Source organism: Saccostrea echinata, unplaced genomic scaffold, assembly GCF_033153115.1.
Source record: "Saccostrea echinata isolate AGI-Se365-2 ecotype Australia unplaced genomic scaffold, CSIRO_AGI_Sech_v1 ptg000009l, whole genome shotgun sequence".
NCBI lineage: Eukaryota > Metazoa > Mollusca > Bivalvia > Ostreida > Ostreidae > Saccostrea > Saccostrea echinata.
In genome coordinates, this window is record NW_026889758.1 from 1,957,054 (window position 1) to 2,027,405 (window position 70,352).

The 70,352-nt window shown below is 33.5% G+C and overlaps 2 protein-coding genes across 9 annotated transcripts; one reads left to right on the forward strand and one right to left on the reverse strand.

Annotated features, from left to right (window-relative positions):
* The first annotated feature begins 7,300 nt into the window (after positions 1-7,300).
* LOC133181585 (SPARC-related modular calcium-binding protein 1-like) lies at positions 7,301-33,671 on the forward strand. Of its 8 annotated transcripts, none has more exons than XM_061316111.1 (13): positions 7,301-8,323; positions 15,820-15,991; positions 23,629-23,853; positions 24,549-24,620; positions 25,600-25,698; positions 25,947-26,183; positions 26,570-26,608; positions 28,915-29,022; positions 29,770-30,015; positions 30,308-30,392; positions 31,440-31,524; positions 31,798-31,951; positions 32,447-33,671. In XM_061316111.1, exons 1-13 carry the CDS (start codon positions 8,186-8,188, stop codon positions 32,521-32,523), a joined length of 1,737 nt encoding a protein of 578 aa, XP_061172095.1. In that variant the 5' UTR covers positions 7,301-8,185; the 3' UTR covers positions 32,524-33,671. The 8 variants fall into 8 exon arrangements, with proteins under 8 accessions (XP_061172095.1, XP_061172093.1, XP_061172098.1 ...); XM_061316109.1 differs by lacking the exon at positions 26,570-26,608 and adding an exon at positions 27,757-27,828 and having other exon boundaries at positions 7,303-8,323; positions 29,773-30,015; XM_061316114.1 differs by lacking the exon at positions 26,570-26,608 and adding an exon at positions 27,757-27,828 and having other exon boundaries at positions 7,303-8,323; positions 23,629-23,739.
* A 12,408-nt stretch (positions 33,672-46,079) lies between these two features.
* Positions 46,080-56,093, reverse strand: LOC133183151 (uncharacterized). Its single transcript, XM_061318101.1, has 6 exons — positions 55,938-56,093; positions 55,717-55,816; positions 54,244-54,440; positions 53,788-53,958; positions 53,494-53,583; positions 46,080-46,346 (listed from the first exon to the last, which is right to left on the reverse strand). Exons 1-6 carry the CDS (start codon positions 56,021-56,023, stop codon positions 46,223-46,225), a joined length of 768 nt encoding a protein of 255 aa, XP_061174085.1. The 5' UTR covers positions 56,024-56,093; the 3' UTR covers positions 46,080-46,222.
* Positions 56,094-70,352: the final 14,259 nt, after the last annotated feature.

Sequence of the window (70,352 nt, forward strand, 5' to 3'; positions counted from 1 at the left end):
AGGGTTTTCAGAATTGCTGGGCATTTGATAAAACCACTGTCTCTTCTCCAATCTGATATTCTTGTGGTGCGCTTTCACCACATCCTGTTAAATTTCATATACACTTAACAAAACTTCTAAGTGTTCACTCTAATAAATGCATTTAATTATTTAAAAACTATATGATGGAATATTATGATATTTTCAAATTATTATAACCAATGAGTCTTCTCAACAATTATCGAAAGAAAATCACTTATCACCGATGAAAACCAATGTCCAGTGACGAAGCTTAAAAACAATAAATCTGTACTTTGCGACACGTGCTTTGTGTAATCAGCTTCTTTTGTGATCATTATCAATTTTTAACAACTGGTTTAACTAAAAAACACAAAACATCGGCAAATTGACCATTGATGAAGGAGGGAGAGCCGTTGGAATGTTGATATCTGGATCATCCTTTTGACACGTTTTACTAACTTTTATTTTACTGTTTATTTGTCCTTGATATTACTTTTAAAAATTAATAACCAGTATAAAAATCCATTTAAACACATTTTTCTATAGGTTATGTCTCATTTTTATCGCCAACTTATCCCAGTTTGAAAGCTTAGGACAAAATTTTACCAAACCGGAAGTGATCTGGATCTTCGTCTGAGGCCAAGGTTTCGCGTCACAACCACGTTAAAAGATTGTTACATGGTCCTGAACCACTTTAGAAACATTTAAAGCAGCAACTTCAATGGTAAGAAATTGGCAACAAATTGGTGTTCATGGAAGTCCAATATCATCTCAAACAGTCTGAATCATCCTTAAAGAGGTACACTTACTTGCGTAACGCCCAAAGAGGGTCTAAGTGTTGACAAAAAGGCATCTGTGTGATGCACTGGCCTGCCAAATACCCGGATCTAAATCCCATTGAACACATTTAGGACTTTCAAAAGGAATGTCCAAGTCCCCCCCCCCCCCTCCACACAATTACAACGGTTTAGAAAGATCCATGCAGTAGGTGTGACAGCAGATAGGTCAACCTCCTATTCAAGGGTACATGGTATCCATGAGAAAAGGATGACTTGCAATAATTTGAACGAGTGGTTGTCTTACTCCATAGAGATTATATTATGTGAATTTTCATTTTGAGGGTACATCATGTCCTTGACACTTTGCTTTTAAGTCTGACGAGATACTTACGTGAAATTTGCGCAACATCGAACTGAAATATGCATCATCAACAATGAATTAAAGAAATTATTTATTGTATGCATTTGTTCGTAAAAACTTAAAAAATGTTAGGTGAACACTTAGAAGTTTGGTTCAGTGTATATCAATATGGCTAACGGGTGTCTGGAAGGACCTTGACCCTCTTGGAGAAGACTTATATGGGCATGATGCCTGATGTTTAATCCAGTTATGAAATGCCTATACATAATTAGATAAGCCCGCATGGCGCAGCGGTAGAGCGTCTGCTCTAGAGTCGGGGAGTAAGGAGTAGATCCTTACGTCGCGGGTTCGAATCCCACTCTGGGACGTGGAGACCGGTCCTTCATATGAGACCGTATAAACCGAGGTCCCGTGTCGCAGTAATTGCTGGCACGAAAAAGATCCCTCACTGCTCAATGGCCCTGACTGAAGAGCATAGGTCAAAATTTGCAGCTCTCCACCGGCAAGTGGTGGCGTCTCAATATGAGTGAAAAATTCTCGAGAAGGACGTTAAACAACAAACAAACACACAAAACATAATAAAATATTGATTTGATTAAATCTGGAAGGACCATCCTCAATATATTTTAACATCTGCTGATGTCAATATAATTATGATTTATTTTCTTTCAAAACTACAATGTTTTCTCCTAACTTTTGGTTCTTTAATATTTCATGCGGCTAATTTGTTTATATGGTTGTGATTATTTTGATGGTTTGTTCGCATTTTTTCGTGTTTGGAAGTCGTTAAAGAAGAAGAACTAGAACGAAATAGTGTATACCAGTATAATATACCCATCGGGCTTTATGGAATTTGATCTCGTGACCAACCCGTATTTATATCCCGATAGATGTTTAAAAATGATACATTATTTCTTAAATAATGTACCACTATATATACCAGTAAAAAATACTAGTGTATATACCAGTATGATGTACCAGTTTATATATCAGTATAATGTACGAGTGCCTCATTTAAAATTTGAGAATAGGTTTTGCTTTTATGCCCCCGTATCGAAGATTCGGGGGTATATAGTTTTTGCCCTGTCCGTACGTCTGTCTGTTAGTCTGTTTGTCCGCAAAAACTTTAACCTTGCCCATAACTTTTGATTGTTTGGAGCTATGACTTTCATATTTCACATGTGTATTTCTTGGGACAAAACCTTTCTTCGGGTATCATCATGTTTGACCTTTTGACCTTGGAGTTTGACCCACTTTTGCAAAATTTTATGAGACTTTAACCTTGGTCATAACTTTTGAATAGTTGGTGCTTGGAATTTCAAATTTCACATGTGCATTCCTTGTGACAAGACCGTCCTTTGGATACCATCATCTTTGACCTTTTGACCTTGACCTTGGAGTTTGACTTACTTTTGAAAATCTTTAACCTTGGCCATAACTTTTGAAAAGTTGGTGCTTGGGATCTCAAACTTCACATATGTAATCCTTATGACAAGACCTTCCTTTGGATACCAACCACTTTGACCCTTTGACCTTGACCTAGGAGTTTGACCTACTTTCGAAAAACTTTAACCTTGGCCATAACTTTTGAATGGTTGGTGGTAGGACTTTCATACTTCACATATGTAATCCTTGTGACAAGACCTTCCTTTGGATACCAACAACTTTGACCCTTCGACCTTGACCTTGGAGTTTGACCTACTTTTGAAAATCTTTAATCTTTGCCATACCTTTTAAACATTTGGTCTACGGCTTTCATGCTTCACATGTGCATTCCTTGGGACAAGACTTTCCTTTGGATACCAACAATTGGCATTGACCTTGACCTTGGAGTTTGACCTACTTTTAAAAACTCTAACCTTGGCCATAACATGTGAACGTCTGGTTCTAGGGCTTTCACATTTCACGAACATGTGTATCACTTTTGACAAGACCTTCCCTTGGGGTCCCATTTGACCTTGACCTTGACGTATTACTTTTTAAAAACTTTAACCTTCGCCATAACTTTTGAACAGTTGGAGCTAGGGCTTTCAAATTTCACAGGTATATTCCTCGAGACAAGACTTTTCTTTGGGTACCAAAATTTTTTATCTCTTGACCTGGATTTTGACTTGCATTGGAGAAACTTTAACCTTCGCCATAAGCAGCCATACGGGGGCATCAGTGTTTCACAAACACATCTTGTTTGTCTTAACTTGCTTTTGATTTCGGTTATTATTTTCTGAAGTTTTTTTTTGTTTTGGTCAATAACTTACTTTTGACTTTAGGGATTATTTTCTGGAATAGTTTTGGTATGCAAAATGTAGAGATAATAAACAGTGATCAATTTCATATATCCAGTAAATAAAACGAATCAAGAACAGGGCAGAAACACGGACCTCTGGAAACACCAGAGGTGGGGTCAGATGGCTAGGCGGAATAAGCATCCCCTGTCGATCTCACACCCGCCGAGAGCCCTATGTATTGATCAGGTAGACTGGGTACTCCGTAGTCAAATTAAATAAAAAAACAATGACCTAACTAATGTTATGAAACATTTCAGACAAAATACGACCCAGCAAAATCCTTGTAACATCAACTTATTTGTCGGTACATTGTCTTGGGTTTATATTTGATCGTATTCAGAGCATGTTCTTGCGTATCGAATCAGTTTGGAGACCTAAACAAAGTGACAGGTGACAAAGAGACAAAATACAGGTGATACTGGATACTGCTACACAAATAAGGGAGGTTGACGATGAAAACGCTAAGTCATCCTGTTTGTCATACAGTTAAGGTATCTGTTGACCATTATCGTCTATAGTCAGTAAAACATCCAAATATGAAATAGATGTGGCAGACTATGTAGTGTCTTTTATTTCGAATTGACTGGGATATATCAAGTCGACATATGAATGAAAGTAAGTATTGTTAATTGATAAAACGTCGACGATATATCTAAATGTCGAGATGAAGGCCACAGCTAGAGATTTCTTCTCGTGAAAAAGTTTTTGAATAAATTCTACTTCTTAGGAAAATCGAAACAGGTTGGCTAATAAAGGAGCAAAATTAGTGCTCATCAATATTCCAACAGATTGCTGGAAGCAGTCATCTATGATGTCAAAAAGTCTGCTCTTTGATTTATCGTGAGGAATGGTCGTATAGAGCATTTTGAGTTTTTGGAAAGTTTTGAGTTTTTAAATTTTCCACAAGTTCTTTGAAGTTTTGTAGAATCCATATTTGATTAACAACTTTTCTTGAATATGTTAAAGCACAATAAATCTGACGTTTCTAATTCACAGCAGTTAATATTTTGGTGAGGAGTAAGGATAGGGGCTTGGTTGAATATTTACTGGACCCTGTAGTGTTTTTGTTTCTAAGGACTTTTTGATGTTTTGGAATCCAATAAAGGTACGTAAATTAAACTCAATTCCATTGACTGGAATGTTCAATGTATTTACACAGGCACTTGGGGTATGGAACCCCCCCCCCTTTCCATTTTTTTTTCTTTTTAAACCTGGGGTCGAGTCACCTTTTTCCTATTTTTGTATTCTAATATACACTGTATGTTATCAATAATGTACCTCTTTTGTCTCTATAAGCTGTTTTTAAATATATCGTTTTCGACTGATACATAAAAAGAGAGAAGGCTTGCAACTCTTTTCTCATCGTCTGCCTCACCTCGCTTAAACTTCGCCTGATTATTTATCGAAAGAATAAGAAAACATGGAATATGCATATATCAATAAATTCGTTATAAATTCTTCTTCCTTTTCATATTTCCATTTAATTTTTATGTGCCCCCGATTTGTAAATATTTCGATTAAATCACCCGCATCTAGGGTAAATTTTGTTGATGTGCACCAGCTGGGACGGAAGTGCAATAACGGTAACTCTAACTTTATAAATGTTCTGCATTAAAAAAAATCCAGGCTTTGCAATAACAATATTGTGAAATTTGGTTGTCTAGGTCGTCTGTTAAAACTTTATCTCGTCCATTAGAATTTGCTAGTTAAAGTTATCTTGTTATTCACGGAACTTACCGTTACATGCTATATGAAGAGAAAATTCGGGATTTATTCCTTCTCGCATTTAATGTTCCGAATGACATTACACGTAATGATGATATCCGAAAATACCGGGCACTTCCGTCCCAGCTGGTGCACATCAACAAAATTTACCCTAGATGCGGGTGATTTAATCGAAATATTTACAAATCGGGGGCACATAAAAATTAAATGGAAATATGAAAAGGAAGAAGAATTTATAACGAATTTATTGATATATGCATATTCCATGTTTTCTTATTCTTTCGATAAATAATCAGGCGAAGTTTAAGCGAGGTGAGACAGACGATGAGAAAAGAGTTGCAAGCCTTCTCTCTTTTTATGTATCAGTCGAAAACGATATATTTAAAAACAGCTTATAGAGACAAAAGAGTTACATTATTGATAACATACAGTGTATATTAGAATACAAAAATACGAAAAAGGTGACTCGACCCGAGATTTAAAAAGAAAAGAAGATGGAAAGGGGGGTCCATACCCCCAAGTGCCTGTGTGTATTTAAACCTGAAAGGTGATTTTGAAGAATTTCGTCTTTTGAAAGGGAACTGTGAATATAGGTTGTATTTCCAGATGTGGAATGAAAATCAAGTCCTTCTAAACTGTAGATGTGATAATAAGCCTTACAAACAAAGACTATATTGTTAAAGCTTTGCCAGCTAGAACCAAAACATATTTTTCATGTAGTCTTTCTAATTCTTTTATCACTTCCGGTCTACGGAATACGGAAGGATTAGATAGTTCGCATCTTGCCCTTTAATTTCTAGTGTGATTCTTTCATGATCATGACAATGAACACACGGTGGGTGTGACCGGTCGACAGGGGATGCTTACTCCTCCATGGCACCTGATCCCATCTCTGATGTTTTAGAGGTCCGTGTTTGCTATTTATTCTATGTACTTTTGAGCTTGATTACTGTTTTTTGTCTGCATATTTGATGTATATCTAAAACGTTCAATCCTTTATATTGTGACAGATTATCAATGTCTTCCTCTTCATATTTAGCCCATCGTTTAGCTTATTCCCCGGCCGAATTCAAAACAGAAATGTTCTGTAGCCATTTAAAAGATCTGGGCTCCCTGAATTTAGGACCTTTTAAAATGATATCTTGTAGTCGTCATTTTGAACTATACTTACATCACCAGTAATGATGTTTCCAGTTGGACTATAGCTGAGAGAAGAGGAAGAACAAGAACACTGAGGAGGATTTTGTTTAAGACGGTCAATATCTACGCACTTGTACTTGCAGAGTTTGTTTATAATTGTAAACTTTGGATGAAACGGTTGGGAAATATCTGTAGAAAATACAAGATGTAGACTTCAACTTGAAATATGGTGGAATACAAGACCTTTTTATGATTAAAAATGTTTCTGAGATCTTTTACTTGCTTTTAATTTCAGGGATTATTTTCTGGAGTAGTTTTTGTATGAAGACAGAAGCTCATCAAGTGCTGAATATTTTTTTCTGGATGTCACATTCATCATTTTTCACTGTGTAGAATTCATTACTCATAAATCTTATTGTGGAAAAAGTTGCCAGAAAGAAAAAAAAGAAGTTAAAAATATTAATGTATTTTCAAGTAGAAATCCTGAATAAATTCATTTCTTGCATTTATGATGACAACTGACAAATGACGACTTTTCGCCACCAGTTTTACATTTGTAACAAGGGACATTGCCTACAAAAAGATGATGGAAGCAAACGAGGGCAGATTTTTCAGTAAGGGTAACTGATTCAAGACGACGTACTTCAGTCTGTCAGAAATGTCAGCGTGAACACGACTACACCACAATAATTTATCCATCAGAGGAAGAAATCCAGTGTCTTTGGGATTTCAGAGGTCTGTTTGTACAGGGAAAAACCGCCAACATATCAGATGTGATTTTACTTCGTATGATCTATATCATAGAAAACAAAAAGCGCGGGAGACCACGCGCGAAACAACCTCGTTTTCATAACTAAGCAGATAAAATTTGGGTTCTGTAATATGTAATTTTTACATTAAAATTAATCAGCGAAACGAGGCACTAAGATTTACAATAATGCTCAAGCATCCCACACTTATTTTATGTCTGACATGTGGATGCAAAGCACAATTCGATGAAACAGCGACACAAGATGAAACGTTATTGGTGAATTACCAGACTAGCAAACTTGATTACACCGTGGCCATTACAATTTGTTTTGATGTATGTTACGTGTGTCAAAGCTATTATCAAATGAATGTCGAGATACGACTAGTCTTATCTACGCTGGAATCTCAGCTGTCAGTGTATAACATGCCTCAAATCATTCCGTATTAAAATATGTTTTAAAAAATCCGTCTTTTACTCTGAAGGGACAAACACTCAAAATTTACAGAAGCGCGCAGACGACCATTGTTTACTTACTGAGAATCACCGGATTTAAAATATTCTAAATGATTCTAACGAATTAATTATCATGATTGAATCGAGATTCGGCGAGGATTAAAATTTCAGCGAGAGTTAAGGGGGTTTAAAGGAGATCCGCGGCACACAGCTAATCAGATTGTGCTCCTTCGTTATACCTCCTAATGATAGCTCACTTAACAATAATATGCAAGTTGTATGTATATATGTAAAAACGTATCGTATATCGTCGTATTTTGAAAATAATTTTCATTGTTGATATTCGCGATTTGATATTGGGGTATTTTTCATCACGTGACCTCTGTTGGCTATTTAAATACTTGGAGAGAGTACACACATGGGGACGATCGGATGAGGAGTTGAGATGTTTGATCACTCATGACATATCGTTTTTTTATTTTTATTTAAATAAAATATTCAGGTGCGCCTGGACCTGCATCGTGTGGTGTTTATAAAAAAAAAATGTAAGGCGTGAGTAAGAAGAATTCCAAACGATGAGAACCTAGGGTTGGATTAAATTCATTTCTGCGCGGATCTGTGATCTAGAATTAGCATGGAGGAAGAACGGACTTTCCAGAGGTACTTCTAAGGATCCAAGTCTAAGCTTTATATGTTTAAGTTTGTGTTAATTCCGTCAAGAATGTACACATTCTTCTGGATTATAACTTGTCTGGTTGTTTTTGTGACTATGACCTCGGAAGGAGGGAATCCCTCACTGTCTCGCTCCGATATTCAAGCCCAAGGAAAGGTAAGAGTTCTGGGTTTATGTGTGCTAATTAACCCCTTCATCGTTAATTATATCTTGACAGAAAACTGTGGCGAGCTTTAGAAATAGTTAAATTTTCTGAATTAAGCAAATACCTTAGATTATTATTGTCTTGAGGGTTTTTTTTTTCGTTGTTTTAGGAAAAGTAGTTTAAAATAACTTCTTTTCTGTCATAAATTCGAGTAGTAAAACGTTATACAGACACTAAATGTGGCATAGCTTTCAATTACTCGTATCTTCCCAAAAACTTATCTTCAGGTTCAATCTGCGATCAAATGAGCCTATGAAAATAAATAAACATATGTAAATGAAATGTAAAGTTGATGGCCTTATGGTTTGGGCGAACCCCCGCGTCGTTATCATGCCCAGTATTTTCTTCATCAGAAAGTTAATAGACTTTTATATACTTTCAAAATTCTTGTGGCTAAGAGTACCAGAAAAAAAATACCACGTTTCACTCATAATTCGAGATAAAAAAAAAATCCTTGATATTATCGAAATCTTCAAAAACACCGATATCAAAAACTACAAAGGAACAAATGTTATTTCCTACATGATGAAACTTAAATCGAATTTTCCAAGTCTTTTGTGTGCTTTCCATTATATATATCTGCTTCTGTTCAATATCAGTGTTCGGAAAATCGGAGATATTTGGTGACTTTTCAAACCGTTTGACAGGTGATAACCCTCATACCGATTAAAATTAACTTACCACAGTAAAACACCAGTTCCCCCATTATAAACATTATCGAGGAAACATGATGCCACCTTAGAAGGCTTTGACAGATTTGGCCAGGTGTGCTGTTGACGAGAGTCGAAAAAGGGTGATTGTCACTGATGCTTTGTTACGGTAAATCATTACTTCTGTTGATAGGAAAATAAGATGATGGGTAAGTAAATGTCTGACAGCCCTGATGTCGTGATCCAGACCGACACTGTATATCGGCTTTCATGGTTTTTGTCAAGACTGGTGTTACTTTGAAGATAGAATGACAAAACTAGTTTTTATTTTGTCAAAAATCTGGCCAACCGTTCACTATCCAGAATATAACCGCCTATTGATTTTTACTAGCGGAACATTAACTTAAAATAGTGTTTTATCAGACTGCTGTGCTTGATTTGTAAAAGGAAGAGATCATTTTGGTCTTATATGTGCATATTCTTCATTTCTTTAATTCATTTAATGTTAATTACTGCATAGTTGATAAACAAGCAAGTGCGTATCCTTAAGCAGACTATTTAACTGGTTAGCTAATCAGCCCACCTGTTATTAAACCTCAACTTGGACAACATTGATTGCAGGCTCCGGCTCCGGGGCCATAAAACTTAGACGAGCACACTTTTGATCTCAATCTCATTTTTCCACTATATATTTCTTTTGTAAAAGTGAGACTGAGATCAAAAGTTAGCTCGTCTAAGTTTTATGACCCCGGGGCCAGATGACATTGTCTAACGTCACGATCACATTACCGATTACGCTGACGTCACTATGGATATGTGATACATAGTTTTGTTTATCATATATTTCAAATCGCAATCCATATAATTTGTACGATAATATTCATTCAATCAAATTCAATTATAATCTGCAATCAAGACGAAGTGTGTGTGCATCGGTCTAAAGAAAATTCCGAATTACTCGGGATAACTCTGTCAGCGAATTACTCGGGATAACTCTGTCAGTATAAGAGTGAATACTGTTCAAAATGAACTTCAACCTAGTCGGTGGTTTTTTCAGTGCCAGTACCAGCACTTCGTCCATTTCTCCGGTTGATACGGCATGTGATACAGATTTTATCAAGTAACATCCTCTATTTTATGCCAGCTGAAAAGTTTTTCCCTGTAGGCGTGAATATGCATTCATCAAATCTTTCTTTGCAATACACCTTCTACAGATTAATCATATCTCTATCGAAAATGATGATATAGCTTCTATTTGATCAATTTTACGGTATATTTCATCATTCCATTTGTTAATAATAATATGCCTTAAACAAATAAAAATAGGCACATATGAAAAGTGACTTTTCAAGTTTGTTAAATTCGCCTCCCGACGATCGGACGGATGTACCTAACCAGACAGGGATTTTTGTTCTCGAGGTGTCTCTGCCTGCACGTAACATTTAAATCGCACTTTAGAGTGCATGGCAATAATTTTGAGGGGCTCAACTAATTCTGTTGTAATGAAAGAGGTGTAAGCAGATGAGATTTGGCGAGTGAGAAAGCGTCAAAATTTGTTCGGGCCATTTATTAAGGCTATTGTATCCTCCGTTCGGGCTGTGATTTGTGATTGGAGAACCGTTAAGCCGGATTTACGGATTAAGCTCTCGTCAAAACTTTTCCAACGTCTACAAGGAGCATTCCTGCGCTACCACTCTTTTGCTGAATCCTGTAGCCGAATTTAAAACAAATTAACAAGTGTTATCCTCATTTATGGGTTGTTTCTGAAATAATTGAAATTCTTCAAGATTTTGCCTTCCTGATTGACATGATAAAGTTGTACCTTTTTCTCCTTGTTCTAAAGCGAATTTCTTTCTTTAAAAAGAACCTCCACATTTTCTTTAAGCGTTTCTATAATGTTTAATATTACTGATGTCACTGACAATGACCTCCGTGACAGGTGAGCTTCGTTGTACCTCTGTATGATAGCTGGGTGTCTGATTTTCCGGGAGATTAACAGCTGTACCGCCTATGTATTAAACGTTAGTCATCCTATCTGGGCAATCCCTTCACAGCATGTTTAACAGAGAACAGCTACCGTAAATCCCAACAAGTCTCTCTCATCTCTGTTAATTCTCTCTTCTTTAATTAATTCTACTCTGTAAAAAAATTGGGAAAAAATTTAAAGCACTTCAATCTAATACTACTTTTGAGTTATTATTTTTTGTGTTAAATTGAATTCTTCAAACGAGAGGGATTACGTATGATTTGAAACACCATTTACCTGAATAAGGGACAATCAATACCTCATCATTAATGTATACAGGAGCTGTTAGAATGAATGGCTTTTAATTGTTCATTTGGACATTCAGATTTGTACATAAATTATGTCAATTCATTCGTGGGAAGTCATCAATAAGAACTAAATATTACATCAATTCTGTTCTCTCTCTTTTTTTACAAATAAAATTAATGAAATCAACATGTTTAGGATTGTTTACAAAAACACATCGTAATTGAAATCCATCTTTACGCATGGAAAACCAAAGAGCGAGTGAAGTTTCGATGTAAGACAGCCTTTTTGTGATGGAATTCTTGCACGACTGATCTGTCTCGTTAAAACCCTTTTATTTTCCGTCCCTCTTAATCGTCCGTAGTCAATTTATTTTTGATTGTTGCCCTGAGTGAGGATGCTGATCCTTTTTGTCCAAGTCAAATCCTGTTACACTGTGGAAGTCCCCAAGTTTTGTTATATCATTTTGAACTGAATTACCTATCATGTTATCTCTAACTTTCATCAGAGAACGGGCCCATCTTTTGAATACAATAACTTCACTCCATCTGCAACGTGAAATGCGATAGCAATTGACTTCCCCCACCCCAAATCAAGTGGCATATCCTGTAAAACTTTACACCTCAATATCTCCCATCTAATAATTGTAATTCGAGTTTATTCGTTCTGTATAAAAATTCGCTGACAAATAGCGTAAAATACAATCATTCATACGTTCATTTAGAAAAGAACTATACAGTGGAATGCAAATGATGCTCGCGGCGTATTGAATGAAGCTGTTACATCGCACAAAAGGTCAAAATATAAACGGTGATTTAAAATGCAAATCAGATAAGAAAAAAATGTAAACGTAGCATACTTGTATACAGTTAGCTGCACAGAAATTAGATCTTAAATAATGCATTATACCGTGTCCAGATTAACATATAAGTTATTACACAGTTGTCAAAAGTAACAAATTTAAATGCAGAAGCATTCAAAAAATGTATGTTAAAGGAGCACATTAATTATGGAGAAGATTCCGCTCGAGAGTCTCAAGGTTTTCATTGAATAAGGGAGAAAACAAGCAGATCTCGCCGCGCGTGCTCTTAAATCGCTCAACAGGAATAAGTCCTGAAATTACTTGTGATGTGATTAATAAAAGAGATCATATCTTGTCAAATGTTGATAATCATTTGACAATCTTTTTAACTTTATTTCATTAAATTGCATAATAAAATGTTTTTTGACATCATTAACACATTTCTTGCGATAAAATTGTTGGTTAGCATTTCTTAATAACCTTCAACTTTCAGATTTACGGAATAAATCATTTACATATCCGTCGTCAGTTTCTTACTTGGGCAACTCATCACCATTTATCTTCTTACATCATCTCATTTAGCGCCATGTGATGTTACATGTATCAGATGACACCCGAAGTGCCACAAATGTCCGAACAATGGATATGCACTGTAATACTGCATACCTAAACTTCCGAGAGACCTGACTTCATATGATTGTTTTAATTAACGCATCGTGATCCAATGGCAATAAGGCTGAAAGAAATTCCAGTTTGTGTATGGGTAGGACAGCTCGTTACGTAATCTGAACGCCGCTATTTCTTCCATTTTGTAGCACTGTGTAGTTAGGGTGAAATGTCGTCTTCGGATGTAAGTGACATAGCTTTGCAACCATGCAGGTGTATAAATTATCTACCTCCTTTGAGAGGAGAGTGCTCCCTGATATAGTCTGGTAATACCCGTAATACGCAGCCTCGGAAACCGTTACCAATGGTTTATGTTACCGTCCTAACCAATTGCCAGTATTTATTTTTTACTTCTTTTCTTGATAAACCACTTGAATTTTTATTCAACAGTAGAAAAAGAAAAAGGTTTCTCGAGTGCCTGTTTATAAATTCCTAATTAAATACGATTGTTCTTCCTGCGAGCCGGATGACCTCACCGTTATATCAAGAATGTATTAGATTCAGTATAAACTTGAGTAGGTGCTGCCTACTCTTTCGATGGCAGTTTTCTTAAAGTACTCCTAATCTTTGCTTGTTCCGCATCTGTGACCTCTGAATGGGCAATTTGTTATCTTTTTCTTAAATATAAATGTCACCTGCAGTTTGACGAAGGAGGACATTTTCTGCTTCATCAAGATCGTGGCGTGTTGTTCTTTTTTTCCCTTTCATTACTTATATCTTTAAGGCTTTCTATCTTCTGCAAAACATACTGCAGCTACCAATGTGCATTTTCATGGTTCACCGAAATATTTCCGGTTCATTAACTCCATATTAATCATTATGATAACTTGGAATTACTAAGTTCTCAGTTAATCATAAGCCATACCTCACCTTACGCTTCACCTTGTGAACAAATAATTTAATGATTTATACCAAATTTCCTCCTAGTTGGAATATCAAAGTAAAAACTGTCATTCTAAGAATCATGAAAAACAGTTCACTGTACTTTTCGTAAGAAATAAAGTGCATGATCTATTCTGATATGGTGAGCATTATTGAATATATCCTGAAAAAATAACTATTTTCAAAATTTTGAATGGTATTTTTCCAGTCTAACCCTGTGTGTTCTACTAGAAACTAGTAATTAATTAACATCTCATAATATGCCATGTCTGAGCCTGTGTGCTATGTCAGGCATGTGATAAGTTGTAAGTCGGGTGATTTATTAGTTTGTATCTTTTCTATTACAATGCTTGTTGTGATGAATTACGGCATTATGCGTGGCGAGCAATCCCTGCTTTGGAGACCGTCCAGCATTGCTGTGAATCCACTTTATGATACCCTAGTTATCTCCCTTAGTTATCTCTCGCGATTCCACGTTTTCTGTCATCTGACGAGATGCTGTTCGTGACTTGTTACGAGATGCTATCTTCCGTTTGATGTTCTCATTCAAGTTTCATTATCTCTTTCACCTAATCCTCTGGAGCAGCTTTTTGCGTTCTACCGATTTTTGGCATGTGCTGCTGGTTTTTTAGCGTATAAACCGAAACTTTTACAATAGATTAAGAATTAATATCAAAGAAAAAAAGAGGCTGTCATTTTATGAGATTTTTGATATGATAATTTGTGTCTTTCGGTAGTTTCATGGTTATGAGATCGATCACTGTTCGTTATCATCACCGTTTTCATTATGATGATCCCGCCTAAGATCTAGTGTTAATCCAAACAAATATGACTGCTGGCGATCTGCACTAACGGCTGTCGTGAGTTCAGTCAGCGACAGCAGATTAAGGATTTGGCCAGGTGCGTGCCTGGCTTTCTGTGGGCATTGGAGGAACATTGTTAGCCAGTAGTTCGTGCCTAGACAATGCGATATAAAGCCTGGCTCTAAGATTACGACTTGTCGTTTTAAGTGGGTTTTAAGTCTTTTGCAGGTGTTGACATCTGTGAAGTGCCTGAAGTAGCTACCGAGTTCTAGATTCCAAAGACATAAATAATTGTTAATCACAAATAACGAAGACCCCTTGTTTACTTGATACTAAGAAAATCCGTTTGTAATCCAGTGCTCCGGACTGGATTCCACGTGCAGCGAGATCAAATACCTCCCATTATGTTTTTATGCGCAATAGTTATCCATATCATATTAAAAAAACAAATGAAACAAACCCGTTAAATGTAAAATAAAACAGAGCAGTTTAATAAAATTCTGCTAAGAATTGCTAAGTATTATCTCATTGCTCACCCAATTTAATTAAAATATCCGAGATCCACCAACTTCAAAACATAATTCGATTTCAACATTGAAATGAGAGTCTATTTTATTGCTAATTACGTAAGGATTTTTGATTTGCACTTGTTGAAGTGAAAAAAATAATGTTTAAATTCTGCAGTGCCAATGTAAAAATAAATAATTTTTTGGGGTCTGAGATTTCTTTGTAAATGGTTGTGATGTTTTTCAAAATGATTGATCAGGCATGCATAAGTATTCAAAACAATGCTCCATACTTGAGTTCCTCCTATTACATATGAAATACCAGGAAACCCTATAAAATGCCATATTTTTGTACTTGTACTCCACTGACACATTGAAGGGAGGCCACCCAAAAGCTGTCCAAGTATCCTTCATTGTCTTTTGAGATCGACATTGACTGCAAAATGCAGTATTGAATTTTCATAAATATTTCTATTTTAGAAACTTTGTATGCATAGTAGGTTATTTATGTCGAATAATATCATTTAAATTCTTCAAGAGAATTAAGATGGATTCCATTTGTTTCTTTGGGTGACATTAAAGCTTTGAAAGGCAAAACAGCAACAATATATGCTCTTCAATGTATCATTTCCAAGACTTGTTTTAGTTAAACTTGGTCTATCGATGTTGAAAGTCCTGAATAAAAAAAAAAGTGTTTTTAATTAACGAAAATTTCTCTTAAGGTACATTTCCGTCAAAGGAAATGGAAAACTCTTCAGTTCAGCTGTAGACCTATTTGAAAGATTTTTTCACAAATTAATTTATTTAAGTAAGAATACATGTATTGTAATTAAACACTTCTCACAAAATTTATATATTTTTTCTAGAATATGTTTCGGGCCTTAAGTAATTCCAGTTGTAAAATTGACTGTTCTCGGAAGAAGAACAGACCTGTCTGTGGATCTGATGGGGTGACCTACAAACACCGGTGTGAACTCAAGCGTGCCAAAAGATGTGACAAAAAGAAGATCAAGGTCAAGCGGAAAGGACCCTGTTCACGTGAGTAAGCATCACATTCTGATTGGTGGATTTTTCTGCTCATCTTCTGTTGAAAATCTGTTTGAGCCAATGGAATACATCTAAGTGCTAGAGCATATGTTTTTTAATAGTGGAAAAAATGTAAGAAAAACTAGCTTACATAGCTTTACCATTTTAACTATGTCCATTTCAAAATCGTGTTAAAGTTTCTTCAAAGAATGACAGTTTGTTTGACAGTACTTATAGAACCCCAAGCCTTGTCTGAGTAAGATGAAAGATACGTTCACCTTACAGACCCTTAAAACCTCCTCAGAATGAACCATCGAGACACTGCAATGTTTGCCTTATAAGCATTGGAACTAATCCCGATGTTTAGAAATATTGTCACATACTTTTCACCATCAAATGTTGGCTATTATCCTTACACGAAATTAATCAAGGGTAGATAATCCAGGCCTGACAATTACATCGCGGGCGGTGGGTGGATTCCAGCTGACAAATCCAGACTAAAACAAAACAAGCTCAGGCCTACGTCATCCCGGCCCTTTATCTAACTCAGTGATTAACGGGCACATGTAGAGCACCTGCTGGGATTCCATAAATTATCTTTTAAGTCAAAAATTTAAAATCATGCTTGTCCGAAGTAATTGAATTTAAAGGAAGTATCGATCATTGGCGCATGTACATTTATTCATGTATAAAATATTTCATGTAATTTATGTACAGAAGCTGACGATGAATATCTTGAATTATACTTAAATCGTATGGACTTATGTAAGATTTAGAATTCAAAGTGTTCTGTTCCGTGACTTAAACATCAAACATTGCATTTTTTTAAATAGGTGGAAAGGAATTTCCATACATTGTTGTTCAGGTTTTCAAGAAGTTCAGAATATTAATTTGATTAATTGATAGAGTTGCTTAATTCCGGTAAACTTTTTGTGTTCTAAGCCAATCTTTATGCAGTGCAACTTTTATTTTGGCTTACCTCCCTTGTCTTAGAATTTGGCAGAGGTTACCAGCGTGTTGAATGAAAAAAAGCCAAATTATATTTCAGCTATCGTTTACAATTTTGAATAGCTTATATCGCAATAATCTACAATAATTTATCTTAAATTTGATCCGAGGACCTGAATGGGTGTCTAAAGGAACACGCATCGAATGTAAAAGGAGCGTGTCCATCTTATTGTTCTACAGACACCTTAAACAGTACTCACGCACAGAATATAGAAATCAGGCAATACGTCAACCCAGATCTCTCTGTGTTAAACTAACTGCGAATTTGTAACTGAGAAATTTGTAAATTCTAAACTTTCAGTGATCTGTCGTTGGTAATGAGGATGAATGTCAGTGTTTATAGTTATTAACAATGTAAACAACTCAAAACTTTAGCTATCTGGCGTAGATGGATTGCTGGCATACCAATAAAAATTACACTATACAAAATTCAGTAATAGTTCTTAAGAGTTTAAGTTCGAATTTTTGTTGCTCAATCTTTGTATTTCAAGTGATAAGGTAGAATTGTTAGGCTAACGTTTATGGAGTTGCACTTGAGATTATCAAAGTTTTAATTATAAGTAGCATTGAAAAAGCGACGAAGAGAATTCTCTGTACCATTAAAGTATGGATTGGCAAAAGAGATCTTTCAATCTATCCATAATGCGGATTTAAGATTGAAATACCGAGTTTGACGAATTTTTAATAGTAAAAAAAGACCAGAAAAATGATTAGAATCAATTGTATGTTAAATTGTTTCACCCTAAATTAAGATTTATCATAATAGATCCTGCCTCTGAGATGTTAAGACATTTTTGTTACGATTAAGTAGTTAAACATGTACTTAGACACGTTATTTTAGAGGACGACTTCTTGTATCACAGGGAGATATTTACCTGTACGCTAACTCCAGACACAGGTGCCGGAACATCTGGTCCCCCGTCTCACCTGTACCTATACAGCCGTGACAATCACAGGTTTGTCCACAGACTCGTGTTTTCCGATTGTAAACTATTGCTTTCATTAAACTTGATCATAGACATAACAAAGTATATACGCGTCGTTGTAAGGAAACTCTTTGACTTTATCTGACAATAGACAAGTCTCTACAGAATTAGTCATTTTATCATCTTGTTTCGAGATCTTTTCATTTACACCTTTCCGTATCAAGATTCTACATGTTCTTATTCTTTGATTATTTCAACATCGCTTTTGACCGCCGTACAGTTCTCCTTGCGTTGGATATTTTAGGTATCATAATTGCACCGTGTCTGTACGTCTGTCTGTCATAGTTTATTGTTTTAATGAATCATACCTTACTAGGTATTGCTCAGTATGAGAGATTTCGTAGAATACTGGGAGCTCGTGAATCTGAAATTGAGCTTTGAATTGCTTTTCAATAATGTTAATAAATACTGTATCTTTGCATTCATGAGAGGTATCGCATATATAATGCTCCTTGCAGGACTTTTGCTTTAATGATTATTTAGCAAAAGAAATCTAACTTCAAATTAAATCTGATAATAGAATAATTTAGGTTATCTTGCGGTGCACAATTTGACAGAAGTTATCTTTAAACTTGAATATTTTTAAGGAAATGCCAGTGAGAGTTACCCTTCTTATTAGAGGGCCAGTGAACCTTAAAAATTATAAAGGTATTGATTTATTGTTTTAAACTTGACTTTAATGTACCCTCCACATCCAAAAAAATTTCATCATGCATTCTTTGATTGCCAAAATATTTAGCAGGTGTGTTGGTTGTATACAAACCATTTAAAAAATAACTTGAACTTAATTCCAAATTTACTTTAGCATAAGTGTTTTGAACACTAAAAAATAACAGCTAGACGTAGATTTGTCATTTTTCATGTTAATGCACCTTTCAAAAAGGTATTGGGGTTTTGGACTCAATGACCTTGGAACATTTAGCTTACCTATAAAATAAATTCCACCATCTTTCTGGTTTAAAATGTGTTCAAATTGTCCAGAGGCCTTTTGTATTCATTGAACATATATAGCCTGGTGACCTTAATCTTTGACCATGCATGTGTTTGGATTTTTTTTTTTTAATGAAGAGGTAATATTTTCTTTGTACTTTCACAGCAAAAAAAATCGATATTTGATATGAAGTGTATTGATTATTCAGATATTACGAAGCATTTTGTGACCTTGGTCTTTCTTTCAAGTCAAGGGAAGAAACAAATTTTTAAAAATAAACTTTGACATCTCCAATTCTCCCTGAAAGATTTTCAGTTCTGCATGAAAGATAAAATCAAGTCTGAAATAAACATATCCTAAATCTTCCTGTTACAGTTAACACATAAAGTTTTCATGTCTATTTTGACTGTGTTCCTATTGTCTCTCTACATTCTACATTTTACTAAATAAATAAATAATTATGATGAATGCATTCAAAAATCAAAATTAGTGATCTCATACTTGTAAATTTACAACAAAATATTTTTATGATTGACAGTACATGTACCTCGATAATTTCTGTAATGACTTCATTATTAAAGGAAGATTGATAATAAAGGATATACATGCACTTATTACATTCTATAGTCACGAAATTCAATTATCATCATTGTTGATAAAAAGGAATTTCAATATTGAAATGAGTAACACATATCAAATAATTTCCATTTAAAGTGTCTCTGCATTAATTCCTCAACATTTTTTCCGGAAAGTTAAACATTTAATGTGAGCTTGTGTTCGTCTCCTTCAGACGAAATTGATAAGTTACATGACTGTCTGGAAAAAGTGATTCTTATATCGTTCTTGGAATCAATTCTAGAAGGCGTGCATGAATGTGTTGAAATCAAAAGTATCTAATTTGCACCTTGTCTTTGGCTGTTGTCAATATGTGTCATGTTAATTGTCCCAAAGTCTGAAGATTGGCACTGTCATTTGGGAAATCCTGTAGGCGATGAATCTTTTTTTCCCGCCAGTTCCATTCAGTGCAGTTTTAATAACTTCTGTTGTCCTGTCATTATTGTACTATAAGCGTTCTAAAACTAACAAATTCTATGCATTTCACTTTTATTTGGATTTTTTTTAATCATTACTTTGACTATTTTCATTAAAGTTGATTATTTATTCAAAAATTTACAATAAATAAATGTAATTTGCTTTTATAATTCTTAAAATTATGATTAATCCCGGAGGTGAGATGCAATAAAGCTGTCTTTTGAAAAAGAATTAAAGAGTAAATTTTGAGACTATTTGCAATTTTCATGTTTTGTCTAAAAACACCAAGTTAAAACTGAAGAGATTGTTTTGACAATGTACTTCTACGTCTGTCATTTGCAAAGTACATCTGCACGCTAGAAATAAAGTGGAGAAAAAATAGTAGTCTCAAACTTCAGAGTTGCTCTTGCTGCATTAATACCCCCCCCCCCCCTTTATTTATTTATTGACGTTTTTGTTCTACAGAAATATAATCAGCAGCATTCGAAGAGAAAAAGGTAGAGAAAGTGCAAATATTGTCTTCTTTGTCTTTTTAATTTAAAGGTTTATAATCGATATGGTATTTTTGTGTTGAACAAAGAGCACGTATTACAACCTCCACTTGATGCTTACGTCATAATTCCAGATAGCGAGATTGACACTCTGACCGTATTTCAAAAATATGAAATGTCATCGTTTGCTTTAATGTTGAGCATGGTGATATAGAATTGGAAGCCAAATTATGCGAGGTATGTCTCAATGCGGGAGGAAAAATTTGTCGGAAACTTTGTAGAAGGTAGTTGTGTCGCGGGTTAATGCGTTCTACTCTAGCATATTTACAGATATACAAATCCTCGGCATCCCTGTCTTCGTATTTCAATTTCAGGGCAGTATATACTTCACAAAATTTCACCTTTTGGTATTGTGAAATATATATTATTTCAGACGACTGAACTTGATTTTTAAGAGTAAAACCTTCCTGATCAGTTTTCTAATATTCACAAATCGCTTTGAAGTTGAAAGGTGTCAATCAACTTTATCAAATGATAATATTTAGTAACTTAGATTTTACGAGAATGTACGATTAATGTCATATTCTCTAAGATTTTTTCTGCATTTTCTCTTTAACATTATAAAATAATAGAAACTGTAAGATTTTATATATTGATTTTAACGTATTTTAGAACTTATTGACACAGGTGGGCATCTGGTCACTTTTACACCTGAGAAACGCCCACAAAGCAGGTGTGCACCACTAATACACTGTAGATGTATACAAAAACATATAAGTATAAAGCAATCCTCCATGTTTTTCTCTCTGGTAAAGAATGCATTAAAAGAAGAAAATTAAGATTTATAATTTAAGTTCTCTGAGTCAATATCGCAATTGACCACGACTTCACTTGTCAAAGCACTTGCGCAAACACTCGCTTAGCCCCTCTAAATATTATCCTTTTATCCGAGTACTTGAGGTTAGGGGGTGATATGTAACAAGCGATAAACGGGAGCAGAGAACACACCTGGCCACTTCAGGTGTGTCGAGGAGAAACAGGTATATTGTAAAGGTGACATAGAGAGGGTCGGCGAACAAATCCCTCCTCGTCACGAGTGCACCTCTAGTATGTTGTACAGTTGTATCATAAATCGCCGATTAAGTCGGGCTAGAATTTAGAAAGGAATACGTATACACAGTATAATACTCGTGTTAGTCCCCTATTTACTTTCCTTAATTAAGAGTGTCAATAAAAATTGAAAAAAAAATCTTATTTTAATACGAGTGATGTGTTCGGAATAACAACGAATTATGATTTTGATTTTCACTTTGTTGTCGAAATTAATAGGAATATTATGCAGAACATTGAAAATTTACCGATCGCACCCCATGGCACAATTAGAAAGTTAATGAAAATTTCTAAGTTATTTATAATATAAGTGCATACAATGAAGTGCGAAACGGGACAAACAAATACAGGACAAAACTAATTTTAATGTAAATCGTTAAGATTATTACTAATTATTCAACAAATACATTTAGCTTTAGAGAGAATTTAGGGAAGCTCAGCGTGATCAATGTGTTTTCCTCGTTTCTTCGGAGAAATTCTTTCCTTTAAAGCACACTGACACCTATCTGCTACAGAAGATGGTAATTATATCGACAAACATTATTCTATAAATTAAGTTCCCATTCAATCTGGCATGTCAAAATGTTCCAAATTTATGCAAAGCATGTCAAAGATTTCAAGTGAAAGGAGAGGCGGAATTTCGCTAAACCTGTCAAAACTCTTTAGGAAGACTGGAATCGCCCGGCGTTCGATATACGGAGACTATTATTGGATGACCTCGAACTTCGGAATATGTCATTTATTCATGAAATGTGAGAAAAGTTTCTTTTTTTGTTTTTGAAAATGTGGAATAAAAGTTCATCGCGTTGAAAAATTCTTTCACACTGCTTCGTGAGACTTGGTAAAGAGAGATGGATACTACTGCCTTAAAGACTTGACTTTGTGATCTTGGATTATGTATTACACTGAATTTCTTAGGCTCATTGTCGCCTTAACTGTCCTCTGGCCCTCTGCGGTAGAAGCTGCTAAGCGTGCACCAAAACGCGGTACTGTACTTACTTGCTTTTTCATTTTCTTTTTTCATGGTGCCTTTATTTTACTATATAAATTCAATTTAATTTTGCTGGAACAAATATTAGTTTTTTTTTTCCTAATTCTGAATTGTGTTCATTTTTTAAATTATTGTTATAAAATGAGGAAAAACAATTAAGGAAATTATATATTTTTCAGCCATTTATATGATCTATGATACTGATAATATAACGAATAAGTAGAAAAAGATAAGGGGATGAAGTGAAATAAAGATAAAATGTTGAAAAATATTTTTATCGTATTTGCTTTTTTAAAAGTTTTTTCTTTCTTTTCTCTCTCCAATTCTGTGTGTTTTCTTGCATCGTTTAAAGTCTTCGAGGCGAAAGTTTACCGAATATAATTACATTCGGGGGAAAATATTTTGTCTGTTATTCAAATCTTATTAATCAAAATGTACGTTAATTATGTAATATTTATTAATTTATCTGTATATTAACCTAGTCGTCTTTGATTATATACGTAATCTAAGGGATCCTGAAATCATTAGTGTACAAGTTATAATGTTAGAAGTCTTTTTGTTCATTGATTCAGTAGAATTTATTTCTGTTAATTAAGTATTTATCAACAACAGTAGATAATTTCAAGGTCAAACATATTTAGAAAAAAGGAGAAAAAGAAATGCTTTAGAAATATTTTAACATTTAGTGATAAATTACTTATCATTGATTATTTCAGAAAAAAAGTTATAGAATTTTTAAAGTTTTAGAGATTTTAGCTACAGATTCCATCACATAGTGACTTTGATATATGCTAAGTGCGAGGGTTGCATTCAATAATTGCTTATATTTTGAAGAAATATAATTATATTGAAAAACAACTTAACTATTAGTACATCAAAATAAGTTCTGTGGCAACAAGGACATCCTCTTTAATTTGGTAATCTGATTAAAAAAAAACAACTTTATTTTTTCTTGAAACATTATAGATTCATTGTACAAATTTTCACTTCCCATACTTTTTGCCGGTGGCAAAATATTTTCTATTAAAACAATGTCGCTGAACAAAGCATCACAAGACTTTCCTTAAATGATATCTTATTGGAAATGTCTATTTTTCCAGCCTCAGAAGCCGATAGAACAAGCAGTAACTGCGTCCGAGAGAGGAACGAGGCGCTAGAAATCGCCAGACGGCCGACGTTCGGGGTCTACATCCCAGAATGCAAGGATGACGGTACGTACGCGGAGCGACAATGCCATGTAACAAGTGGTTTTTGTTGGTGTGTGACCCCTGACGGAAAACCAATCGAGGGGACCCCGGTGCACGGGAGAGACCCGGCCTGTAGAGGTATTAACTGACTACATCCGGTTCCTGTGCCGCTTCCTGTGGACCTTCTGCCATTGTTGTCATTGACAACACACAGAGCTTTGTTGACATAACAACAGTCCAAATATATGTTTTCGTGATTACTCAAAATGCATTCCTAGATACATACCTTTTCAATCGTTTCAATTAGTATAATTTGGTATAAATCACGAAAATAGATGTATATTTTCTAACAGCATGACCATTTTGTCATCTTGCATGATATGTTTACACAAATATTTATTTAAGCAGATAAGAGATGCTGTGTTAATATTCTAACTCGTTGCTTCTGTCTTTTCCCCTCGTTTTTTTCTTTCTTTTTTTTCTTTTCTTTTTCTTTTTTTTTTTTTTTTTGTTGGAAGATCTTTTATAATTTTACACAAGGAAGAACCAACAGAGAACTGGTTAAACTAAACTGCATGGTTTAGAATTTATAGACTTCTTATGTCATTAAATGTCTTATGATTATTTTAATACCTTATTTGGGGGATGGGGGTGGAGTTGCTAGGTAAATCTTACCTTGACTTTAATTGGAATTTTTCTAGCATCAGCTGTATATAAATTTAGTGCTCATTGCAATTAGAAATACAATAGACCAATGATGTTAAAAATAGATTAAAACTAATGTATACGTATGTGTTATTGGTGTGCTGAAACATGCGCCCTCATTTTGACAGGGAAGAAACTGGGCAAAAAACGTAGACAGCCCCGGAGGGAGAGAGGTAAAAAAAAGAAAAAGAGGCGGAAGAGTAAGTAAATCCGGAATACTAACATGAGCTAACACTTGCTTTTAATAGAGGACCATGTTGATTTGCTGTTCCGTAATCACACCAACTAGATCACAAAATATAAAAACGCTTTTTTCAGAGTTTTTTTTTTTTTAATTATAAAATGATAAATTTTGAACAATCCACTTTTTAATGTGTTTTCTTGAATAATGAATCCTCGCTTTTGAATCGAGTTTCTGGTCTTGCGAAGCTTTATTTTCAAGATATCTTGTTGTATAAATACCTTATAAAGTTTCAATCATAAGTTATTACAAGTTACGAGGTTCTCGCCTTTTGCTGTCGATTTCATAGTTAAAACCTTTGTTTTAAGCAAACCTTATAAATTCTAAGACAGATAATATTGACAATAGAAAAATGAGGAATAGCGTCAATAAATTCCATGTGAAATTTTCTTCATACTTGTTGCCTCTTAATTTTCAGGGAGAAATCATTGATCATGGTGCTCTATTAATACTTAGGCGTGAAGAGGGTAATTAATATCAAACCAAAAGTATATTAATCGTGCTTCAACGCTCCAGAAAGCCACACGTTTACGCTAATACTTACCATTCTTTTTACACTCTTAAAATTCCTGTCTTATAAAACAAAACATCCCTGTTAATTTATTTGTTATAAATAGTGAACTCAGTGACGGAGTTTTTACACAATTATCATTACAAACCAATTCAGATTCCTTTCTTGCGCAAATTGCATTTCCTCGATCTCCAGCAGTATGAATGAACGAAAAGAACATTCTTGGTTATAACTTGATTTGAAATTTCTGCCCCGGTAATTGACCTTCATAATATGTTTCTAATTATGAATTGTAAGATTTTATTTTTATTCTCAAATATTTTAAGAGAGTGGATATATTTATATCCACCAATCCAGCAAGCGTATTGTTGGAGAAGCATTGCTCTCTGGTTATAACAACTGAGATCTTGCTGTTTCTATTACGCAGGTTGTAAGACGGCTGACAAACAGAAATTTAACCAGAATATTGTAAAGGTGTTCACTGATGAATATAAAAGGGCAGTAACTGTGTCTGCGGCCGGTTCATGTGAGTTCTACTTCCAGCAAACAAGATTCTCCAACAATGAATATAAAAATCCAAATAAAGGGCATTATTTCATACAAATGTTTGCTGATTATTTTCATGATATATGTTTTTTAAGTTTTTGAGAAAATACATATTCAGCTTCGAATGACTATGTGAAACAATAATAATTCGTAGTAAGTTGAATTTAAAACAAATCATAAATGTAACTGTAAAGTTACTGAATGTCATGTAGATAAATAATATTTCAGTGGACACAGATAAAACATTAGCACAGAAAGTGATTGAGTGGAAATTCGATCAACTTGATAAAAATAAAGACAATATATTGAAACGCAAAGAAACTAGGACTATTAAAAGAATGGTGCGGAAGTTAATACAACCGAAGGCATGCGCACGCAGATTCCTTGAGTACTGCGATTCCGATCGGAATCGAGTGATCGTGCGGAAGGAATGGTCTTTCTGTCTCACGACTAACGCTAACAGCAGTGAGTAGTCATTTATTTTGGATGAATGAAGAAATTTAAAATTAAAAAGAAAAAGTTTGCATTTCATATATTTCTAGTATTCATGAGCAAGAGATTATGATTAATTTTTCGAATGTTTTTTGTGAATAACTTTATAAACTTACAGTAAATATTAGATTTAAACATAATAAATATATTGTGAATTTATTTATTTTTTGAAAGTTTAAAAATGATTACCTTGATTTTGTTAGCTGTTAGATTAATTTCACTGTTTAGTCCAACAGCTGATGAAATCAAACATTGCCTCGTTTCGGTGATGACGTCACATAACAATACTGCTTACTAATAAGACTTCTATTACTAAGTCTTGAGTGTATATGAAGAATTCACTTCCTTTTCTTGTGTAGGGATTCATAAGGGCCCGCCAATCATTATTCAGCCTACGTGTAAGTTTAGATGTTGTGAAAAACGATGTTTATAAATTTATTTTTTTCATTTGCATTACTTCGTGAATGGTTTTGACAAGGGGCACGCTCTAATCTATTTTTCATATTCTTAGCATGTTGATGTTGTTTGTAATGCATTCGATTTTAGTTATTTTGGCATGATTAGGACTGTTGAAAGTTTGTTAGATAGTTATTTAAAGACGTGCTTCAATATTTTGACGATGAGATGTAGAAATACTTCAAATATTTTGACGACGAAATAACAAATATTTTGATGACGAAAGTGTGACGAATCTGCTGACGATGACATTGTGATGAATCTACTGACGTCATTCCGAAACGAGGGCAGAAAAGGACGATTTCATGAAGATCGCATTTTGAATTGAATAAAAACCCAATAATGAAGATAAACTTTGTAAAGAGTATTTTTTTTACTCGTTCTTCTCCATCATGTTTCACTGTTAACTTCAATAAGATAAAAGATATTTCATTGTAACGAGTCTTCATTTCACGTCCTATTCACCTGTGTTCTACTTTTACATTTGACGATTGCAATGTGTACTGTTGATAAATTTATGTGATGAAGTGATGTTTTCCTTTTAATGTTGGCCATTTGAGGAAGAACAGACACTTGATCTACTAAATTGCAGACTGTGCCATATTTATTTGCAATATTCAAATGTTGACCTTTCTGTTCTTTTCTTGCTTGTAAATCTGGCCAGGGTTCCAAGTTGGACGACCCTCTATAATTGAAAGACTTTTGTAATATTTTAAATGATTTACATATTTTGGTTAAATTTTTCAGACCTTCTCTGCATATGATGATCCATTCCTATCTAACCTTAATATAAAGACTAGTCTTCTTACTCGTGTATAGTGCACACAGTCCCAAACGCCACGCTATCTTCCTGAAATTCCGAGTTTGATCAATGTTGGGCATCATCATTAGAAACGATTTCGGTAAATAACAAAAGAAATTTCCTAGAAGATGAGATTTGATAAAAGGGAGGGTGGTAGAAGAGTGATAGATGAACGAGATCAGACTCGGTTTTCTTTACTTTTCTTCACTTACTAACAAATTAACGACCTTCGGGCTGAGATACAGTTAGTTATCATTAGAACAATTAGGTTTACCCCGTTTTATGTAGTTTCTCGTCGAATTTTCTTCTCCCTGACGACAGACCAAACCTTGAAGACTCCAGACAAAGAAGAACCAGATGGTATATTTTCTTTATTTTCAATAAAATTATCCATATTTAAAAGCTATCCTTAATTAATAACTTTTATTTCTTTACTCTACTTGGATGATTATCAGCACTTTCAATGTAATATATCTTGCGTTTTTTGGCATTTGCGCATGCTTTGGATTGCATGATATCATAGTTTACTTAGCATGATCTGTGTGATATACTCAGTCAATACTCCTGTACGAAATCTCACTTGTTTGTCCTCTCTAAGCAATATTTTGAAATGTATGATTACAATTTTTGCCAATGATCTCTGTTTCTATGAAACCTCTCTCTCTCTCTCTCTCTCTCTCTCTCTCTCTCTGCTTTTATAAGATTCATTTTCAGAAAATTCAGTTCTGTACATGTATCCACGTTTCTTTTTTTCATTAATGAAATAAAATAACGATTAATTACATATTAATTACTTGTATTAATTACTGTACCTTGTGTGACCCTATACTTTGTAACTTTTTACACTGTCAACGAATATAAAACGATCTGAAAAATTATTAATTTATTATTTATTTTAGAAAATATAATGCCAAACAGTAATAAACACTAATGAAACAGAAAAATGATTCTTCTGGAGGTTAAAGGGTAACTATTGAAATTCTGACTTAAAATCGAAATAAATCGGATTTTTGGTATATTAAGACTTATGTTGTCTGGATAAATTTCTGTTGGAAACTGTGCATAAATAGTTATCGTCTTGTCAAAAATTTATTTAACACGTTTAAACGACTCGAATCCAAATATGTATTACTTACAATGCCACTTGAAATGAGTTAAAAGTTAAACTTTATCGCTTTGAAATAAATATGTCATTTTATTCTCTGAAATTTGGACGATGTATCTTAAATTTAGAGTCTTTTGTCAATTATTTAAAAACTACCAGCAATAGCATGATTATGAATGAAATAGCCTTGCCAAACCAACTGAAACCCACATTCTAAAGCCTTATTTGATGCATTATGGATATTAGTAAGCCGGTCTGTATCTGGAGTGATAGTGTGTGTATATTCGTTGACAGTACTACAGTAGATCTGAATAAATCTCTTGATTTCTTTACAAACACAGCCTCAACAAAGGTCCGGCAGCCCATCATAGGCGAGGCCGGAAGTTCCCTGACTGGCCTCAATCCGCAACAACCCATCTTTGTCACCGATTCTAGACCAGACACGGAAGGTAGATAGCCGCCATTTCAGTCCATATATAGTGTCCAGTTCAAAAAAGTCAAAGTATTCAGAGATAAATGAGAGTTGATGTATAACTTTTTCATCGATTTAGGTCATATTTCTTTTTCAACAATAACATTTTTGATAATTGACAATTTTTAAGCTTTAAGGGCGTTTTTTCCTATTCTGAGACTATCCCATGCACGTTTTTTTTTATCTCATTTTCTGATTCTATATGATTCGACCTATCTTCTTTACAGCACTTGCTGATCTTTTTTCATAAAATTAAAAAAAAAATGTAGTTACTAATTATAGGTTTATTCAATTTCATACATGAGTTGTTTGCATTGTAATACAATTGTAGTTATGAAGGCATTATTAGTAATCATTTATTTCAATTTTAAAGAATTCCATGCATTAACCATAATTGCAGTCGCTAGTGAGGGAAAATGGTAAAACAAAATTATTCATTAACTGTTTTGTCACATCGTTCCATCACTGCTTCGACACCCGCTGGTGGTGGCATCTAAAACCACGCGCTGTCACGTGACCTGTTCCAGATATTTTGGCTTACCGCAATAGCTTTTCAGAGCGAGGGGATGGTGTCACATGCTTCATCTTGACAAAACCCAAAGAAAAAAATCTAGCTTTTGCTTCTATAATCTTTCACAATTAATTGTTTAATACTTCTGCAAAATTTATGTAATATAGATCCAATAATACAGTGTCACCTTTAACTTTGTATTTTCTTGTACAGTAGGCCTGATACGAAAGAGTTGTTCTGAGGAACGAGCTTTCTCCCTCAGTCAACGGTCTGCGGATCCAGAAGGGGGGATCTACATACCACAATGTTCTACTGACGGCAAATATAACATTGTCCAATGTCATAAATATTGCTGGTGTGTTGATCGAGAAACAGGGATGCCGCTTAAAGGAATAAAAGCTAAATTGGCCTCCAAAGGGCCTCCTCAGTGCAATATTACAACAGAGCGTGAAATGCCTGGTAAGCATCAAAATGTTATGCACTTATAGTCTTAATACTTTTCTTCAGGTAATAACGTAAGTCATTTTCATGTGTAATTATTCGGTCGAGTTTAGATTTTTTGCTGGATTACATTGCAGAAGCAGCTTTTTTTATACATCTGATGAAAATTAACGTACTTTTTTCTCTATCAAAGCAGCTTCAACATAATCTTTTTTCCTATATAATTTTATATATTGCATAATTAAAAAAAATTCAAGGCGAATGTAGACTTTTTCTCTATTAACAAGGCTATTTTCTATGATATTTCAAGGTTGTCCATTCGTCAAGAAAGCAAGGTTTTTAACCAGTTTACTGAATATGTTTGTGTCAGAAATGAAGAACGATTCTACGGCTAGGTAAAATTTCATTTTAAAATCATAATTTTTATGATCATATTAAAACCTACGCACATGATTATGCAAAGGAGAAAAATGTCCATCTGTGATTTGATTATGTAATATAAGGAGGGAGACATTGTACTGCGGGGAGAATTTAGTATAATGAAATACATTTCCGATATCTCATCAACTCGTTAATATAATCTCTAGCAGTTTGACGTATATCTTTAATATTTCAGTTCTCAATTCAAATTGAAAGGATGAAAGGTGCAAGAAAAGACGTTGCACATAAAAATTCTGTTTTTCCCTTTATTTGTGTCAAACTACGGCTATAAATTCATGACAGTATTCAATGCTCTTATTTTATGTTTGAAATGTAGCATTAAATTTCCAAACGTTTGTGTAATTGTTTCACCTGCCTTTGAATTATCAATAAACTTTGAGGGCCTACAGGTGTAGTAAGAAAACTTAGCGCAGGTGTGTTGCTCATAAACTCCACGTGTTCCAAAATAATGGGACGGGTATCAGCTATTTAAGCTAGAATCACGGGGGACTGAGCGCAGTTTATGTCGACATGTTCATTATGATAGTCTTACCGTCAGAATAAATTAAGAAATTAAAGAAGAGAGCACCTTACGTGATTTAAGGGAATCATTAAGCCCTGACCTAATAATAACGGTATTGATCCTGGGGGATCACCGTAGGTAATTGACAACTTCCAGGGCAGTCAATCTCTCAGTGGTGACATCTTCTGTTTGTTAATAGGATACGATTGATGTTTGTGACCTCCTTATCAAATGTTCTTCAGTTTGACCCAATATGACCCCATCTTATCCCCGATTGGGTAGTCACAGCTGGGCACTGTTTATAGAATGTGAAACATTTTCTCTTTACCACAAATAAGCAGATGTTTTGCTCAACTTTTGCCATAATTGTTTAATATGTGTGTTAGGTCTTGCTTTCATGTCTGGCATGCATGTATCACTTCTTACTTCAAATGATTATATTAAAAGGAATTTTATTAAAAACATACTCTGTACTTAACTTTCAATCTATTTTCTTTAGCTCAAGTCACACGAACAATAACGAGTCTGATTACGAGAGGGCTGCGAGATGGAAGTTCAGGAGTCTTGATAAAAATAAAAACATGGTAACAATCTCATGGTAGAATTAAAAAATAATGAAATAGTACTCAACTGACGCACATGCCTTTTCTGGAAACGTAAACGAAACATTTTGGAAAAGTAAGCTGCAACAAAATAGATGGAATAATTTGAAAAATGAAATACATAAATGTTAAAAAAAAATGATAAAAAATAAAATTTAAATATGCATTTTGGAAATGCATCTGGTTCTTACTTTCCATGGAAATTAACTATTAATTAATACTTTATACAAGTATGCTCTCTCTGGTCTTTTTCAGAACTTGGACAGGAGAGAAGTGAAAAAATTCCGCAAACTTATACCAAAACAAAAAGACACTAGAAAGTGTAGCAGAAATTTTCTTAGATATTGTGACGAAAATACTAATAAGAAAATAACTTTAGAAGAATGGTTAAGCTGTACAAATTTGAGCGGTAAGATTCTTTTTTACCTATTTGAATTTGAAAGAATGAATTGATTTATTAACTGAAACAAGCGATCCATCACTAACCATGAAACCATCAAAAACTAAGTAAATAAACAATGATTTATCATTATTTGAATGTAAGCAACACATATTACAAAACAGCATAAAATTGTGCGGTTTGATGCAAGGAGTTTTATTGATAAGCCCTTGAAATATTTGTAGAAAAACAAGTACAATATATTTAACATTTTCTTGAGTATCAATCAAACATGCGTGAATCTCCTTAATAAAAATAACCAAAAGGAAGTGTATGTTCCGTAGACGGTTATGTAGGCATAATTTATTTTCATAAAAAGTTAAAGTAATAAAAGTTCGTATCTAACAATAACAAAAAATGCATATATAGTCCTTGGCTATGCTGCAGATTTCTATCTCCAAAAAAATGTTTAAAATGCCTACAGTGCTTGATTCAAACCTTTGATTCCTTTCGTATGTTTTGCAGACTATGGCTTAATCGTTTCAGAGAGCCCACAAAGAAAAGGTAAAAATCCTCTAAGAGAATACTTAAAGCCAAGTTAACATTGAAATGTCACCCAATCAAATAAAAAAACATTCTGAAGAGTGAAGTACTTCAGTGACGTCACTGCTTCAGTGGAAGCGTGAATGCCCGGATTGAGACAACATATTCCTCGCAATGTTACGTCATTGTTGACTATGTAAATCATGTGATCTCAGAAAGCCAACAAAATTTGTGACAACCTGTGACGTCACCACAATAGTTGATGTTTGCAGCAATGTCCAACTTAGTCCCAAGCAGAAGTATTAGATAGTAAATTATCAACTAAATTATCAACTCCAATCAATGTGTATGATTTGGTGATAATTTGTGTTCCTTGTTCTATCCATTTCAACATAAATGATGTATACAATGTATTTATTACATACTAGTGGCATTGTTTTGATTGTGGGTCTGGTTTTTGAAATATACTGGACAATTCGTAAAAGTAACATAGCGGGAAGTTCATTGCCGTTTGTACTGTACACAAATAAAATTCGAGTATATTTAGGACTTCAAGAATGAACATTTTTTAGTAGATTTTAAATTAATGTTCAAAACACAGACTATCCCGATAATTTACAGGCATTTTTAAATAATATGTACAAGTAACAATGCAAACAACTTTAAAATTATTGAAAAGCAATGCCACTGGATTATGAACTGTATAATATAGTTCACAGAAATGGTTTTCTGAAATGTTTTTTTGTAAAAACTTTAAATTTAAATTACACAAAGAAATATTTATGAAAATTTCTCAGTAGACTTCAAATCATGTTCACTTACTTAATGATCTTTTTTTACAGTTTGCCAATCATTAGACAAATTATTTAATGTGTAAGAGAAAATTGTTCACTTGTTTATTTATTAGAGTATATCTTTTGACAATTAAGATTCCATTAATATTCATCAATCAAAACCTTGCATTGTTTCTATAGTTTTTAGTGACACAAATATCGAATTTGGTCAGAATACTTAAAGTGTAGGATATAGGAAGCATTGTGTTATTTGTTTGTCCATGAACATTGAATTGTTACATTATTTGTAAATTTTAAGCTGTATCTCTTGAAGATAAACATTTTGTCATATGTACATGCATGTTTCTGAATGGGATTCAGAGTTGTTGTGTCATAAAATGTTCTTTAATTTAATTAAAAAATATTGACCAAGACTTTTTTGTTATTCATGGAGAAGGAAGAAGCATACTTTTTTCTGGAGATCGTCAAACGAAACGTGACGATGTATCCTATTCTAAAGCACCTGCAAGCTTCAAATAGAACACATATTTCATATCTTTAGAAAGAGTTTCAAAATAACGAAATAACGATATATTTAGTTTTTATTAAGGGAAGTCCATGCGGTTCTTGGTTTATTTTTGTATACTTTTAAAATAAATGACAACAGTTTTGCATAATTTCATGAAAAAATGCATTTCCTGTAAAATAAGATCACTGTGAAGTATTTCTTACTCTCTTTTCTTCTGGATCATTTTCTTTGTATCAGGTATATTTATTTTCGTAATAAATAAAAATGCTAGACTCTAATCAATTTTTGTGGCATGTATTGCATATCTGACGATGCTTCTCCCTAAAAATAGTTCAAATATAATAAATATGTGGTACACATATACCTAGTTTGGGAATTTGTCGCAATGAGGAAAATTGTTTTCATAATCAGTATGGAGAGGGAAATAACACTACATCATCAACACTGAGGTAAGTTGTACATATTAAGAGATATTTACTTGTTCATTATAAATCTTGAATATACTTTTTATATTGAGTTCAAAAAAAAAAAAACGAAAGAAAAAATTAAACCCCGGTAAAATAAGAGTACAAGTGTCGCCAGGTACGCCACTGATCACTGTATTTGTATTAAAAGTTGAAGACTGTGCAGAAATTAAGGACAGATGATACAAACTTTCGTCAACAATCATGAAAAAAGTAAAATGTTTATATAAGTAAAATGAAAAAGTTTAACCCCATAGATTTTTATTTTCAATTCAAAATTTCACAATACTGTCCTTTAAAGTGATAAAAAGTTGTACAGATTTATAAGGATGATTTCAGACAGGTAGAAGTTTGAACATCATAGAAAGTTACAATTTCTTAAATACTTTTGAAATTTGATTTACGACCAAAATAGCTCCAAAATGTATATACAAATCCAGGCATGCAGTTTTTGTTGTTTGCACCATCTTTCCTTAAGTGGGGAATTTCAAATTCAAGGTGATATAGGATAAAGAAGTTTACTTGTTAAAGTGAATGATTTGATTATAAGTTATATAACTATTGATTATAAATGACTTTTCACAAATTTATAATTATATTATTACAATTTCCTCTTGTCATCGCTTGTAAGGTTCATTATTTTAATTATATTTAAGAGGAACTTAGATTTAATTCTGCCAGTAGCTATCTAACTTATACTTATTCTTCCCTTTCTAAGGAGGAAATTCTTCAAAATCATATGTCAGTTTTAAATATTTCTAATATTTCCAACAATCAAATTGAATTTCAACTACCATGCCTATACTGGATTCCTAAAATACATAAAAATCCTTACAAACAAAGATACATAGCGGGTTCCGGTAAATGTTCTACCAAGCCTCTTTCTTTACTCCTCGCTAAAATATTAACAGCTGAGAAACGTCAGGAGTATTATACAGCAATATTTTCAGGATATGGTGTAAATCAGATGTGGATACTTAAAAACTCCAAGGAACGTTTAGAAAATTTGAAATCACAAATTTTAACCCAAATCAATAACATCACAACGTACGACTTTTCAACACTTTATACAACCATTCCCCGCGATTAATTAAAGTCCAGGCTTTTTGACATCATAGACAGCTGCTTTTTCAATAAAAACGGAACTCGTAAATATACTTACCTTGTCATTGGCCATTTACAAAACTATTTTGTTAAAAACATTTTGATTGTACACACAAGTACTTTGAAGTTGATATTAAAAAGATGCTTGATTTTCTGATTGACAATATCTATCTAGTTTTTGGAAATCAAGTTTTCCAACAATTTGTCGGAATTCCCATGGGTACTAATTGCGCCCATTTATTAGCAGACATATTTTTGTATTCATATGAAGAAGAATTTATTCAAAAACTTCTACATGAAAAGAAGAAGTTTCTTGCTGTGGCCTTCAATTCAACATTTAGATATATCGATTTTAATTTTGTTAATTTATCAATTAAGAATATTCATTTTCATTCCTAGGTTGATTCAATATATTATTATATTATATATATAATTATATTGAATTCGAAATAGAAGATACCACAGAGTCTGTAAACATCTGTTTTATATTCGGATATTTTACTAGAAAAAGACGTTAATGATAACCTAACAACAATTTTTTTTGATATTTTTTCTATCGTCAACTTCCCTTATTTATGTAGTAATGTATCCTTATCACCTGCATATGCAGTTTATGTCTCCCAGTTGATGAGATACGCAAGAGCATTTTCTAATACGAACAATTTCTAAAACGAAGCTTCTGACGAATAAGTTTATGAAACAAGAATATCAACAGTCTCGTTTAAAGTCAACATTTCGAAAATTCTATGGTCGATACAATGACCTTGTCAGCAAACACAATCTATCATTAAGTGGATTGATTGACGTTTTTCATACAAATTGTTAGGCCATTTTATCACTGAATTGTCTGCGGAATTTTCCATTTTCCCGATTATGACAAGGAGTACACGACTGTTGTGACCGGTCGACAGGGGATGCTTACTCCTCCGTGGTACCTTATCACACCTTTGATGTTTTTAGAGGTCCGTGTTCGCTCTGCTCCAAATTTGTATTGTTTTATTGGACTTTTGTGCTTCATTACTGTTCATTATCTTCATTTTTCTTTTATAAAAGCGGGAAAATAATATGAGTATAATTTTTTCTGCTTGTACTGAAAAAAGGCGAGGATAACGAACAGTAATCGTTTTCAAAAAAAATACAAACAATACAAACCTCTGAATAAGGCATAAAACACGGACCCCTGGAGAGTCCAGAGGTCGGATCAAGTGCCTAGGAGGAGTAAGCATCCCCTGTTGACCGGTCACTCGCCGTGAGCTCTATGTATTGATCAGGTAGACGGATTATTTTGTAGTCAAATTTAGTATGAAAACAAAGGCCTAACAATTGGTAAGAAATATATCAATCAAAATATGACCCAATGATATGTTATATTTGCTGACTTTAAAGGTTGTTGAAATCCCTGTAACATCAACTTATCTGTCAGTGGCCTGTCTCTCTTTAAAATTGATCGTACCCAGGGCATGCTTTTGAGTATCGAATAAGTTGGGAGACATGTGCAGGTGATAGCGAAATATTTCTACATAAGGAAAGTTGACGATTGAAAAGCTGCAATCATCTCGTTTGTAATACAGTTAAGTTGTAAGTTGGCCCTTATTGTCTATTGTCAGTAAAACATCCAAATTTGAAACAGATGTGTCATACCCTGTTGTAAAACAGGGTTCAGAATTTATTCTAAAACATCTAAAAGAGAGAAAGAAAACTCTGTAAAACTTCTAAAAGAGAGGAAGAAAACTCTTTGTAACCTCCAACTCGACATTCATATACATCGACGTTTTATCATTTAACAATAGTTATTTCCATTCATATTATCCACTCGATATATCCCTGTGAACTGAAAATATAAGACACCACAGGGCCTGCCACATATGTTTCATATTTGGATGTTTTACAAATGATTTTGCCCTGTTCACAAATTTGTATTGTTTGTAGTTCTTTTAGATCGATCACTGTTCGTTATCTGCACCTTTTTCAATTTTACATGATTATAAGTATAGAGTCCTTTATACCAATCATAAACAGATAATAAATGTCGAAACATGAGCTGAAGATAAAATCAAATGTTTCTTGCTTTTTACAGTGTCGAATACGAATTTTCTCCCTCTTTTTAAGTAACAAATTATGATAAGTAATAACATTACTTAATCGTAATATATGTTCTGGTAGGTATTTCCAAAGAAGAATGATATTCAAATGGTATTCATTCTATTTTCTATCAACCTGTTCTGGTAGATATTTCCAAAGAAGAATGATATTCAAATGATATTCATTCTATTTTTTATCTACTTGTAAGTATGGTATTCAATATCTGGTACTTTCATAGAAAATGTTGATACCAGTATATAAAACATGACAGCGTTCATGGAAAAAAAAAACTTTTTAATACTCCACTCATGGAATTTATTTAAACTTATTCACAATCATTTTTTAGTTCTTTTTAAAATAATTGAATCAATAAGATATCGGCTAGATGGAATAAAATAAACATGAAAATACGATATTTAAATATCCCTATATTTTTATTACTTACAATTAGCCTTTTGTCTTCAATGTTTCATCTAGACACAGTTTATTGCACAATGTTTGATAAAGTAACAGTGCCCACATTGTGTAACGTAGGCACAGAATCTACTACGTTGTAAATCAAAGGTTTATTCACAACATGGACAATATTTTTTGTGCAAAGGAATACTTCTTATTTCAGACATACAAGGATTTTTTTTACTTATCTTTTCAAATATGGACTCGTTATTTTTCAGTTCCAAGACAGCAATTTCCCTCTTTTGATATCAAAAGAAAATTCTGCAACAATCATTGTACTATAAGATAATTCTGCAACAATCATTGTACCATAAGATGATTCTGCAACAATCATTGTACCATACGATAATTCTGCAACAATCAGTATTTCAAGAGGGAAATTGTTGTTCCATCCTTTGAAAAAACAGATACACAACTTACTACATATTATGCCTTCATTATATAATGTAAGTCCTGTACCTTCGTCAAACCTTGTGCAATTAACTACAGCCACAAGTCTAGACGAAACCTATACCGAGGCCACGTGTAAGATATTGATTCTTAAAGCATCGTAGTACACGAAGTTTTTGAATTGTTTTCCCCCCAGTTTGTTGAAATCATTTTTACGAAAGCCGGATAGGCTCATTTTTGAAAAGGTTAAAAAAATCTTTCTGATGTGACGATAAAGAACAACGAAATTTATTTGAACTTGAAACTAAATCATTTGAATGGAGTGCATATATGTTTGTCGTGAAAGTTGCAGAACAGGATAATTGGTATCACATGAATAACTAAATCATGATATCTAGTGTTGATAAAAATGGGATGAATAATATTTGATTTTTTTAAAGCAATTTTTGTGGAAAAATCTACCCGAACGTTAGTTAAAATTCAAAAAAATGTCAACAGTTACAAATTAATTGGTCACTTTAAAAAGGAGCACGATAAAAATTCATATACTTTACACTGTTAACAAATTCAAAAAATTTAATTTGATCTTCAGCTCAGAGTTCGACATCAATTTTCTTTTGTTGTTTGTTATGAAAGTACTTTATGCTTAAAACCATTGTAAAACTTACAAAAAAATTGATCGTCTCTGTGGAACCTAAGGAATATCAATCAACAATGAAGCACTTTTCAAGCCTTGTTTTCTTACGTCAATTGTTATTAATTATTAATAATTTTCATAAAGACCTCAGGGAAGGGCAATTTCATCGTCTCAATTGATCTAGATTTTGCAAACGTTCCAGAAGTACACAGTACGCCTGCATTAAGCACAATTTTCATATATGTAGAAATGTTTTCAACAAGCCCATAACTTGCATGTAATCAATGATATTGTGAAAGAAAATTCAAAACACGAGGACGTGTTTTACGCGAAGGCGAAGCATGTGTTACGGTGTAAAATATGACCTTTTTGGAATTATCATCAATTACTATGTGAATTAACTTTTCGGACTTTGTGTAAATTGTTATTAAAGCTTTTCGTATATTTCCGCAAATGTGTTAAATTCTATAAATTCCGCACAGCCTTAATCCCACCCGAGGCACACAGTCAGAGATGGACACTTAATCTCTTAATTGACTTTTGTTTATATTTATTGACACTTAATCTTTCATCTACTTTAATTCTATTATATACATGCCGCTAAAATGTCACCATTCGCTCAATAATTGTTTAAAACTTGATTTCTTTATACTTTTTGTTAATCCTTTTATTTTGTCCTATTTTTGTTCAGTATGTATGTTTTGTTGTTAAAATTTATAGTCAGTTGGAATCAGACCTTCGGTGCTGATACATCCCAAACTCAGGTAAAAGTATATTCCATGCTGATTCTATATAAAAGTACTAAAACTATAACGCGTACTGGTTTATTGGAGGTTTTGTGGGTCCAACAATAAGAGGAAAACTCACGGTTGGCCCAGAATATGAATTTGACGGACAAGCTCATACCGTAATAATATGATCGTATACACTGTATATATACTGTAAACGTCTTTAATTTCACATGTTTAATATTTTACAATTTTCTAAGTTTGTACATTTCAGGGTGGTTCTAATTTCACGGTCACTGAATTTCTAATTTTAAATACAGGTTATTTCAAAAAATCATAAACAGAGAAAGTTATGGTGATAATATAATAGAAACTAATGATTGACAATATCTATGTAGTTTTTGGAGATCAGATCTTTCAACAATCTGTTGAAATTCCCTTGAGCACCAATTGCGCCACCTTGTTAGCAGATCTATTTTTGTATTCATATGAAGCAGAATTTATTCAAAAACGAGAGAAGAAAACACTTCTTGTGGCCTTAAACTAGACATTTAGATATATCGACGACGTATTAACAATTATTAACAATAGTTACTTCCATTCATATGTCGACTCCATATATCCCAGTGATCTTGAAATATAAGATACCACAGAGTCTGACACATCTGTTTCATATTTGGATATTTTACAAAAGGAAAAAGAAAAAAAAACTTTAATGGTAATCTAACGACAAAGCTTTATGATAAACAAGATGACTTCAATTTTTTAATCTTCAACTTCCCTTACTTATGTAGCAATATACCCTTATCACCTGCATATGGGGTTTATATCTCTCAGTTGAATCGATATGCAAGAGCAAGCTCTACGTATGAACAATTTCTTAAACGAGGCAAACTATTGACAAACAAGTTGATAAAACAATGATATCAACAGGTACGTTTGAAGTTTTATGGTCGATACAATGACCTTGTCAGCAAATACAACCTATCACTAAGTCAAATGCTGATTGACGTTTTTCATACTAATTGTTTGGCCATTATTTACACACTAAATTGTCTACAGATTTTTCCGTTTTTCCCGAAGGAGCACACGGCGGGTGTGACCGGTCGGCAGGGGATGCTCACTCCTTTATGGCACCTGATCCCAACTCTGATGTTTTTAGAGGTCCTAAAAGCTCTTTGGAGTTTTTGAGAATCCAAATTTGATTTACACCACTTCTAGAATATGCTGTATTACAGTACATCTGAAGTTTCTCCTTTACAGCAGTTGATATTTTTGTGAGGAGTAAAGATACGGTAATATATCTTTGTAAGGATGTCCATGAAATTGAGGAATCCAGTATAGGTAGGATAGATCGAACTTTCCTTTGTTGGCCGGAATGTTAAAGTATTAAAGACTAAATTGTGATTTTGAAGAATTTTGTTTTAGGAAGTGAACTGTGAGTTTAAGTTGGACTTCCACGTGTAAAATTAAAATAAGTTCTTCCAAAATACAGTTATAATAATGAACCTTACAAACAAAGACGTTATTGTTACAAGCATTGTCTGCTCGAACCATAAAATATTGTTCATGTAATCTTTCTAATTCTTTTATCACCTCCGACTTTTTGAAAACGAAAGAATAGATAGTTCGCATATTGCCTGTCTAACACGATTCTTTTATATATTTCTAAAACACGTAATCCATTCTGGCAAATGAATTATGGAGATAACGAACAGTATTCAAGTTCATAGTCCATTTAAACAATACCAATCGGGAGCAGAGCAAACACGGACCTCCAAAAACATCGGAGGCAGGATCAGGTGCCATGGAGTAGTGAGCACACACCCGCCGTGTGCTCCTTATCATGATCGGGAAAAATGGAAAAATCCGTAGTCAATTCAGTGTGTAAATAATGGCCTAACAATTAGTCAGCATTTGTCTCAAGTTAGATTGTATTAGCTGACAACGTCAGACAGACGGATGGTCACCACCATCACTATACACCCCCGCTTGAAAAGCGAGGGGTATAATAATAATTACATTTATTCTTAAGTAATTGAACCTAAATGAATGAAACCTATCTTTAATTCCATTATACATTCTTATCAATTACATATAGGTTCAATTGAATCTAGTGTGAGAAATGGACGTGGATAGTTTGAGTGAGTGGACGTGGATAGTTTGAGTGAGTGGACGTGGATAGTTTGAGTGAGTGGACGTGGATAGTTTGAGTGAGTGGACGTGGATAGTTTGAGTGAGTGGACGTGGATAGTTTCAGTGAGTGGACGTGGATAGTTTGAGTGAGTGGACGTGGATAGTTTGAGTGAGTGGACGTGGATAGTTTGAGTGAGTGGACGTGGATAGTTTGAGTGAGTGGACGTGGATAGTTTGAGTGAGTGAGCCGTAAATGTAAAGATGTTTATTTACAATTACTTTGTTTACTATGAGAAAAATATAAATAAATAATAAAAGGTTCGATTGAATCATACCTATCATTAAATCATGTGAAGATAGGTACAATTGATTTCAATTGATTTCAAGATTGCTACACTTAAACCATCTCCACAAATGATTTGAAGATAGGTACAAATAAATTATTATTAGGTTCAATTCAATTGCACCTATCTTTAAATCTAAGTATAATTGATTTGAAGACAGATACAAATATTTGAAGAGAGGTACAATTGAATTAAAGATAGGTCTAAATGGATTAAAGATACGTGAATAATTAGACCTACCTTTAAATAATTGAACCTAGGTTCAAATGAATTACACCTATCTTTCATGTGCGGATCTGGGGGGTCCGGACACCCCCCCCCCCCCCCGGAATTTGCAGAGTTACTAAAAGTATATACTGATGCAAATAAAAAATGGACCCCCCTAGAAAACGTGAAACCCACCATCACCACCACGAAATAGGCACTTTTCACCTTTTGGAAATGGATTTTAGGTTGCTGTTGTTGTTGTTTTTTTTTGGGGGGGGGGGTTGAATTTTTTTTTTGACTGGGGAGGACCCCCCCCCCCCCCCGGAAAAAATTCCTGGATCCGCGCCTGATCTTTAATTCCTTTACAGATAGGTTTAATTCAATTACAGATAGGTTCAATTGAATTATACCTATCATTAAATCATTTGAAGATAGATACAATTGATTTAAATATTATTCCATCTCCACAGAGGATATGAAGAAAAGCATAAATCATATAGGTCTGATCCCAGATCTTATGAAACTTAGAATCGGACAATTTACTGGATGAAGTATTGAGCGATGAAAGAGATGAATTTAAAATCCAAGCGTTAAGGAAATTAGAAAATGTTCTAGTTGTAGTAAAGTTGTGAAGTTTTGACAAGTATTTGCAGCATTAAGACGACAGGGATGTTAATGTCTATAGCTTGTTAATGAAAGTCAAAATAATGAAAAGTCTGACGTATATGTAAACATTTAGACTAGCACTTCAAAGGATCACACGCCGAGTACATTAACATGTACGTTTCGTTTACTGTTTACTAAAAATACCTGTGCTAGTTACCTTTATAAATCTTTCAACTTTATTCAATTTTCATATAAAAGTCAGTATTTCTTGAAATTGTTGGATCCAGAAATTTTACGCAAATCACGTCTCACATACTTGTACATTGTAATATATACCATGTGGCGTATAGCTAAGTATTCTCCTGCACAACTGCATGGGTGTCCACATCGTTTTAAAAAATATAAATAATAAATAATTGTGAGAGAGAGAGAGAGAGAGAGAGAGAGAGAGAGAGAGAGAGATTTAAATTATTTTAAAAACCGAAATTAGATTTAACAGAGAGAGAGAATAAAATTCATGTTTCGGTCACTGAAATCACACACACGCACACACGGGGTCTTGGATCTTTCTCAAACTTTTCGGGGGGGTTTTTGTGCAAAAATTTGCCAGAGTTCGGTCTTACTGTAACAAAAAACACAATGAAAATATTCATATTAAAGATACAGCAAACGTTTATTCCCCCCCCCCCCACCCCGTGTAACTATGGGCCTGTATTGTCATTGAAAAACTCCAGCATCTTTTAAATATAAACTTCACATTACTTGTTGTTTTAGAATTAGAATGATTTTTAGTTAAGTAATTTTGTATTGCTGAACAATCACTAGAAATGTAAATTTACGAGTTTCATTACAGTAGTTTCATTTCAATTTAAATAGCAGTCGTATATGATATTAAAAAGCCTGGTCTTTAATTTATCATGAGGATATAGGATGATTGTAAAAAGTCATACATTTTGATGTTATTGATGATTTCAAATTATCTAAAAGTTCTTCGGATTTTTTCAGAATCCACATTTGATTTATACCACTTTTTGATAAGGGCTTGGTAGAACATTTACTGGACCCTCCAGTGTATCTTTGGGGATATTTATCTTTGTCAGCTCTCTCCTGACTTGGACTGAGAGACACGCTTGTGGGCATTTGTGATTATCAAACACTGTCTAATCCCTTTTTTTATTTTGCACTGTGGTACATATAACCTTGTACCGCTGGCAAGCATATTAATAATTGTGTGTTTTCATTTCCTAGGCATCTCATGAGTATAAATCGTAAAAAATACGAAATTTTACGTAAGTATGTCCGCCTTTAGAAGCAAAAAGCAAAAACCAAGAATAACCCTGCGTAGCCATGGCGCCAAACACTTTCAACCACAACTACATGATAGTGAATGATTTATCGAAGTCATCTATTATATTTTGTTTTGTTGAAGTAACTTTTCATTCTTTAAATAACTCTTCTTAAGTTTGGGCAGTGTACTTTTACTTTTTTGTGCATAAAAAGTGGTGTAACTGATTCAATGCGTTTTATAGTAGTTAAAAATAAGCATTGTGGTATGCATGATTCCTTTTTTGTAAATAAGAAATTAAAAAAGCAGATTCTTAATGTTGTAACGTGAATTGTAAACATAATTTGAAGGAAGTTTGAACAAAAGGTTGTATGTGTGGGTGGGTAGTCTTGTTACTGTCCAGATGTCAATTAAAAAAAAGAGGCCCATGGATCGCAACGCTCACCTGATTAATTTTAGCCCTGCTATTTTTCATCAGATTTTTTGGAGGAAAAATTATTCCCATGAAAAAATGTGACCCAATATTATGACCTCTCTCTGTGCTTTCAGTTGTTCAACCTCTGGTAAAGAAAAATCAAACTGTTTACCATGCAATTTCATGTCCTATACTACAGAAGAAATCATTAATACGAGTTAGCCACAGGTCCGTAACAACGGTTTCAAAATGGGGGGGGGGGGGGGGGACTTCAAAAAAATCTGACAAGCAAAAAAGCCAATTTACTGTCCAAATTCTGGAATTTGCCAGTGCTCCACCTTACAACATAAAAAAAAAAGGGGGGCAGCATCTAAAGGAAAATTATTTACTACAGCAAAATACTATACTCAGTAAAAAAAGGTGGGCGCGCGTTCTACGAGCCTAAGCCATAGATTCAATTCAAACTATATACAATGTAATATAGTACCATTGTCAGTTTGTAAATGTGAACATGATGATGGATTCTGCTTTGATGATAGAAACTGTTTTAATCGGGACCATATATCTTTTGGCAAATTGGTACACTGGTCGATAAGCACTGCTTGAGTTTCAGATTGACAGTATCTAGGTAGTTTTTGGAGATCAAGTCTTCCAACAATCTGTCAGGTACTAACTGCGCCCCGTTATTAGCAGACCTGTTTTTGTATTTGTATTCATACGAAGCAGAATTTATTCAAAAACTTCTACATGTTGCTGTGGCCTTCAATTCAACATTTAGATATATCGACGACGTTTTATCAATTAATAATATTTGTTTTCATTCCTTCGTTGATTCCATATATCCCTTTGAATTCGAATAAAAAATACTATAGAGTCTGAAACATCTGTTTCATATTTAGATATTTTAGAAAAAGGCGTTAATAGTAAAGATAAACTTCATGGCTTCAACTTTTCCATCGTCAATTTCCCTTATTTACGCAGCAATATACCATTGTCGCCTGCATATAGAGTTTATGTCTCCCAGTTGATTCAATGCTCTACGTACGAACAATTTCAAAGACTACTGACAAGTAAACATTGACCTTATCAGCGAATACAATCTAATAGAAAGTCGAATATTGACAGACGTTTTTGCGTACTAACTGTTCGGCCATTAATCTCACACTGTCTACGGATTTTTCTGTTTGTCCGAGTATGACAAGGTGCACATAACAGGTGTGACCGGTCGACAGGGGATGCTTACTCCTCCAGGCACCTGATTCCACCTCTGACGTTTTAGATGTCCGTGTTTGCTCTGCTCCAAATTTGCTTTGGACTTTTGAGCTTGATTAGTGTTCGTTATCTTCATATTTCATTTACGATATTTATAATAATTTCATCATGTGTTTGAACAAAGATTTTGTTTTTGTAATCTAAAGTTTAAGTCGGACACAATCAACTTAATTCAACAGTAAAGCAATCAAGTAAAAGCAGTTTTATTAAAACATACATCAAATACAAATAAACATACATTCAGTCAACTTCACTTTACTAAAATTGTCATTAATATCATGTTAAAATATCAAAAGAGTGTCAGTGTTGAACATTTGTTAAAATGTCCAGTTATACAGGGTTAGTGTTCGTAATTGGACTGTCTTTGTATATAAATGACTGAAGATCTACATCATCATCTTTTTTCAGTTCCAAATCCACAGCATCTTTAAACTTTTCTCTTTCCTTCTTCATCCTGAAAAAAAGCTTGATCAGTCTTTATGCTCATATTTTAATGATTTTTTTAAATGGTATATCAATCTAGACTCTGACTCGTTCTTCTTCCAGCTTTACAAGTAAATAAATTACATCCTAAATTAAGTTATATCAGTACACTGTACACTTCAACACTTTGCCCTTACTTTTTGGCTGGGGAAACTCTTAAACAAAAGTATGAATATTTATCCTTTTAAGTGAGAATTAATGGAGGTTCCAAGAACTACATTATCAAACACATGGCACAGCTGAGGAGAACACCGACGCAGGTCTAGGTCGTAGGTGGAATACAAATGTCGAGTAAGTCAGCCTTATGACGCTAAACAGAGCACTAAATCATCTGTCTCCTTAAAATATGTGCACTTTTTAATATTTATAGTCAATAAAAATATATCATCAAAAGGATCCTCAGCATATTAGTATTGCCCTCAATAGAATAAGTGAAATTATAAAGATCTATGTCAAGACCTATATAACACATAATGACCCTGAAACCATTCTCTTAAAATTTCTAACTTCCATTTTAATTCATGTGCATTTAAAAATATTAATATTTTTTACATTTTTTTTTTTTACATAAGGACATTAAAAGTCAAAACTGCAAGTGCTGTAATTCCAGGAAATTCTGATAAGACAGTAAGAAATAGGACTAGAATACAATCAGCAATCATCAGAAAAATATTACTGGTATTTTCAAATTACTATTGGAATAAACTAAGAAAATAATACTGAGAAACATAGGTAATCAGAGATTACATAGCTCACCTCAACGAATGTTGTCTTTAAGTAAGGCAAAGTCCCAAACTAATGATCTAGTAGTGTGCTTCCCTAGATGTAACATTTATGCAATTTTGGTCCGATAGGGCTTGCAGTTACTTGGGAATGGACTTACCTAAAAACTTAAAACTAGTCACTCATCCAGAAAATGAAAGTCATATCCAGCATCTGCAGCAAGTTTGAGAGTGTTCATCCTGCAATGCATCATCCATGCAAGTTTGGTTAATATAGCCCTTATAGTTTACTTTCACCTGGTCACTCATCTGGAAAATGTCAGTCAGATACATGTTTGAAGCAAGCCTGGTAGTGTGCATCTTTAGATGTATCATCCATGCAAGTTTGGTCAACATAGGGCTTAAATTTACTTGGAAATGAGACCTGCTCTAAAAACTTTAACCTGGTCACTCATCCAGAAATGTAAGATCCAGCATCCAAAGCAAGTCCAGTAGTGTGCATCTTTAGACGTATCATCCATGCAAGTTTGGTCAACATAGAACTTATAGTCACTTGGAAATGAAACCTGCTCTAAAAACTTTAACCTGGTCACTCATCTGGAAAATGTAGGTCAGATCCAGCATCCGAACCAAGTCCAATAGTGTGCATCCTTAGATGTATCGTCCATGCAATTTTGGTCAATATAGGGCTTATAGTTCTTGGAAATGAGACCTGCTCTAAAAACTTTAACCTGGTCACTCATCCAGAAAATGTAGTCAGATCCAGCATCCAAAGCAAGTGTGGTAGTGTGCATCCTTAGATGTATCATCCATGCAGGTTTGGTCAATATAGGGCTTATAGTTACTTGGAAATGAGACCTGCTGCAAAAAATTTAACCTGCTCTAAGAACTTTAACCTGCTCCAAAAACATTAACCTGGTCATTCTTCAGCTGAAATTGCAGCATCTGAAACCTTGACTGGTACAATGAAACATACTAGAAGCATCCTCCATGCATCTCTGATTAATATAGGGCACAGATGTACTTGAAAAAAAAAAACTGCACCAAAAACTTTAACCTGGGACGCCAATGCTGAGGGTATTATATAAGCTCCCCCAACTTCATTGAGGTGAGCTAAAAATTAAAGACAAGAATGAGGAAGAGTCTTTAGATTTAGTATTGGCCTTGATGAATTATTTTAAACCAGATAAGTTCACTGGGAGGACCTTTGTAGACATGTTCTGAATTGATGTTTAAAACAAATGTATTCCTTGACATTATTATTTAAATTACTGTTTGGACAATATAAATTTTAAAACAAAATCATTATCAAATAATTTTCCTCACCTCTATTCCAATCATTTTATTTTTTAAAAACAATGAACATCAGAAAAGTTGACTTATCTTCCCTATGATGCACTGTGACAAATGAGAAATTCCTTAATATTAAATAAATACTTTTTATACAACAGAAATCTGAACATTTACAGATTGACAAATAAAAATCATGATTTTAAATCTGTGATTATAAATTATATTGAATGTAACTTTGTATCAAAAAATGAGACTGATTTGATGAATAAAGAATAGATACAAAAATTTCAAAAACAATTTCTCTTTCAGTATCCTTGATTACCTCAAGAGCTAGACTAATAAGATATGACAGGGATAAAAAAAAAATTCTACACTGTCTTGATGATAATTGTTTCTATAACAAGGCAGTCTCATAACTGTGACACACCATTATCATTTAACAAGCCTCATTTGCATGTAAATGAAACCATTAAGTGCATTCTCTCCAAGGGAATTTTACAAATGAACGGAAGCTGGCCATGTTTCTACGACAAAATCAGGATTTCAATTCTTAGAAATAAACAAATAACGTCAGTTATAAACTTTCTCAAAAAGTCCAGCGCACTGAAAAATAAATCAAATATATGTAGCTGGATATGTATAAATCAACTTATTCACTTATGGTAAACTTTTTATGAAGCACACCTGACTTTAATTAAGAGGAAATATTTCCTCCCACTTCAAAAATGAAAATGGAAATCTGCACTTCAACAACCTTCAAATTTAATTCATAGAGCTTCTCTTATAGTGTGTAACACTACTCACAACAAATACTGAATGGCACTGATTATTTTGGAATTAAAAATTACTGGATTCCAGACTGATGTCCATGAAAAAGTTATGGTTAGGCTATAAAAGAAATTGGGTTTCTAATTACTCAATTATTATTAAATATAAGAACTTTTTTACTAAAAAAAAAATTTCACAAGCAAATTTTACGAAGTTTAAGAGTAATAATTTATAATACCTAGTAGATGATTAACTGTTAATCTACCATAAATCAGACAAACTCTGTTCTAAATTTTGGTGAAATTGACCAATCACAAATTCTTACTCTGTCAGGTTACACAATAGCAATCTCGTCATGATATACAAATTTAAAATCATTTCAGGAAGTTTCAAAACAGACCATAAATTACACAGCAACATTTTTTATTCTCCTTAAATTTCAATTCTGTGTTAGAAAGGACATTAGAAAATGTCACACATACTTGTTTACACCTAACACAAGATCTCTCTGTCTATATTTGCAGGTCCAAGTGACATCTTGGTTTCCACTCTGCCAATGGCTACTGAATTCCAATGTGATTGATTACATCTAAAGGTAACCCAGGCGAACCAGATAAACTTGAACCAATACACATGTCATTATAGAATTCTGATTGGTTGAATTGCTTTATGATTTTCCAAATTTGTCCTCTAAATAGAGACAATAATGACCATGTCTTAGCATTTATAATGACAATAATATTCTTCAGTACTTAATCAACTTGTAGTTTCATCAAATCAAATCTATATAGAACAGTCACTGACTCCAATATAATCTAGACATTCAAATTTCATCTTATTTTTCAATCTACAGTTGTTTCTTGAATAATTATGCAAAACAATAAACAAACATAAATATATCAGCAAATGGGAAATTTGTGTATATTTCTAAAATAACTCTTGAATCACTCATTTTGAATTAATGGAAAATTTGTAACAAATGTCTTTGGTCAATTTGTGCAAATTTAGCCATTATCTACATATCATAATATTTAAATAGTTATGATTTAAGATTTGTGGAGTCGCACAGAGTTATTTATGCAAACTCTGGCAAATAAACAGGAATGGGGGGAATATTTGTCTATATCTATACATAACTATTAAAACTTGTAGGAGAAAATAAGATCAACAATCACAAGCCTCAAGGTTAAAACAGGAATTCTGAAATATGCAAAATGGATTAATAAACCTTATTTCTTGTGAGCTGATTTGCTGTAATGATTAAAAACAATACATGATTAAAATGTCAGGCAATTCAAACCAATTTTTATTAAATTTTTGGATGATATATCAAGTATGTGTAGACTTACAGACTTCAGGGGTTCAAAAGTGGATTAATTTCATTTAGCTTGTTAATAAAATTTAGTCTCAGAAGATGCTTTTTAATTCATCTTATTTTATATATATTTCTGAAACAAACATTTATGACACAATAAGCACTCCTTAGCGATTCAATATAATTTGTGCCCCCTCTCCTATATCACTGGTATACAAAACATTTTTATTATCAGTCCAATGCAAAACAGTATCTGTTAGTCCATCTGTTTTAGGAGGCAAGTACAAGAGTGTCAGTTTATTTTATCTTTCTCAACACTTTATCTTGTGCTTAGAATTCATTTAACTAAGCTGTGTCCAATACACACATGTAATGAATGCTGCATCTGACAACATCTCTGGTCATATATGTTTTAAATTTTATCATAGATATCTCCCACACATGTATTATAAAAAAATAAAACTCTACATTAGGAGAGTTTTATTTTGTATTCACTTTAATTGGTCAGAGTCATCTGAAATGTACATTGTAAACAGGATCATGATAGAATTGTGCATTGTAAACAGGGTCTTGATATATCTGACTCATCTGAAATGTACATTGTAAACATGGTCTTGATATATCTGACTCATCTGAAATGTACATTGTAAATATGGTCTTGATATATCTGACTCATCTGAAATGTACATTGTAAACAGGGTCTTGATATATCTGACACATCTGAAATGTACATTGTAAACATGGTCATGATATATCCGACTCATCTGAAATGTACATTGTAAACATGGTCTTGATATATCTGACTCATCTGAAATGTACATTGTGAATATGGTCTTGATATATCTGACTCATCTGAAATGTACATTGTAAACAGGGTCTTGATATATCTGACTCATCTGAAATGTACATTGTAAACATGGTCATGATATATCCGACTCATCTGAAATGTACATTGTAAACAGGGTCTTGATATATCTGACTCATCTGAAATGTACATTGTAAACAGGGTCTTGATATATCTGACTCATCTGAAAAGTACATTGTAAACAGGGTCTTGATATATCTGACTCATCTGAAATGTACATTGAAAACATGGTCATGATATATCTGACTCATCTGAAATGTACATTGTTCACATGGTCATGATATATCCCACTCATCTGAAATGTACATTGTAAACAGGGTCTTGATATATCTGACTCATCTGAAATGTACATTGTAAACATGGTCATGATATATCCGACTCATCTGAAAAGTACATTGTTAACATGGTCTTGATATATCCGACTAATCTGAAATGTACATTGTAAACATGGTCATGATATATCCGACTCATCTGAAATGTACATTGTTAACATGGTCTTGATATATCCGACTAATCTGAAATGTACATTGTAAACATGGTCATGATATATCCAACTTATCTGAAATGTACATTGTTAACATGGTCTTGATATATCCAATTCATCTGAAATGTACATTGTTAACATGGAAATGTACATTGTTAACATGGTCATGATACATCCAACTCATCTGAAATGTACAGTTAACATGGAAATGTACATTGTTAACATGGTCATGATATATCCAACTCATCTGAAATGTACAGTTAACGTGGAAATGTACATTGTTAACATGGTCATGATATATACAGCTCATCTGATATGTACATTGTTAACATGGTCATGATATATCCAACTCATCTGATATGTACATTGTTAACAGTTAACATGGTCATGATATATCCGACTCATCAGAAATGTACATTGTTAACATGGAATTGTACATTGTTAACATGGTCATGATATATCCCACTCATCTGAAATGTACATTGTTAACATGGTCATGATATATCTGACTCATCTGAAATGTACTTTGTAAACATGGTCATGATATATCCACCCCTTCCTCTCCTTTATTACATAAAAAACAAATATCTGACATCTTCCCCTCAAAGTTTTAGTTCAATTTCTTTAAAAAGACTTGGATTAACTGGGTATGCATAGGTTTTTTGTTACATACAATAAAATACAAGACTCCCTAATCACTGAATTTATATTCCTAGTCTCAATAAAGCAGCTATCAAACAAAAAAAGTTAATATATTATGTTAAAGGAAAACCATGATATGCAACATTGATTAATAAGTGCCCGATCCAACACTCACTACTGGGTAACTTAATCCGTACTAATTTCAAGCAGCTCTCTAACGTATGAACCAGCTCAGATATATAAGTATTACATGTGTACAGTGATGCAGCAAAAGTTTGTTTCCTTGACTCCCTGTTATAAACACTTGATGTCAGTGATTGAATTCAATATGTACAGGTTTTTCCTATTTCTACATACTGTGAACACTTATCACTCTTGCCATGAACACTTCCCACTTTAACTGTGAACACTTACCACTCTAGCCATGAACACTTATCACTCTAGCCATGAACACTTCCCACTTTAACTGTGAACACTTACCACTCTAGCCATGAACACTTCCCACTTTAACTGCGAACACTTACCACTCTAGCCATGAACACTTCCCACTTTAACTGTGAGCACTTATCACTCTAGCCATGAACACTTATCACTCTAGCCATGAACACTTCCCACTTTAACCGTGAACACTTATCACTCTAGCCATGAACACTTATCACTCTTGCCATGAACACTTTCCACTTTAACTGTGAACACTTATCACTCTAGCCATGAACACTTCCAACTTTAACTGTGAACATTTATCACTCTAGCCATGAACACTTCCCACTTTAACCGTGAAAACTGATCACTCTAGCCATGCACACTTCCCACTTTAACTGTGAACACTTACCACTCTTGTCATGAACACTTCCAACTTTAACTGTGAACACTTACCACTCTAGCCATGAGCACTTACCACTCTACTATGAGCACTTATCACTCTAACTGTGAGCACTTACCACTCTAGGCATGAGCACTTCCCACTTTAACCATGAGCATTTACCACTCTAGCTGTGAGCACTTATCACTCTAGTCAAGAACACTTACCACTCTAGCCTGTGTTGTTTTTCTTCATCCATTTTCTTCAGTCTATTCATGTTTTCTGTGTCTGATAACTCCATACGACTTCTCAGCCATCTGAAAATCATTAATAGATTTCAAATAAAGCACACCGACACTAAACACACACACATACAGCACCTTTAAAATGATTTCTTGCTGTAAATTAAAGCCTTGCAAAATAATCCTAGATTCATTTCCTTAGTTCAAACTTTTTCTAATTAGGGATAGATATACATAAAACTGAATCAATCCTGAAAGTAATAATTCCTGTTGACTCACCTGTATCTGGCATACTGTAGACAGATCCCCAATGTTATTGCCAATATAATGGCTTGTTTACCCGACAGGAAGAAGAAAGGGTCCAGTACATTAGGAGAGTGTCGACTACCCATCCCAAACTCATTATAATACCATTTCCTGAACTGTCGATCTTCTTCCTTAGTTCTTTGCCTAAAAAAACCCATACTTCAATTAACAAAGAAAGATAACTCTTGATTGCTCTAGTTCACTTTATAGTGTTGGGAGGAATATGTAATTTGACAAGACCATTATTTTCTATATGTTATAAAAATAAGATGCTGATACTGAACTTTTCCTTCAATATAAGAGAAATCAATGGGTACATTCATTGCAATGTTATACAAAAAGTGGAGTAATGCTTTCAAAGGGTCCATTTCCAATAGTCTACAAAAAATGATAGAAAACAATAGTAGAATAAACACAAATAGAACACACCAGTAGTGTTTGTCTCTCCATGTCTCATTTTCTTGTTGTTGTTCCTCCCTTTTTTTCTGTTCTAGGTGCTCGGGTCCGTACTTGAGTTTTAAGTCATAGTCTCTTCTACTCAGCGGTTTACTGAGTGTTCCATAAGCCTCTGTGATAGCTATAAACTTCTCCTGAGCATTAACTTCTGAGGATGTATCAGGGTGATACTGAAAGTCAGAGATAAAGACTGAGGTGCATGGATTTTATGATAGGCACATGTACATGTATCAAATCCCAGAATAAAGGACACTTAAGGTCAGATGATACAAACTTTTATCAAATATCCTCAAAATAACAATTTAAGTTACATTTATTTGTTTATTGTATTCATGACTATATGCCAATGTATGATGGTGTTGTCAATAAATTGAATTGAATTGAATATTTCTATGAGTAAAAGGAATAAGTTTAACTGCACAGATTTAATTTTTCATTCAAAGTTTCACAATCATGGGAATTTCAGTGACAAAAAATCACATAGATTAATAAGGATGGTTGCAGAAAGGTTGAATTTTGAACATCATAGAAAGTTTACAAATTCTTAATAGTTTAGAAATTTATTAGTCACATCATTTACAACCAAAATAGGTCAAAAAATATATACCAATCCCGGCATCCCTATTTTTGTTTGTATCATCTGTCCTTAATACATATATACAACTTGAAGAAATAACTTGGGATTCTTCTTACATTGTGATTAATATGATACACTGCACTAAAAATTATTATATTTATTTTTTAATAAACCAATTATTCAAATATATTTACATTTCCAAATATTTTCCTTAAGATTCTTTGAAAACTAGAAAAAGTTCATGTTCTCATGAACTACTGTGGGATGAGTAAGAATATTTCCATTGTGAAGTAATTGAAGTAAAAAAATAGTGCAAACTTTTTTTTTCAAAAATGATTATTGAATGACAAAAATATTTGGTAAGTCATTAGAAAAATAATGTTAATATAAGATATGAATTTAAATTTTGAGAATTCATGAACTAACACGCTTCATGAAATATGCCGACGTGAAGCATTGTAGTTCATGTCCTCATGAATTCTCAAAATCAAATTCATTTCTTAAGCAGATCTGCTTGTTTAAGACACTCCAACTGGTTATCACTCTCACCAAATTTCAAAATTTATACCTTGTGTTTGATTTTACAGTTATTGTAAGCCCTATCTTGTTAAAACATGATGATAAATATAGGAATTTGTATACAACACAAGGGCTATAATATTTCTTTTCTTTTACATTGCCTTTTGCCATTCAGACTTCTTTTGTCTTTGCTTTAAATAATGATAAATTCTACTTTAGCTAAATGACATCATGACACCAAATAAGGAAAGAAAATGCTTTTAGAGTAGGATGTGAGTTGTAAGATCTTATGGAGGTAGAACTGATTTACTGGTATAGTTATTTCTGACATCTAAATTTTTTAGAAAAACCTTTTTAGAAAGTCTTTTATAGGCTGCTTTAATTTCTTCTTCTGTGGCATCCTGTTTAACCCCAAGAACTTCATAATGTGTCTTGGTCCTCGAAAAAAAGCTGTAAATAAAAATAGTTCATGTATTTATGATTTAAAATCTCTTTAATCCAGTGTATAAAGATCAATTCCAACAAAATCATGTTAAAGAAAGCAAAAACAAGAGCTATGATAGAAGCTGACCTTCTTGAGGAAATATACGGCCCAGCAGATAATCTACATTGCCAACACAGCTGGTAGATCCTGCGTGACAAAAGAGAGGCTACCATCCTTTAAGATCAGTTATTGGTCCATTGCGTATCTCTACTGGTCACATCAACAAGTCACATGGTCAAAATCCTACAAAAATAACAAATATACTCTATGTCAGTCAATATCACTCAGGTAAATAGATTTATATAAATTGTGAGGGCTAAAATATAAACACAGGCATTCTGTAAATGTTGGTGGAAGTATGAAAAATGGAAATTTTTTGGGTCATATAAAATTGTATGGTCAACCATGTCAAAATCCTTTGGTAAGTCCAACATTACCATACCTGTAAGAAAAATTCTAGCTATTTCTTCATAATTTTAAATAAAAAGAAATCCTTTTTTTCACTATAATAAATTTAGTAGCATGGTGTCCCCTAACAGGAAAATGAAAAGTTACGATAAATCAGTCTCTTGCTGAATATTTACAGACATGTATAATATCTATTTCATTATCTCATAATTGTGCCAAACAGAAAATGAATAGAAAAGATTTGTGCATAGATTTGCAAGTGGTAAGGCTGAATCCTGCAAAGTACAACAAGAGGCCCATGGGCCACATCGCTCACCTGAGCACATTGGCTAGGCAAAAGCACAAATCAGTTCAATATTGAAAAGATTATAGGGGGGGGGGGGGTCGGGGGAGGGGGGGGGCTTGAATTTTAAACTATCTGATGATGCTTCCATGTCAATATAACAAATGGCTTTGTTGTACTTGAGAAGATTTTTAAAAAAATTTCCCATATATTCCTTTGCAAAAATTTGACCCCCCATTGCGGCTACTCCCTATCCCAGGGGTCATCATTTGAACAAACTTGAATCTACACTACCTGAGGATGCCTCCATATCAATATGACTAAACATAGCTTTTGTGTTCTTGAGAAGAAATATTTTTTCTATATGTTCTTATGTAAAACTTTCCATCCCCCATTGGGCCCCACCCTACCTCTGGGGGTCATCATTTGAACAAAATTGAATCTACACTACCTGAGGATGCTTCCATAACAAAATGACTAATCATGGTTTGCAGTTCTTCAGAAGAAGATATTTTCCTATATATTTCTATGTCAAACTTTGATCCTCCATTGTGGCCCCGCCCTACCCCCGGGGGTCATGGTTTGAACAAACTTGAATCTACACTACCTGAGGATGCTTCCATATAAATATGACTCATCATGGCTTTGCTGTTCTTGAGAAGAAGATTTTTAAAGATTTTTCCTCTATATTTCTATGTAAAACTTTGATCCTCCATTGTGGCCCCGCCCTACCCTGGGGATCATGATTTGAACAAACTTGAATCTACACTACCTGAGGATGCTTCCATATAAATATGACTCATCATGGCTTTGCAGTTCTTGAGAAGAAAATTTTTAAAGATTTTTCCTATATATTTCTATGTAAAACTTTGATCCTCCATTGTGGCCCCACCCTACCCTGGGGGTCATGATTTGAACAAACTTGAATTTACACTTCCTAAGGATGCTTCCACATGAGTTTCATCTTTCCTGGCCTTATGGTTCTTGAGAAGAAGATTTTTAAATGATGCCATTATTTTTTCACTAAATCCTAATTATCTCCCCTTGAAAGAGGGCGTGGCCCTTCATTTGAACAAATTTGAATCCCCTTTACCCAAGGATACTTTGTGGCAAGTTTGGTTGAAATTGGCCCAGTGGTTCTTGAGAAGAAGTGGAAAATGTGAAAAGTTTACAGACAGACAGACAGACGGACAGACAGACAGACGGACAGACAGACAGACAGACGGAAGCTGGACAAAATGTGATCAGAAAAGCTCACTTGAGCTTTCAGCTCAGGTGAGCTAAAAAGGAGGGATTTTTTCTAAATCACCATGATTATTATGGAATTTGATAATCACATGCTATGCAGAGTTTTCAAAACCCATTGGTCCTACTGGCAAAACTGACAGAAATTTGAACTGTCCGATGCAATTCGCTATATTACTGATCCATATGACAAATTATTATCTGCCTTAACAATCCAGAGATTTTCACTGTACCTGTAAAGGTTTTGTCTTTTCGTCATAATCTCAAAAAGGCTTTTGTGGGTATACCTTCTAATTTTCTTCTGAGTTTATTGAATGACTGATAGAAATATTTGGTTTTCGGAAACTCTGCTATATAGATCAGATATGACTCAGCAGCACTGTTAAGATCTGGAGACATTCACTTTCACTCACCAGAGATTATCCAGGTCCCAACATATACTCTATGCCAAATGTAATGTTCAGAGACAGGTTCGAGCATCCACATGAATGGTATCAGGTTCGTTCGCCCTATCTGCCTGTTCGCATGAGTCCGTTCGCACAGGGTCCATTTGCCATTATTCTTGTTTGCACTATATATCTTTTTCCCCTTTTTCTCGTTCGCCATATTATATATACAGTATATAGTAAATATCAACATTTATTATTAATTTTATTCAATATTTTACGACTTGGTGTTTTTTTTCAAATGTTGCTACAGTATTTTTTTTATTTACCATAATCTTAATTAAATAATTCAAATTTGATATTTTATGCTCTTAACATGCTTAATTGATTTAATAATACTTAATAATGTCACTGTAATTTAGGGGATCATACAATCTGCGTTATGTTTTGAAAACAATTAAAGGACTGAGACGTTAATTTCTGTTGGTCTGCTGGGTCTTTGATAGTACAGGTATTACAATGATGTTACAAAACCGCCCCCAAATATTGGTCAAAGCGCCCCCTGATTCTGGTCAAAGAGCCCCCAGCTGATTTTGGTCAAAGCGCCCCTAAAGGAATTTTACAGTAAAACGATGTTACAAAACTGCCCCCAAATATTGGCCAAAGCGCCCCCTGATTTTGGTCAAAGAGCCTCCTGATCTTGGTCAAAGCACCCCCTAATATAATTTTATAGGAAAACTCCGTTTTGGAACCGTCACCAAGCAATGGTCATCCCCTGATTTTGGTCAAAGCGCTTCATTATTTTGGTCCAAGCGCCCCTTAGATATTTTTATAGAATGTTCGTTTGCAAAATCACCGCTAAATTTGGTCTCTTCATTAATTTATGCTATTTAGTTAAATTCTTTTGTTTGTTTAGCGTGACCCATGAAATATTTAATAGATTAATATTAAGTTTGAATAACCTTACAGAAAACATTTCCAAAGTAATGAGAATGTTTTTCTGGTATCATTTAATTATCCCCCTTCCCCCTAAAAAAAAAAATCAATACCATTGCCCAGCTCTTGCCTGACGTGGAGGCCTTCTCAATAAGAAACGTTTCCAAATTGCGGTTGACTTTTGTTTGTTTGATTTATTTTATAGAACAGAAATGCTTTTATCATACAAGAAATTTTTGAGAATGTTTGCCGGTATCATTTAAGGAGGCTGGGGGGTCAACAAATTAACCACCAGATTTAACTTAATTTTTTAGATATGATATCTTAAGCTGTCAACTATCATTTGGCAAAGAAAAATTTCAAAAATTTTAGTTTTAAAATTTTATCATTTTCTATATCTTCATATGGAGCTCTTCTTCTAAAGGAGATCAATATAGTCTAAAAATGGCCACAACCCCCCAGCCTCTATAATTAAAAAAAAGCACACCCCCCCCAAAGAACGATACCGTTTCCAGCTAAATTTATATCAGGGGACGCTTTGACCAATATTTGGGGGCTGTTTTGTAACACCACTTTAATTTTAAAAATTTTTAGGGGCGCTTTGACCAAAATTAGGGGGCTCTTTGACCAAAATCAGGGGGCGCTTTGACCAAAATCTGGGGGCTCTTTGACCAAAATCTTGGGGCGCTTTGACCGGGATGGTTTTGTTAGGGGGCGCATTGACTGGCTCCCTATAGTGTGACCACATGCATACGTCTGTTGTCTCCCGCTTGCAATTTATGTACCATTGTATATATAATTTAAAAAATCCATTGGTTCATTATTCTACTTTCTGCAATATAAATAAGGCGAACGGACCCTGTTCGAACAAGTTTGAGGGCGATTGAACTCTGGGCGATTGGGAATTAGGGCGAACAGCGTGAAGGGCAAACAAGTTTTAGGGCGAACGAACATACAACCCACATGAATAGAACTTAGACCTCTGGCATGCCAGCCCAGTATTCTATGAATTGAGCTATAGGGTTAACCCACTTGCCCAAGCTAGTAGGAAATTGTTTATCACAAACTAACACACATATGTAACTCATTCAAGCATTAACCTTCAGCACATTCTTTTTTCTATTTTTAAAATAGTTAGCCACATCAGCTGGCCATATGTTGATATTCTTTGGTCTCTATAACTTTCACAAAGAAAATTCAGAGGCAACAGCTCTAACAATCAGCATTAGAAAGGTGTGGGGTCAAACAATGCAACAATATCAAGTCCGACACAACCTCTTGATTTAGCTATGTTTAGCTATAGTTTAACCTGTTAACTATAATCTATCCGAAATAGGGGTCAAGCATTGCGACAACACCTGAATACGGTCAATCATCTAAATGCTTATCATTACAATATTTTCATTTGGGTATATGATACAGACATATTGTTAAATACTCTGTATTTCAGATCTTTAAATAAAAACAACACAATACATTACCAGATCTAAATTTTCGCTGGAGAATCGAGACTCAAAGTAGTTACGTAAATGAAACAGGAAACAGGACATGCTATCTAATTGTACACTGTTACGTTGAGATTGTTTTAAAACGGACATTTAAAAAAGTAAAATATTTAGAGTTTTAATTTACTAACATTTAGATACGATTAAAACAAGTCTTCTTAATCATTAAAATATTTACTTTGTAAAATATAAATGACATTTATTTCATGGTTCTAAGAGTGTACTCCGGAAAGAGATCATATTCAATTTGAACTTTATTTTCGCATTGTTTACAAATGGCTGAATGGTTACACTTTGAATATGACCTGTGAAAAACTTGCCAGAATTAGCTGTTGAAATGGAGAACAAACTTGGACCTTTGACTAAGCACAAAAAAGAAGATGATGATCAAAAGAGATTGGTAAATAAAATCATAAATTGCTCGCGCATTTTTATTGTAAAGTTCATGTAATATCGGATAACACAGTCTGTCACAGGCATCCGAAGTTTTATCACTAACTAGCTATGGAACATGATTTTTAAAAGCACTTCTTAATTTAAAAAGCAACATTTTATTTTTAAAAGGCTTCAAAACCATTTCCAAAACAGTTTTATTTTTTGAAATTGGTTGAAAAATGAAAAAGTTATGATAATTTTTGTGTTTTCATTTTTTAAATCTTGAAACAAAAAGTGTTGCCATTTTTTAAAAAATAAAATAGACCAAGTCTACTGAGTTATAAGTCTTTATTTAATGCAAAGTACTTTATTAAAATTATATAAACAAAAAAATATGCATTAAGATTTTTTCCCCAGTGTATATAATTGTTTGAAAAATAAATATGATAGGGTAGCAGAATTTTTAAGTCTGAACTGTGGTACAAACAATGTCTTTTGATTTCATTCTTGATAAATAAAATGGAAAAAAAAAACACTATGAGAAATATCAATACATGTATCTAAAAACTTGATATTTCTCCAGCTAGAGTTCTTTGATCAGAATTGCTATAAAAAAAAAAAAATTATACCCCCCCCCCCCCTTGACAAAAAGAACGAACTACAATATATACAATAAAAATGTATAAAAAAAATTCTTACTAGGGTGAAAAAAGATTTTTTTCAAGGATGATGATAACTTTGATGATGAAAAAGAATAGGCTTAAAGTTATGAAACTTAATATTATGATCCGAAATTGTGTAATCAAATCAGAAAGCCTCAGCAAGTAAAATATAAGTTAATGAATAACAAGTGTAACTTCCACATTTTTCACATGCACATCAAACTCGCACACATTTTATTCTAGTATTAGAAAGTAACAAGAAAAGCTAAACTGGCTATACATCATAATTTTCAAAGAATATTGCATGAGGCAGAAAATGAGGATATGTTTACTGTCACCCATAAATTTATATTTTGGATTATTCATCATGTTCAAGAATTAAGTCTTGACACAATAATTATTCTTTCTCAATTCACTTGTACATTACACGTACCATAGTTTCTCTCAGTAACATGTGATCATGATGTACAAAGTTCTTCTTGTTTGTCATTTTCTAAATTTAATTTGAGGACAGGTATTGTTGAAAGTTTTTTTAATGAAGTAAAACAAATTGATCTAGAAATCAGCTGATTGGCGAGTTGGCTTGGGGTGGGATGGGGGTGGGGGTGCAATGATGTAAATTATCATTTCTGTGTGATAATTTATGTATTTAGAATAAACTTTCTCTAATTTTTGAAACAATAATTTTCACTTTGGAAAACCAGACACAGACATATGTCACGCTGAATATGACACTCATATTGGTCTCGTTGTCATACATCATTGCACTTTCACCTTACAAATTCAAAACAAACTACGAAATCAAAACAAACTAAATTATTTAAAGCAAGATATTCACATGATTTTATGACCTCTGGCCCTTTGCAATTTACTAAAATCCTACACACCCGTCACACGTTTAATGCAAAGCAAAGGGCAAATAACCCTGTCAGGCAAAAATAGTCCATGTGATTGAACGTGATTTGGTGTTAAGTACAAGGATTTAAAATTATTATTAGATTGAATTCTTAGAGAAAACACGTTTTTATTTTATAAAAATCAGGTTTTTAAGGTGTATATTCTGAAATTCATTTTTTTCTCTTGAAACGAATATTTCATTATTATTTTTTTACCGCTAAAATGATACAATTTATTTATTTTCATCCATATACACTTGCAGTAATACCTCACGAAGGTTTCCGAAAAAACTTTTGCGATTGTATATATCGTCATCTTATTGTATCAGTCCGTAACACACGCCCACCCGATCATTTATTTTTTTGGTAACAATAGTTTAGCAAATATTAGAATTATCGCCCGTTGCTTTTCCGTCGCTACACTAACGGACTAAGTAGCACATTAACCCTGGATCAAAAAAAAAAAAAAAAAAAAAAAAAAAAGCATGGATCTAGAGTACACCCAATCCAGTAAACTATATGAGGAAGCATTCATAAGCTTAAATTACTTTTCCGGCCCAGATATTTAAATTACGCCACCAAATTTTCACTTCAGTTTTAAAAGCTCGAATACCCTTCACCCAAGAATGCTTTACACTGATTAGAAAAGCTTAAGTCATAATCACCTTGTCAGTTCCTTAAGCTAATATTTATCAAAAAAGTATGGATGCTGCAAATATTAATGTTATTCTTAATCATAAAAAGTCGGTCTTGCATTCCACCATACTGTAAACGTAATTACAATCAGTTGTGTTTTCTGTTTTGTGCTTTTGGTAGAAGCAGCTCCCAGTAAATCAAGTCTCTCTGTATGGAGAAAAAGGGCCATGGATAAGTCCTCTTCATTTTGGTCTATCTTCAGCTCTCATGGTGGCTTCACTCCACAATCTGATTCTTAGTCATTTCCTTTCTCTTCTCCGTGTTTTCTTTTGACTCCCTTGTCCTCTTCCTTCAAATGTCCATGTTAAGGCTATCTGCTCTCATTCTTAGCATGAATTCCTTCTCCGGCATCAGAAATGAGCCAAATCAAATCTACGCTGACTTGAAAAACAAAGGCTGATGTGCCAAAACTACTTTGTGCGGCCCCGTTTTCTACGACGCATTTTATTTATTCTACAACGATTTGATAGTTTTCAAACAAAAGTGAATAAATACGACACCTTTTGAATAGTTTCAATAGTTCCAACACATTTAAATAGCCATTCTCTGTAACCACTTAAACTTTTGTGGCACGCATAGTCACAGATTTTTTTCAAATTTGGCTGGAATTTACCACCTCATAAACTACTCCAAAAAATATTGTTAGGTCATATGAATGTTGAGTAGTTACCATGGAAACGGTGTCTAAAGTTGAATTTTTCTGAAAAAATGCAATATCTGGGGATGTTATTTAATGAAATGCGGCTACTTCAATTCATGTTACTCATAGAAATTAGAAATATGACATCTAATTTTAAAAGGTATTTAAAAACATTGTTGGTATTCAGTCTATAAATATGAGAAATCTATGATTAAAATACCAGACATTCATTAAAAAATTGATTTATCTCCCTTTGATAATTGTGAGCTCTTTAGTGTGAGAGATAAAAAAAATCATTGGACAAAACTGACTGGAAATTGTTTACATTGTCAACATATATCCTGGATTTCAAGTAAGATCAACTTTTTTTCTGTTTATTTAATGTGCATACAAATTTTAACCTCTTTGTTTATTTTTCCTGCATGCAAAAGAGTAATTTTGATGTGTGAACAATGGTGAAATGTACAAGACCACATGGTACAGGAAATCAGCTCTGTACACATTCATGATATTCAAGCCTATAAGCCTCAAGGTCTTAGCAGTTTCAAAATGGGGATGAAAGACAAACTTGAGACATAAGAATAATATTGAATTGGTTGTAAGAAGAGGTACAGTTTCTCAATCAGATTGATATATAATAATGAATACAGCTTTGGAAAGCCATTTTTTTAAACGAATGTGGAAAAAAAACCAAAACTGAATTATAATGTGAGAGAACTAGGCTATTGATTTTACCTAGATAATTAAAGTCAAGCTATATTTACATGATCGTACAAAACTGGAAATTGAAAGTAGAATAAAAATATAGGCTTGGCAACAACATTTTACAGGTGTATCAAGTTTATATTGAATGATGTGATTTAAGTTAATTGATGCCTGTCATTAAAGGGACAACCATTTGATATGGGGTGGGGAGGTGACCTACTTTAGAAACTAATAATCTTTTCTTGAAAATTAATGTTGAAAATAAATAATCTGCCCTTGACTGACAGGAAAATAAATAATCTATCCTGATAAGTGCTACAACTCCCACCCCCATCCACAGGCACATTTTCCGTTAATATTTTTTTTTAACTCTTAGTATAATAAGTATTTATTATTAAACTATATTGGGTTTAAAAATCATTAATGAAACAAGTGCCTGCCCCCCCCCCTCCCCTCCCCTCCCACGAAATAGAGTTTGGACATTTCCCTTTTTTCCTTTTTTGTTTTTCTGACCAGAGACATAAAAAATATGTCTCTGTTCAGACCTTTTTTTCGGTGAAGCAGACAATAAATTATTAGCTGTCCTGGATCATCTTGGAAATAAATAATCTGTCCTTTACAACCATGAAAATAGATTGTCAAATTTGTATGCACTAATGGTTCAAATAAGTTCATAATTGGATATTTAAATTTAGGCAAACAACATTATTGTAGAAAAAAAATCCACATCTACAATGTAAAACCCCTGCTTTTAATGAGGGATGTAACAGAAAACTCAATCTTTTTAATTCCTCCGATTTGCCTTGATCTGTATTAGAAAAAAGAGAAAAAAGTTAATATGTGTTTATATTTCAGATTTGGACTTTTTATTTAATGATTTTGAAAACATTTACAAAGAAATTGGTAATGTTGCTGATCCAGGAATTTTCTTTAAGGGAAAGGTCTTTATCCAATAAAAAAAGAATAAAAAGAATTGTTTAGGCCGAAAAAAAAATGTTTTGTTTGATTCCTGTCAACCAGTCAAAATTATACTTTCATTTTTTTTGGGGGGGGGGGGATGCATAGATATACAAATTGTCTGAATCATTTTTAAAGTTAACAGTTTATCAATTTTGTAGATACATTTAGGTTGAACCTTGTAGCAGTAAAATTAATATTAAATATGTCTTGCTGTATTTTATTAATTATGAAAATATAAATTTCTGACAAGCAACCCCCCTCCCCGCTCTTTCTACCAAAAGAAAAAAAATTATAACATTAAACACAAAAATGTATACCTTGGGAATAGGGGTGAGGTGGGGTTAATCACTTATGAATGAACCGCTTTCTTTCATATTTATAAATAATGCATCTTAACTTTTTACAAGGAATCCGTGTTTTTCTCACAAATGACTCTTACCAATTGTATGTGGGGTAAGTGCTTTTACATGGTTTCTAGAAGGGGTGGAGTAAATCCTGGTTATTGGTTACTTTATCATATTCATTTTAAAAAAAGAAAGCAGGGACAGATAATTTATTTTCAACATATTCAATGGCTTAAGTTTAGGAATAATGTTTACATTACACACCATAATGTGTACGATTCCATCAAGCTTACCAACCAACTCAAATTTAACAACCGACATAAATTCAAGAAAGCACAAAAACAGATTATCCGAACAGGTTCAGCAGCTTTTAAGAACAGATTATTATAATTGATTAAATTTTGGAAATAGCTAATCTATTACGTAAAATCCAGGCATATTTTGGTTGAATTATCACCAAAGGCAATGTCTCTAAATTTCAAGTTTTTAAGAATAATATTGCAAAGTAAAATGGATATAGGCTTTTTTTGTCAATTTCTCTGTAAAAAGTCACAGGAAAGCAGATTTTGACTGCAGAGTGTTGAATAGGGTAAAGAAATGTTAGAACATGGACCTAGTCTACAAAAACAACACATGCGTGTAGCACAAATCACTCTATATGTTTAGTGTATAGGCTTTCAATATATTGACTTGGCTACTTTTTTATCAATAAGTGATCTTAAAAACATTCTCACGGCATTTTCACCGTATGTATCAAGCTAATTAAAGGGGAGAATGCAATACAAGTTTCAGTAAAATACATTGTATATAAAACAGGATACGACATTCACAATTTCCGAGAATAAATGCTATACTAACAAGCTAATTCAAAGAATCTTTGTCCCCTGCTTAAGAAAAAAAGAAGAGCATGTACGGATCTAGAGGGATGGGGGACAGAGGGTCGTAGGAGTGTGGGGACGGGACACTTTAAGAGGGGTGGGCGGGTCTACAGAGAGTTATGATATAAATTTTCATTGCAAAAGCTTGAAACCTTCTTGAGGTATTGCTCGGAAATGAAAGTTTTACACACGAATAAAATGTATAGATTTTTTTTACCTTAACCTTTGACCTTTTGACCTCGAAATCCATAGGGGTCTGCTTTAGGCCACAGGGAGTTGTGGTATAAAATTTCATTGCAAAAGCCTGAAGACTTCTTGAGAAATCGCACGGAAATAAAGTGTTAAAATAGACAGAATTTATGAATTCATGACATTGACCTTTGACCTTAAAATCAATGGAGGTCTTTCTTTGGCCTCTGGGAGTTGTTATGTAAAATTTCATTGCAAAGGTTTAAAGGCTTCTCGAGACATTGCGCCAAAACGAAAGTGTTATAGCAAGACAGAAGGACGGATGGATGGACAGAAAGACCCAAATTAATAACCCCACTCTCAGAGAAAGTGGGGAACAAAAAGGCAAATTTTATATACCATTGTGACCTTGAACTTTGACCTCCTGTCTGTATTTACCTATTTATGTGATGCTAGTTATTATCCACCAGAATTGTAATTTGTTTCTTCAAATTATGTTGTTTAAAACACAAGTATTAGTTATGACACAGAAAATAAATGTGCTTAGTTTCCTTAAATTTCCATATAAATCAAACCATTTTGACCTTGACCTTTGACCTTTTGTCATGAAAATTGATTTTTCTCTTTGTTTTTGCTATTGTGTACCATATATCTAAATTTGGTTTTAATCCATTATAAAATACTCAGGTATTTATATGGAAACTGATTGTAGATACCCATTGCCCTTGTCTGGAATTCTTTTAAAAAGCATAAGTTTGTAACCATGGTAACATGAAAACGAAATATGAATACCAAGTGTGTCTTTGCAGATTCTAATAGAACTATATATGTACTTTCAAACCAATGTATTTATGTTTTCCCAAATGTCCGCAAAATTTTATATCAGGCTTTTCAAAAGAGCCTAAAATCTACAATTTTCCCCAGAAAAATCCTACTTAAAAACGGGGGATATTTTTTTCTATGAGGTAAAGTTATTCAAATACTAGAAATAATCAAAAGAACTATTAAAATGATGTATTTTGGCAAAAAGATAAAGTCATGTAAATATCTTGTTCTGTTAAAGACTTTTAATTAGTCAAAAAGGATCATTTTTTTATCAAAATTTAGCGTTTTTTAGGCCATGAAAAATGTATGTTGGTTGCCATGGTAACCATTGACCATAGCAACTATTTTATTATGAATTTTAGTTTCATACACTAATATAGGAATGTGTGCCAAGTTTCATAAAAATCCAAGACCTAGCGTGCCACACTCCCTATATAAGAGTTTAAATGCTTACAGAGAATGGCTATTAATTATGAGGATAACTGCATTATCTATGACTTTTAGACCCCATTAGAGCAAAATTCGGCCTGGTTTGTGACAGTAGGATCTTTTATGAAAGGAGAATAGGCGGGTCTTAGTACAATAGAGGGGTATGCATGTCCGAGGAATCTACCTTATATGGCTATTGTTATTATTTCGCACATAGTCGCTTAACGAGAACAATTGTCCAATCCGATGACTGAACGACAAATAATGCTCATTTACTGCATGTTTACATTTTATCACGGACACGTGGCTTATGTCAATTCACACAATATCTCTACTATATTTCAAACTTTTAATGGTTAGCAAATGCTTTATACACATGACAATATGAGCCACAGTGTTTACCGTTTTGGGTCGAGAAATTCACAACGAAACTAGTATTTACTGATTCTCGGGAATACGTGTAGCCAATTGCCCAAACAACGCTTTACAAAACTATGAAATTATACAGTTTATATTTATATATTAAAAAAAATGTTTGTAATCATGAGTAGGGAAATCGTAGATTCGTATCTAATCTGTGACTCAAATAAATAAAAAAAAATGTTTATCGGAAAACAAGAAAAAAAATTATGCTTTTTTTTCCAAGCTTTAAATTTCCTTAGAATTTTTGTAGTACTCACTCGTAATGCAACTCATTTAGCTGATTGGTCGGTTAGAAAGTTATGCCGGTGCCTCGATTAGCATATGAATTTATTCTTACGTCAGAAAAAAATGTTTCGTCGGTCTGTTCGTAATGGAGAAGACGAGCTTTTTTTTTCAATGTTTTAAACACAACATTTGAGCGCAGTTAGGTACAATTTTCTCATTCACATATAGGTAGATTTCAATAAAATACAGCGACCATCCAAAGGAGAAAAATATACCTACTTGCGCTCGTATATTTTAAGGGCTCCAAAGAGTGGGACGGGGCCAAAATTCAATGGGTATTGGATGTAAACATGGTACCCCTACTCAAAATAAAGATAAATATCTTACAAATTATGTTTCTATTTTCGGTAAATGTAAAGATTAAGTGGATGCAAAAATTGAGTAAAATGGAGATATTTTTTGTCAATTTACTGGGGGCCGTATGGCACATCATCCTTTAATTCCATACCAGGTATTCCAATTTTAAACTCAAAGTTCCCTTTCCATGGATGAAATTCTTCAAAATCATATTTAAGTTTAAATACTTTTAACATTGAAGTTAGTTGAAGTGAATTTGAGTTACCATACGTATAAAATGGATTCAAAACTTATTAAAATCCTTGCAAACAAAGATTCCTTGTGGGATCCAGTAAATGTTCTACTAAGCCTCATCCTTACCGCTCACAAAAATATTAACTGCTATGATGTAGAAACTTTAGACGTATTATGCTACAACATATTCGTTAAGGATATAAATCAAACGTGAATTCAAAAATTCCAAAGAATTTTTAGAAAATATGAAATCACAACATTTTTCAAAATCAACAGCACCAAAACTTACAAGTTTAAAACTCTTACAACCATTCCCAACAGATCAGGCTTTTTGATATTATAAACAACTGCTTCTTCAATAAAAATAGGACTACTTGTGATTTTTCATATCGCGTGATTAGTCATCTACAAAATTGTTAAAAATTGTTCTTATTCTACATACTAGTATGCAGAAGTTGATATTTAAACAATGCTGGAGTTCATCATTGACAATGTCTATTTGGTCTTAGGAGATCGGATCTCTTAACAATCTGTTGGAAAATCTATGGAGACAAATTCTGCTCATGACTTATAATGGTACAGAACTTTAAAAAAGATATATCTTGAGAAAAAATAGATATCTATTTGACCTAATGAGATACCTCTTTTTACTTAAGAGATGTCTGTTTAGGGAAAGAAAGATGACTTTTAATACCACAAATATCTTGTTAATAAATATAAGAAGAGCTTGTAATAAAATGTATGCAATTCACATTCTAAATCAGTATACATAGAGAAAATACAGATATTACACAGCTTATTGGTCTAAATGTGGAAACCAGAAGATGGACATTATGTGCTGTAAATTGATTGATTGATTGTATGTTGTTTTACGTCCCGTTCGAGAATTTCTCACTCATAT

Excerpts from the sequence above, each read along its gene's own strand:
- LOC133181585 (XM_061316108.1), top strand. The coding sequence starts at position 8,186 with ATGTTTAAGTTTGTGTTAATTCCGTCAAGAATGTACACATTCTTCTGG. Across the intron at positions 29,023-29,769 it reads TTCTAGACCAGACACGGAAG|TAGGCCTGATACGAAAGAGT; the intron begins GTAGATAGCCGC and ends TTTCTTGTACAG. Across the intron at positions 31,952-32,446 it reads AAGCTGTACAAATTTGAGCG|ACTATGGCTTAATCGTTTCA; the intron begins GTAAGATTCTTT and ends TATGTTTTGCAG.
- LOC133183151 (XM_061318101.1), bottom strand. The coding sequence starts at position 56,023 with ATGGTAGCCTCTCTTTTGTCACGCAGGATCTACCAGCTGTGTTGGCAA. Across the intron at positions 54,441-55,716 it reads ATAAAAGACTTTCTAAAAAG|TATCACCCTGATACATCCTC; the intron begins GTTTTTCTAAAA and ends TCTGACTTTCAG. Across the intron at positions 53,584-53,787 it reads CTACAGTATGCCAGATACAG|ATGGCTGAGAAGTCGTATGG; the intron begins GTGAGTCAACAG and ends AATGATTTTCAG.